The sequence below is a fragment of the Nicotiana attenuata genome, unplaced genomic scaffold, assembly GCF_001879085.1.
Source record: "Nicotiana attenuata strain UT unplaced genomic scaffold, NIATTr2, whole genome shotgun sequence".
In the NCBI taxonomy this organism is placed as follows: Eukaryota; Viridiplantae; Streptophyta; class Magnoliopsida; order Solanales; family Solanaceae; genus Nicotiana; species Nicotiana attenuata.
Window position 1 is genome coordinate 1,260 of NW_017675582.1, and position 62,801 is coordinate 64,060.

At 39.6% G+C, this 62,801-nt stretch overlaps 2 protein-coding genes across 2 annotated transcripts; both read right to left on the minus strand.

Moving 5' to 3' along the window:
- Positions 1-5,079: 5,079 nt before the first annotated feature.
- On the minus strand, positions 5,080-6,767 carry LOC109220223 (the record flags this gene model as incomplete). The annotated part of the gene is made up of 8 exons (XM_019384683.1): positions 6,720-6,767; positions 6,500-6,631; positions 6,312-6,417; positions 6,143-6,223; positions 5,944-6,024; positions 5,780-5,863; positions 5,310-5,691; positions 5,080-5,206 (listed from the first exon to the last, which is right to left on the minus strand). Coding segments are annotated over exons 1-8 (1,041 nt in total), but the record flags the coding sequence as incomplete, so codon positions are not given.
- Positions 6,768-9,833: 3,066 nt separating this feature from the next.
- Positions 9,834-12,438, minus strand: LOC109220224 (40S ribosomal protein S19-3). Its single transcript, XM_019384684.1, has 4 exons — positions 12,249-12,438; positions 10,979-11,069; positions 10,701-10,884; positions 9,834-10,192 (listed from the first exon to the last, which is right to left on the minus strand). Exons 1-4 carry the CDS (start codon positions 12,330-12,332, stop codon positions 10,120-10,122), a joined length of 432 nt encoding a protein of 143 aa, XP_019240229.1. The 5' UTR covers positions 12,333-12,438; the 3' UTR covers positions 9,834-10,119.
- Between the last annotated feature and the right edge of the window lie 50,363 nt (positions 12,439-62,801).

The following is a 62,801-nucleotide window of genomic DNA, read 5'->3' on the forward strand; positions in this document are numbered from 1 at the left end:
CGAAATAGGACTTCTTTTTGACGCCTGGAGCGGCGCGACCGCGGCCAAAACGCAGTAGAACCGCGGCCAGACAAGTTCTCTGATTTTCTGCCGCGGTCAGTTCCGCGGTCGCGGTTTCGACCGCGTTTTTCATCCTGTTCCGTTAGGAATTTGGAAAAACGTAAACATGAAAGTTGTAGCCCTTTGAGTTAGCTTTCCAACCATATATTGTGGAGCCCAAATGTAGTTCTGAGCAAAAAGTTATGTGCATTTTACTAGACAGTGCGCAATATACCTACTCGAATCTTCGTTTTGTTGTTTTATCATCCGTTGATCCCCGAATACGATCCCGGCTTAATTCCTTGAGCTTTTACTCAGACTTCAAAGCTCCAAATCACTTGAATTCATTCCATAACATCTATATAGCTCGGAATCACTCCTACAAGGCATAAAACACACCGTTAGTGCAAAACACTAGCGATTAAAGCGCAAACTCAACTAAAGTGCAGTAAATTAGAGTGTAATAATCGACTAAAATACGCAATTATATCCTATCATCAACACCCCACACTTACACCATTGCTCGTCCTCGAGCAATCAAACTACACTTTTTTTTATAGACACGACCTTTTTAAATAATTCTCCTAACTCATCACACCAAGAGTATTTAAAATAGACTAAGCACAAAAGCGTAACATCTTCACCTCAAAATTTGACTCACAAGTACCACACGTTATTCACAACTCACCCACTTACTCTAATATAGAGGTCACTGACATTACCTTTCCTTCATGAATCAAGTGTCCTCACACAACAAAAGAGAGTAGTTCCACACAATAAAATTTAAGAACACTTAGGAACTCAAGATAGAAAGAATTCACTCACTCTCAGAAATAACATTCATATGCCACAAAAGATGCACCATAAGCTTGCCCGTAGTGTACTACTCCACTAATCGAGCTCATTCAATCTTGGATCAATTAGGACTTTATTTGGTTGTAATGTAGGCTACGGGACGGTTAGGATACATTTAGATATAAGAGTGACTACACCTCCCTAAGCACTTTAATACATACATTTTAACATTTAAACCCCATACTTATGTCAAACCAAAACTCCACCTTCACATCAATTTATATTACCCCATACTTCTGTAAGCACACTTACGTCAAGAGCCACCATTTATCAAGAATTTTTTTTTTCAACAATCCAACTATATTTTTTTTTTCAATTCAAGTGGCTCTTCCTTTTTCAAAACAGTGCACCTTTCTCCTTATTCAATTAGTTCCACTCAAAAGCCAAACCAACCACCCCACACTTTAACTTTTACAAAGTTCATAACAATTCAAGTGCTCATGAGAGGTGAAAAGGTTTAAATAGATGGTTAATTCAAACAAATGGGTAAGGCTTGTAATGTGGTTGCCAAAGAAAAAGGATTATAGGCTCAACGAGGTTAACTACGATACATAACAATTAGGTGGGTAAAATATACATATCTGGCTCAACAAGAAAACGCCTATATCACTTCCAAGACTGAACAAAACTACTATTTCGCTTTGCAAACACACGGGGCAAGTTCTAGGCATCAAATGCACTGCACAGAATAACACCTAAATCTTACACACACATGGCACATAACTCACTCAGGATTGGATTCATCAAGACACCCTAGGCAGAGCAGTTAAGCAAATTTAAGATCATATAATTTAAGGTACTTATACAAGAGTCAAAAATTGAGCCTAAGCGTCACAGCCAAAGTACTCACTATTCTCAAGGCATAACAAAGTCAAGAGATATTGATTCATTTCAAAACAAAACACAATGGCTCCTATTCCTTAAAAAAAAAAAACTAACTACACCCGGTTCAAATAAAACCCTTGGAAAAGAACCGTGGTTTAAAGAAAAACCAAGGGGTAATTGCTACACTACCTAAAACAAAACAAAAAATCTTTTTGGTATTTTCTTTAGACTTACTTCCCTCAAGAAAGCTGTCTAGAAGATCTGTCATCAGGAAAAGTCCAATCTTTTAAAAAAAAATTATTTAATTAAACGAACACAGCTAAAGTAGCATGAAAAGTCACCCAGATAATCTCCTCACCCCACACTTAAAATTGGGCATTGTCCCCAATGCACACCCATACATACAAGAGGGTAAAAGAAACTCCCTGGTAGGCCAAAGGCCGAAGCACTAGCAGTTCATGGGGTACTCAGACTTCTCCCAAGATTGGTCCTTCATGTGGGTACCTCACACTTAGTTCCAACCATTTGGTTTGCTGATGCATCCTTCCAATACCTTTGCTTTCCATGCTCCTAGAAAATAAAAAAATTGACACTACAAAAATAATACAATAAAAAATAAAATAAAAGAAAGCAATAAAGCTGGGTTGCCTCCCAACAAGCGCTTGATTTAACGTCGCGGCACGACGTGAATCACTTTCTGCCTCCACTTTGAACTTATGAATCGGACCCCAAGTTTTGATTCTGCTCTATGATCATGCTCCTAGGGTGGTGGAACGAATCTGACTGGCCCAATAAAGTAATGTAGCATTCTGCACTTCTTGGCCTTTATATGAGGTGTGTAATCCCGACTTTCTGGCAAGAAGAATTCCAGAATGTAAGCACTTTGTTCCTCATTCCTTGACTCCTCAAATGGCTCGGACGACTCTATTTCCATATCATCATCTAAACACAATGTGGAAAAATGCTTGGAGTGAGGACCAATGCGCTCAACTACATGAACATTGGGACTGTCTACATTCTCAACACTAATGATAATAGAGTCAACTAAATATGTATCCTCAATATCCTTGGTTGACTCTAGTATCTCTTCTACAACATCGACATCCTCAAAATCTAGTGTGATTGATTGTTGGTGTTCTACTCTAGCCTCCTCCTCTAGCTCATCAATTTTTGTATCTAATTCACGCTCTTCTTGGATACTATTCACAATATTGGCTTGTTGAGCATTAAAAACTTCAACCAGTTGACTCATGTGAACTTTCAAGTTGTGAATAGTTTCCTCCTGCCTTTCTATCCGCAGTAGTAATTTACTCTGTTGTTCCAAAATGCACTTTAACATATCTTCGAGCTTCTTTAGGTCAGCTTCCCTAGGTTCTTTGTTCCTATTAACTTCACCAGAAAAAGAAGAACCATCAAAGTAAGGGGTTGGGGGAAGGTAAGAAATATAAGCACAACCGTGAAAGTGACCATCTTGACCACCACACATATCACACACATTCCACACATAAGATTGAGTTGGTGCACAAAACTCGCTCTTAGGAATATTTTGATAATTTTGCCCTGGGTGGTTTCCTTCACAATATGCATAAGGAGGATCAAAAGTAAAATTACCAACAACAAAATTCTCATAATTCCATGATGTCATGTTTCTCAAATAAACAAATAAAACTAAAATAATAAAAAAATAAAAAAAAATCAAATAATAAAATAAAAGTTCAAACTTGAAACCTAGCAATATGTACACCTACAACTACACCGTTAGTTCCCCGGCAACGGCGTCAAATTTGATCACGCCAAACTATGCCTTATAAAAAGGACTAAGCGGTCGCCGCAAATATAATCTGGTTTACAAGTCCGGAGTCGAATCCCACAGAGAACTAAGGTTTAGCTATAGCTGTTCACTATCACCAAGAAGACAAGCTTGAACAATTTCTAACTTATAGATATTAAGATTCTTGTGTTTAACTACTTAACTAACAAATTAAAATAGTAAATTAACAACTAACGATACTGAGGGTTAGAGAAAAGATTAAGGAGGTCTAGAGTTATGATTTTCCCAATTGTCGGAATCCTTCCCGCTATGTCTTCTATAATTTCGCCTAAGTATTCTCTACCGATCATGAGCACTCTTATTACTGTAAATCTCTCCCGAGTAATTACGATAATTTGCTAGACGCACTCTCCCGAGCTACGCTAGCTGGCTTTTAATACAGCTCACTTCAGATCGCACCAAAGGCTTCGTTATCCCTAATCCCGCCTTTAAATCCCTCATATACTCTGGGAGTGATGTTGTTCAATAATTACCTAAATATGCACTCTCTCCCGAGTTATGCATACTAAATAGGCACAGCTAACTGAGAGCTCTTCAATCAACCAGAATATAAACGTATTTGAACAAATAGAGAAAAGCTATGGCTCAATTATATAAAAACATAACAAGAATTTATCCTACAAAAGGTTCTATCAGAACTCTAGATAACAAATTAGCTATTCATAATAGTATGTAAAACTACAATACTAAAAGTCATAACCAACAATGAAAAATAGGAAGAGGAAGGAAAAAACTCGTAGAAGAATTCTCCGCCTTGCTCCCAATGTGTTCTTGCCTCCTTAGGTCGAATCTATGTCCAAAATATGTCCCCGCTCCCTCAAAATAGGTTTAGGAACCCTTTTATACAAGTTGGAATTGTGTAGGGCCGAAATAAACTTGTCCCGGGCGAAATAGGATTTCTTTTTGACGCCTGGAGGGGCGCGGCCGCGGTCAAAACGCCGTAGGACCGCGGCCAGACAAGCTCTCTGATTTCTGTCGCGGTCAGTTCCGCGGTCGCGGTTTCGACTGCATTTTTCACCCTGTTCCATTTGGAATTTGGAAAACCGTAAAACATGAAAGTTGTAGCCCTTTGAATTAGCTTTCCAACCATATATTGTGGAGACCAAATTTAGTTCTGAGCAAAAAGTTATGTCTATTTTACTAGACAGTGCGCAATATGCCTCCTCATGTCTTCGTTCGTACTTAATTATCAAATTTGACCCCCTAACACGATCCCGGATTAATTCCTTGAGCTTTTACTCAGACTTCAAAGCTTCAAATCACTTAAATTCATTCCATAACATCTATATAGCTCGGAATCACACCTACAAGACATAAAACACACAATTAGTGCAAAACACTAGCGATTAAAGCGCAAACTCAATTAAAGTGCAGTAAATTCGAGTGTAATAAGCGACTAAAATATGCAATTATAGCCTATCATCAAAATACACTACACAGCTGAAGACAAAACTACAATATAACTACAATTACACTACGCAGCTGAAGACAAAACACATATTGTGAATGATTCTGTTCTTTATACTTACCGTGTTATTGATGACTTGTCCTGGGTGAGCAAGGGCATAAAACCAGTCCTTCTTATCCACCTTTTCACAACCAAAGTCTAACCAAGGCTTGATTTGTTTATCCTTTTTGGAGAAGTATTCTTTCCTCCTATAATAACAAAAAAATATCAAATAAAAAAAAATGACAGAATGAATTACATATTTAAAGTTCAAAAATGGTGAAATGAAAGTGTAAAATTAAGCATTCATACCTCTTAGATACTTTGTCACTACGAAGGTATAACCAGTTGGTTAACCTTTCTATCAAATCAGCATCTACATTTTCACCTATAACAGTTGTGAAAGGGTGCTTGAGGTACAAAAATTTAGGTCCGACAGAGGTGCTGCCTCCAGAACTATTCAGAGGTGTGAAAGGTGATCGTGCATGTTTCCCCGGTTGCCTGGTTCTACCCGGATGAATAGGGGTTGCTTCATCTGGTATGGGCTCGACATACATGACCAATTGTGTTAAGTTGTCTGGCAACTCAAAGTCATCCAATGTCAGACCTTTCTTGTCAATGCCTGAACCTTCAGGAACAACTTCATTCACAGTCACACCGTGAATTGGCGACTGTAGAACGTTATCTTCAATATCTGTTACATATAAAATAACATACTTAACAGCATTGTATAATTGTATAAGCAACAATTATCTATTCAAAAGTATATTATGATACTATACCTGCTTTTTCTACCTCAGCTCCTTCCTGAAATCCTGGTTCTTCCTCAACCATTGCTGGCACACCTCCAGGAGAAACTTCAGCTTCTGAAGATAAATGTAGATGTATGTAGTTATGCACAATATTGTAGATATAAAGTGAATATAATGAGCTTTTGATATTATACCTGCTTGTTGTGCCTCAGCTACTTCTTCAAATTCTGGTTCTTCCTCAACATGTGCTTGGAGATGTTCTGTTGAAACTTCAGCTTGAATGAATAATTTAAAAAATGAGAATTGTAGATATATGTGGGAATTTGTAGTTAAAGTGTGAATTATAAAATTTTTGCATTGTAACCTTATTGTAATGAAAGTATGATAGTATACCTGCTTTATATGCCCCAGCTGCTTCTTGAAAATCAGGATATAAGTCAAAATGTGCTTGAACATGTTCCGGAGAAATTGCAGCTGCAAAACATAGTGAAAAAGGGGTTAATATAATTAGATAATGCTTTCTTGAAGTTTGTAGATATGTCTGTAGGAATTCTGTAGATACCTGTATTGCTTGTGCTTGCATGCACTTGATCACCAATATTGAACTGAAATTGCTGGTTGTTCTCTCGTTGTTGTTGGTCATTATTTTTGGTTGAACTACCAGCAAACTATAATTTTTGGGTATGTTTGAGTATACTTGTTTCATATGTCATAATTAGTTTTAGTACAAAAATATATGTCAATTCTTACCTTTGACTCGTCCACATCGTACTTCCTGTTTATCACCTTCATAACACTCATCACAGAAACATCTATGAACTCTCGAAGGCTTGAGAGTTCCTCAAAAACAGCCTTACTAAATTCAGCTAACTTTCCATCAACCTAAAAATTAAATATATAAATAGTTGTTAATCTTATTCAAAGTGCTACAGTTCCACAATAATTTAACAAAGATTTGTGCAATACCAACAGGGCCTAATATAGAATTATACCACAAATTAACTACAATGTATAACATACAATAATTGTTATGGAATGAAGTTAAGTTGTAGCAAAAAATGTCAATATATTGTAGTTATTTATATTACCTGCTCAATCCCCTTTTCCAACTTCTTGAGCTTGCTAGTCACAGATTCAGTGTCCTCTTGACAATCTGTATGTTTTGGTTCAAATGTTGGAGAAGCATCAATTGGAACCTGTGATGATTGAGCACCATGTTCATCTTCATACTGAATCTTGTCTGGCAGATTAAGCACTCCAATCTCTTCTCCAGATTCAGTCATGCTTGTGAACTGAATGATGGAAATAACAGTTAGTTCAAGTAAATAAAAAGTAGATTAATTGTAGTTATTATGGAGGTAAATGTAGCATCATACAAAAGTGAAAAAATATACCTTGAGCCACTCAGGCTTGATCATCTTCTCATCAATTGCAGTTAACCAAATCTGGCCCTTTGTAGCTGACCATCTTAAAATGCGAGGTATAGATTCAGAACACCTCGTAGCAAGCTCTGTGCTGACGGACGAGCAACACTCATATAGCCACACTTGCAAGGCTAATGAGCATCCCCGTATCAGATAAGAATGTACATGGGGATTAAGACGATGTCGGACAGATTCAATAACCTGCTTGAAGGATTTGATACCCCATGGGTATGACTCAAAATTACCAGACTCTATCAGAAAGAACATAAACTTGTCTATGAAAGACACATGGTCTTTATCAGAAGGACAAACAAAAAATTTCAACAGATAAAGAATGCACAACCTCACTGCATCCTCATCGTTTGCCCAAACTTTATTTGTGACTACATTTTTCAAATGCCACTTTTCAACCCTTTGTTTGTTCGGAAAATAGGTAGTCATTAAATGGCTAACATAAGTGGAAGTGTAACCATAGTCTGAAAAATTATTCACACTATTTAGACTAGTAATCAACCCAAATTCTCTCAAGGAAAAATTCAATTTTTCACCCTTCAATAGTACTGAAAAATATGAGTCAGTAGACTTTGACAATTCATACTTCATCAGAAGATGAATTGCTTGGTTTTGCATACAGATTGTGGGGAGACCAAATAAGTAACCAAAATAAGTTTTTTGGAAAAGCTTTAAAGCATTTGGAGAGAGTAAAGCTTTTATCTGGCTAGGTATGCTCGGATCACACAAACTGTGGAATCTAAGCACACCATAATCAACATTTTGTGGTGCAAAGTAATGGCCATTCTGCAGAAAATAAAAAATTATTGAACATTAGTAGTTTGCATAAAAAAGAAGCAGTAATCTACATATAACTACATGATAACTACAAAATATAACTAAAAGAAGAACAGCCTACCCACACCTATAACTACAAAACAATACAGGACATCTACACATGTAAACATTATCTCAAAACAATAAGGAAGAAAAGGGTAACCACAGCTCTATAACAACAAAAATATAACAGTTAGTTCAAGTAACTCACAAAATGTAGATTAATTGTAGTTAGTATGAAGGTAAATGTAGCAGCATACAAAAGGTGAAAAATATACCTTATCTACAATTTACCCAGCAGCCTACAAAACAACTACAAAATAACTACATTTATGCACTGTCTAAAAATCACAATTACAATTAACCTTCAAAATTGAGACAAACAATCTACAAAATTTGGACAATTCCACATTTTACCAAAAAATACTTGAACAACAGATTTTTACAACCAAAATCACACTAAAAAGCTGTAAAGAAAAATAATTAGTGTTTACCTTTACCAAAATTTTTTTGTGAACCAATTTTGGTACTTTTTTGGAGGGTTCCTTCTTTTTTGATTTTGATGAAGAAGGAGAGACCTTGGGTTTTTTCACAGATGGAATTTTAGGGGAATCTTCAACAAAATCATCATCTACACACAACTCTTTCCCCTTTCGTTTGAGTTGTTTCTCGACTGGTTTATCACCTCCACCAGCATCAACATCGTGCAAATGCTTGCTTCTCATCCGCACGGATTTGTCTAGGAGATGAAATACTAGTAGTAGGTTCACTTGCATATGTCGATTTTGCGTTTTTAGGTGGTGATTTTGGTGTTAAAACACCCAAATCAAAGGATGGGATATCAGCTAATGTAGCTTTTGAAGCTTTTTTTTTGGGAGTGTTGATTTTTTTCATGATTTGGGACTTGAAAAAACAGATGCAACTTCAAAATAGGATTTTGTGAAATTAACTGGAGAAGAAAATTGTAGAATCGTGGGTAACTGATGGTAAACGTGGGTGAGAGGCGAGTATACAAAAATGGGGGAATTAACTAAAGGTAAAACGTGGGGGGTGTGGGGGGTGGGAGGAGAGAGAGGCGGGTAAACAAAAATGGGAGAATATACGCTCCTAAATTAACGCCTAATATAAATGAAGCATTAATTATACCCTCAATTTGAATTATGGTATATAAATGATAATTTGGTATGCTGAAATGTAATTAACACAATCCTTAAACATTGAGGGTAAGGTTTCATATATGATATACGAAGGTAAAAATCCCAAAAAATAACTCGTCTAATTATAAATAAGTAACCAACTTCTAAATATAAGGCCACGAAAGTAGCCACTTGATGTAAAATAACGCCAATGAGGTGAATCGGGGAATGAAGTATGATCGAACCCAATCAAAATTTGTTTCGGTCCAAAAAGGTAAACGAAGAGATAGTCTAACTCAATTTTATTTTATTTTAAAATCTCAGCTTTTATGATGAGTTACAAAAACATGAAATATAATTACGACAACCTGTTGAAAGATGGTATGTTAGAATTAAACACTTAGAAACAAGAATCCTAATCTTAGGATGACTCATCCTTTAATTCCAGTGCATATAATGTCTAACACAAGAGCTCATGTAAAACATTTGTGTTAGGCTGTTAACGTTTGCAATCAATCAAAGATGAAATTCTAAAACACCTCCAAAACCCATCAACTTCGACCAAAAACAGAGTTTGGTCATTATATTAATTTCAGACTTATTATTGCTCAATTCAAAAGAAGATACGTGTCCCTTCTTATCTATAAGAGAAGTACATTAATAGGCAATTTCTTCATGTAAACAAGAAGAATATAATTCCAACAAGGCTTTTGAATTTTATCAATTAGGTGATAGCTGCCAATTCTAAAGAGACCAACTCAATGTAAAATATGGACTAGGTGATGCATTGAATGGAAGATATGCCACAATACATCTCTAGGTACTGAAAGGGCAAAACTGGCATACTGAGAAAGACGCAAAGTTCAGAAAGGCAAAACATCCACAAAATTGATTGAAAAGTACCCTAAAATTATATAGGTCCAAACTGAAACAATAAGTTCAAGCTAACTCATGTATTCATAAAATTGCCTGAATTCATCTCTTAAATAGCAGCAGCAATTCTTCCAGCAACTTGGTCAAGATCACGCTGGCCATTGGATGTGATTCTCCTTCCACTAGATAAAGAACGAGAATATAATCAGACAGACAAAAATAAGCAGCAGCATCTGAAAAAAATTCACCTCAAATGAGTGAAGGATTTGCATTTTTAATGCAGCTGATAAGTTGAGTTGTGAGCACATCCACTAGCAATTAGGATGTCTCCTTAAGAGCAAAGCGAAGCACTTTATCTTAATTTTCAAAGGAGCCATGTTATTTTCAACGGAAAAGACACTCGCCTCACCGTTTCCTTTTACAAAGAGCTGGCACCCATATAACGATAAATCATAAATATTACTAAGTGGTGACATTCAATATGTGGGACAATAAATATCAGAAAATGGGAGAAAGAACTATAGCTATTCTCCCGAACTATATTTATCTTTACTACCTAAAATAACTTGCCAAAGTCGAGATACCAAACAGGTTTCTAACTAATCAATGGATATAATTCCTACAACCACCATAATATAAGGAAACACATAAAATTCAGCTGCAATTATATTTTACAAAAGGGCTACTTACCCCTTGGGATCAAAGTCAACGATGTTCATGTTCTGCAATTGCTGAAGTATGTTGCGTGCAACTGAACCACTGCTCTTACAGAAATGACGAGGGCGGCTGCCATTCCTCTGGTTACCACCATAGATTCTTCGGAATCCACCAACACCAATACCACCCCTCAAATAGATCTTCCTTGCCATAGAAGCTGCCATACATCAAAATAATAAAGAAGAAATGTTAGAAAGAAGGGTAACTACTATAGATAAGTTCCTTCGTCTGAGAGTGGAAATGAAACCTACCAGCTCTAATGTAGTACCAATCAGGGTCATATGGAGCAAGCTCCTTGAGTTTACCAGTCTTGACGAGATCAGTCCACTCAGGAAGCTCCATCTGCATAAAGCAAAGGTAATAAGCAAGAACAGACAAGCACAATCACCACAATTTTCAATTCAAAGAAATTGCAGCGGTAACATTGGCTGGAAGCCCAGAATTTAACTATAAAGAATATGATATAACTTTTATGCTAGGTCAATAGAGCCAGTTAAAGCAAAATGTCTACTTCACAAAAGAAATAATTTGCAGTAAAATAGTTCAGAATTTTGCTCTTAAATATAGCAAACAATGAACCCATTCAAGATGAACAATCATTTTAACAGCTTAGAATATACAACAACAACAACAAACCCAGTAGTAACAGCTTAGAATATGCAAACCTAAAACAAAAATTGTCCTCTTAGGTATCCCCTTCTCTGCAGACTTAAGCATCTAGATGACGCAGACTCACTCGATCTATGTAATATCAGAGTAAGCAAGTAGCCTAGGATTCAAGTCTCACAGACACCAATACAACAACTGCTACACCTCAAACAAGTGTCGTCAACACCAACGAATTGAATATTTCCATGTACTTGATTCAAGAAAAGATTCAAGCAGTGCTGCAAGCCTAAATAAGTAAACAAAAGTGTCCCATCTCTAACAATTTTAGTTGTTATAGACGTTTCACTCAATCCAAAGTGCACTCAACAAATTTCATTTCAATATCTACTTATACTCTCCAAGAACTAGTTTTTTCTACCTCAATCTTTCAGTAACTATCTAAACAAGACAGACTAAATTAAGCACCCGCGTGCTACAAACAGCACTAAACCAAATGCAAAATCAAAAACGGCTTTATCTAATAAAAATGACTTTTTCCTAATACCAACAGATAGCTACAGAAAACTTTTCCATAACTCTGCATATCATTTGAAGAAGACTGTCAAAAGTAAGTTGGTTCTTTCGTATTTAGCAATTTAATTACAGTCTACCAAATGCTCAACGACGAATTACTTTTAACATGAAACCTATAGCAGTTAGGAATTTCTACACAAAATTTTATACGCCAAAATCAAAGCTAGTAAGCAAAAAACAAATAAGGCGCATAGAAAATTCACGATTATACACAAATTCTACATATTCATGCGGTCACTAAGCGAGCATTGCACATTACAAGAGCCATTATCAATCACTGTACACATAAATGAATGAATCTATATACACAAATACATATATACATTCAACCGCATATACCTTGCCGGAGCGCTTGAGGTGTGCGGCATAAGCCTTCACAAACTCGTGAGGGGAAACATCTTTCACAGTTCTCGCTGCCTCCATCTTCACTTCTGCTGCTGTTGCGGCGCCGATGCAGATCTCTCTTCACGTTGCTCCAGCGAGGGTTTTTTGCAAGAGTAAAGAAGTAAGAGGGATGCTAGGGTTTATAGCTGCGCAATTTGTTGAGTCCCGGTCTATGAATGGGCCCATATAAGCCCATAGAGTTTGGGCTTCACTCAACAAAAGTCCAGGTGTATGCAGCAGAAAATAATAGTTTCTTGTGGTTATGAGATGTAAATATTTTAGCCGTTTCAAAAAATAATAGCCGATAAAATATATGCTATATATATATATATATATGCGCGCGCGCATTATATACTTTATATACTTTTTGGCTTGTGAATATAATTAGATTCGGTCTACTGATCAATTTTGTATTTTGCCTAAATAAATTAAATTAGGAATAAATCAATTTTATGGGTACTTGCTAACTCCAACAAGCATAACATAAGAATAAATCATTTCGTGTTTTTGCATCCACTAATTTATGTGATACTCTTTCTATTTATAAATATTCTAAGAAATGAACACAATTTCATTTCCATACAATTTCATAACTTTCAAGAAATAAAATTCTTTAAAATATTTAAGTTTTAAAATTTGACGCGGATCCTTTATCAAACTATTAATTTCATTATTGTCTTGCTTTCATTAATATAAAACAAATACAACATAAAATGAAACAAATAGAATATATATTTCTCGGCTCGCTTGAATTGTCAGACTTTGAAAGTGAGAGAAAAATTGAAAGTAATTTGGACTACTTTTGGAGTCAAAATTCGTGATTGAAATAGATTTTAAAAGTTTATGTGTCACACATGTATCTAACTTATATATCACATGTTTTTGGCACACGGGTTCACATGGATTTACAGAGAATACATTTAGGATACACAAGTGATACATAGAAGATACATAGTGTGATAATATCTTGTCTTCTTCCATGTTCATCTTCTATTTAGAATTTTCATTCAAATTACCTCAAAACTCCACCAAATCATCTCAAAATTGAAATTCAGTTCCTCTGGATGTGCCTGATCTATCTCAGCGACATTTGCTCAAAACAAATTCTATTTTCGAAAAGCTAAATTTTAAATTCAAGTTTATGTGAACTTCGACTTTCAACGAAGTTCTATAAAAGAAATTATAGAACCAAGATGCGATTTAATACCAATTAGAGTTTCTCCAAATTATGCTCTATTTAAAACGTTCGCAAAGAGTTTAAAGTTTCAAGAAACTACTAACCTATTGCTTTCTTGTCTATTCCGCAGTTACATGTAAAACATGTGGAGGAGCATTTAAAGGTGATCTAATAGTTAATAAAGTAGGCCGAAAATCATAAGCCTGCATATCCAGGAATTCAAGAGGATAGGTGCGCCACTATCTTTAAGATAGACGTTTAGTTTGATTATATAATTAAAACTAGTGAAGTTGGCCGCGCTTCGCACAGCCATGAATAACATCATCATTGAATATTCAAAATGATATTTTTGATTTTCTCTGGAAAAAAATTCATACAACCTGACCGATATTTTACTAATTTAATTTTTTTTCTTTTCTTGTTCACTTAGAGTTATTAGTTTGACTTCAATATACATTCGATCAACGTTTAATAATAACTAAAAAAAAGTAACTAACAGATAAACCATCTTTACAACGTGAGCCAGATTTATTCATATTTTTCGCACAACGACCTTATAGACCGAAGCATCTGGCCAAGATAACAATATGTAAATATTTATAAAATGCCTAATTTTATTTCTCAAAATTATTGGAAACCGATCTTGATCGATCCGAATTCAATTCGACTATCACATTCATTTTTCAAGGGATAATAAATTCTCCAAAACTTTAAAAAGTAAATAATAATATAGACGCTGATCTTAGGTCTATAAAGAGTTGAACTGCAAACAAAAATAAAAAGTTAAAAAAATTAGTTAGTGATCACGCCCAACTCTAGTCCTAAAAAGGGTAAGCGGTCGCTGCAAATATAATCCGGTCTAAAAGTCCGGAATCGAATCCCACAGAGAACTAAGGTTTAGCTATATCTGTTTAATATCACTAAGAAGACAAGTTTGAACAATTTTCTAAATTATAAAGATTGAAATTTATATTTCTAACTAATTAACTAGCATATACTACAAAGCGGTAAAATTATCAACTAACGAGACAAAAGGTTGGAGACTAAATTAAGGAGGTCTAGAGTTATGATTTCCCCAATTGTTGATTTCATTAGTTGTATGTTTCTTATAGCTTTGACTTAGTTGCCTCTATCAATCATGAACTCTCCAGCTATCATAAATCTCTCTCAAGCAATTATGATAATTTACTAGACGCACTCTCTCAAGCTACGCTAGCTAGATTCACATTACAGTTCACTTAGATCGCACCCGAGGTATCGTTATCTCTAATCCAACCTCTAAACCCTCGGTTATGACTCTCGCCTATACTCCGGGAGTGATGTTGTTCAAACAACTACCTAAATATGCACTCTCTCTCAAGCAGATACGTAATAAATAGGAACGGCTAATTGAGGATCCTTTCAATTAACCAAAATCAAAACGTAGTTGAACAAATAGAGATTAACAACTAACTCAAAACTATATTAATATAACAACCAATTCATCCCCAAAAGGTTCCATCAAAACCCTAGATAACAAATTAGATATTCATAATAGTATGTAAAACTACAATACTAAAAGTCATAACCAACAATGAAAAATAGGAAGAGGAAGGAAAAAAACTCGTAGAAGAATTCTCCGCCTTGCTCCCAATGTGTTCTTGCCTCCAAGGGTGTTGTCTACCCCTCAAGTAGTGTCTCTGCCTCCTTAGGTCTAATTTATGTCCAAAATATGTCCCCCTCACTTCAAAATAGGTTTAGGACCCCTTTTATACAAGTTGGAATAGTGTAGGGCCCAAATAACCTTGTCCCGGACGAAATAGGACTTCTTATTGACGCCTGGAGCGGCGTGGCCGCGGCCAGATAAGCTCTCTGATTTTCTGCCGCGGTCAGTTCCGCGGTCTCGGTTTCTACCGCGTGTTTAACCCTGTTCCATTTGGAATTTGGAAAAACGTAAAACATGAAAGTTGTAGCCCTTTGAGTTAGCTTTCCAACCATATATTGTGGAGCCCAAATGGAGTTCTGAGAAAAAAGTTATGTGCATTTTACTAGACAGTGCGCAATATGCCTACTCGAGTCTTCGTTTGTTCTCAACTATCAAATTTGACCCCCGAACACGATCCCGGCTTAATTCGTTGAGCTTTTACTCAGACTTCAAAGCTTCAAATCACATAAATTCATTCCATAACATCTATATAGCTCGGAATCACACCTACAAGGCATAAAACACACAATTAGTGCAAAACACTAGCGATTAAAGTGCAAACTCAACTAAAGTGCAGTAAATTAGAGTGTAATAAGCGACTAAAATACGTAATTATAGCCTATTATCAGTTAGCTATAACAATGAAGAAATTAATTAATAAGTGAGATCGAAAGACAAAATAAGAATGTAACATATTAAGGTTAGAGAAATTAAATAGAAAAGCGCAAAAGCACTCAATTAAACTAAATTCTATATATCTTTTTTCATTATTGTAATTTTTGCTATACGTGTTTTCTTTCCTTTTCCCTTTAGTTTTCCCTTCTCTCTCTTCCTTCCTTCCTTTCTCACTTCCCTATAGATCATGAGAACTCGAAAAAAAAAAGATGTATAGAGAAATTAAATGGAAATGAAGGAAAAAGAAGAGGAAGAGAGGATTAAGGTAGTGACCCTTGATTTTTCTAATAGAGGCTGCTAGAAATGTATGATAAATCTTTAATGAGTAATCAATATTAGACTTATTCTTTAACATCGAGATTGATTGTTAGAATTTGTATAGTAAATAATTTCTTTTAAGTCATTTCCTCAAAATATAAAATTACTTTTTACATTTTATATTAAGTGAAATTCATATAAAGTCCATGGCCGTCAAATATAGTTTCAAATTTTAGTAAATATTTTTATTTAAAAATAAAATCATTTTTCAGCAACCAAACACTTCGAGACGAATATATCAGGAACGGAGAAGGGTCAAATATACCCTTATACTATTGAAAAAGGTTTAATATTACCCTCCGTTATACTATTAGTCCAAATATATCCCTAACGTTATACTATCGGTCCAAATATATCCCTGACATCATGAAAGTGGTACAAACCTACCTTTCCTCCGTTAACTGTCTCCCCTATGAACACATTTGATTGCTACCTCACCATTTCACCCTGTTTGTAGCTACCAAGTTTAATTACTTTGAAGTTCTATCATTATTTTGAGGACTTCACTGCCTATACTTCCTCTTGCTTTTTAAAATACCTGTTGCTTCTCCGTCCGACCCTGGAATTGTACGTACCTTTCACTTGACCTTACAATTTTGTATTTTATTTTGCATTTCCTTGTGTTGCTGCTGAATTTTTAAGACCTATTTAGGAAAAATTTAGTAGCACTTTTATTTTAACATAAAACGTAAAGAGAGAAAAAATGGCAGCCTTCCAGAAATGTGGTTGAAGAGAAAGAAACAAAAAAATTAACTCTCATGTCTGGGTTATTTTTCTTTCTCACCGTGGTCAATTTTGAAACCTTAAACTAGTTTGCCTGTATCTTTGCTTAGTTTTTTTATATAAAACAAAATGTATTTTCGTTCGTATAAGCATGAATTTTGAATAGCAAAATCAGAATTTTCTCGGTTCACATTGTTTCATATTATCTTTAGTTGTTAGCATTTCTTTTGAATATAGTTTGCTTGTATATCTATGGTCTGTGATTTCTCTTCAAATGAATGGGAAAGAAAGGTTGTGGGGAAGGGATGAAAATGGGAGTATAATGGTGAGGTGGCAATGAAATGTTGTCATATGGAGGCAGTTAACGGGGGAAGGGTAGGTTTGTACCATTTTTATGATGTCAGGGATATATTTGGACCGATAGTATGACGTTAGGGCTATATTTGGACTGATAGTATAACGGGGGTCAATATTAGACCTTTTTCAATAGTATAGGGACATATTTGACCCCTTTCTGTATCAGGAATGGGCAATCTGCTTAATGCTAGTCACAAAGGGAGGGCAATGAATACAACACTCTAAAATATGTAGTTTTCTATTACTATCAAGCATTTTTAATTTTATTTTTTCATTTGCAACCAAAATCTAGAATAGTAGTAGCAAACATCTGATATACCAAAAACAACATAAGAACCAATACAACTTTTTTTTTTGCGTCAAAGAACCAATACAACTTAATATAATGAAAACATGCATTTATGTACAATAATACTGTAATATCTGTTTATTTGAGAAAAAAAGAAGATAAAATTACTGCAATAGTTTACAGCTGATCATAAAGTTCTCCATCAACTTCTTCTAAATTTGCTCAACTTTCTCTACTCTTTTATCTTCCTCTGCTTCCTTCTTCGTCCTTTCTGATATTCACCGTGATGCTCCTTGTCACTTGAATTGATATGGTTATCGAATTTGACGACTTTGCAACTTTATACGCTAATTACGTGTACTATATATCTCAATAACATATCTACCTCAATCGTCACCTTTATTTTGTGGTACTCCCCTACAAGCACAAATCAGGAATACACTTACACTAAACTGTTACTTTAATCTGAAAATTAAGCTTAAATTCTTAGATGTCTCACCCTCGAACACCTAAAATTAGATAATGTGATTTTATGTGACCCCGAAATAAAGTAGAAAAAAGAGAAAATACTCTTATAGTTTAAGTAAACATACATTGATCGACACATGAGTGATTTTGTTGGTCTTGATATGCTGTAGAAGTTCGGAACTTCTAAACTGGAATAAGTGTTCCTTGAAACTGATCCTGGAATTGTCTGAATATCACTTTTTGTAATCCAAATTGAAAGAAAAAACACATGACAAAAATAGTCTCATAGTTAAAAAGCATATATTGCTGAAACAAATAAAAAGAAAAATAAATAATATGTATGCTCTTCCTTACAAGTAATGAATCAAGACTTATGGGTACTGGGGTCATGAAGAGGCCGAAGAACACAAACAAATTCTTCACATGCTATTTTTACATAAACAGAAAGAAGAAGAAGAAAAAAAGGAATCAATATCAACTCAGTTACAAAGACAGAGACATGTGAACTTACCTCAAAATTTGAGGCTCAAATCAACATCCGATCCATAACTTTGAGTAAAATGATTTTTGGGCAGCTTATAAAATGATCCATAAGGAATATAAAAGGTTGTAATAATAATTGAGGCACTTAAATATTAGGACTTCTTAGTTTTCTAACGGTAAGGAATATGAATTAGTGTTGTAATAAATGACACATTTATTCTTATTACTACAACAACATTTATTCTTATTATTAAATAAATAAAAAGTAGAGAAAAAGTCAATAAAACGAGAAAAAAGATAAATAGAATCCTTGGCCAAAGAGAGGTGCCAAGTCATCTTTTCTATTCCCTCCTTTATATATATATATAGATTTTATGATGACAATTAATAAGTTGACGAGCAAATTATAACTAATATTATTGTACAAAGCCACATCATTCATTTTATAATTTTTTTCGACGAGCTTTTAATTTTTGAAAATGATCAATAATAGCATCATTAAGTACCTATACACTCTATATGGCAAACTAAACAAGCATTTCAAAAATTCTTCATCTATACTATTATATAGGTCAATTCTGATGTACTTCATTGATGAAAATGGTCTTTCTATGCTTGTGATAGCAACTGGTAAAATCAAAGGCAGTTCAAAATAAATAAACGAGTGATCAAGTTTTATCTTTTTTTTTGGGGATTAGACTCAATATAATGACCAAAGGTAGACATTTCTAAGTAAGAAAATCTTAGTATTAAGAAAAGGTAGAGAGCAGCAGTTGGTATCGAACCCCTAACCTGGCAAACCAGTGGTGCACTCTACCACCGTTGCACAAAAGTGTTCTTTGAGCATGGATTCACACATAGAAACATAAGTCTATAATGAAGGAAGTAGTAGTGCTAAATATAATTTACGAACGGGAGCAAGGGTTCACGTGCCCCACCCCACTTCATGTGAATCCGTCCCTGACCATAAGATCTCAAGTTTAAATTCAAGCAAAGATAAAAAAATTACTAAGTGACTTCTTTTTTATCTGTCCAAGCCTTGGTTACAGAATTACTTGATACCTGTTAATGGTGGAAGGTAATAAATATTTTGTGAAATTAGCCGAAAAATGCGCAAGCTAGCCCAAACACCACTGCTATAAAAAATACTAGAGGGAATGCACGTCTCAAAACTGATAATGGAAAAGTGTTAGGAAGCATTCTTTTGTGTGTCTTACTCTTACATATGGAGGGCATTCATTTCAATTTATGATTAAGGATATTATGGGGCGTTTCTGTTCAAAATTAGCACTAATCGTACTTCGGCTCTATTCCAATTTCATGATTGAAGGACTGTGGCCTGTAGATGTTTCTTATAGACTGTAGAGAGGACGAAACATACAAATAATCAATTGGCCTAATATTAATACTTTCTCCTGCGTAAATTCATTTGAGTAGGCATGGAATTTTTTAAAAAAGACTTCTAGATTTGTGGTGTAAAATGAGGCTGTAGGTATATAAATTTATCGGAGTTAAATCCAATAAAATAACATAGATCATATTTTAAATGCAAGATATATTAGGCCAAATAAATATTATGGGCTAATATAATTGAATTAATTATATAAGTCAAATACATATGGGTTAAATAAATAGGTCCAAATCTATTGGGTTAGCCCATTTAATTGGGCTACAAGTAATGAGCCCACTTCACTAAGACCAAGATGTCATCTTCCTAGAGGCCCAATTCGATGCCACGTGTCAAATAACATGGCACGTCAAATCAAACAAAAGAGCCAATAGGATCATGTCACGTGTCAAAATGACAAGGCATGCCAAGTCACATTAAAATGATAATGAAATCGCGTCACGTGTGCAAGTGACATGTTCTGGCCAATCGGCCTTGTCACACTTCAATTTGGTTGGTCGGAAAGAGTTTGTTCTTATCATAACACTTCTCTTCCACAACTATAAATAGGGGTCTTCATAACCCCAGAAAATACACCAGAAGTTATAACAAGAAGCAAGAGAGAGCTCGTGGATCAAACGCCACAAATTTCTCTACAAGTTACAAGCTTCAAGCAATCAAGTTCAAGAAATCAAATTCAATCTCAAGAACGAAGAACAAATCAAGATTCAAGGAATACGAGTTCAAATCAAAGTTCGTGCTAGTTGAATTCAAAATCATCGTTCGTGGCAACAACTACATATTCAAGATCAAGTTCAAATGCCCTTGAATTTATTTACTATTGGAAAGAAGAATCGAGGGATTCATAGAGATTGTACACTCATATTATTTGAAATCAAATACTATGATTGTTGCAATATTTTAGGTCTTGATTATATTTTCTCGACGCAATTTATTGTCTACAAATTTTGGCACGCCCGATCGGACCATCTCTACCTCTCATTTCAACTTTTCAATCACCAACGTCCAAGAACGTTGAAATGGCTTCAAAGAAAATCAACTCCAGATCAACATCCACCAAGGCTGCTAACTCCAGGTTCTATGCTGATGTGAAAGACATCCTCGATGTTACCTTTGGAAGCTTCAGACCAATTACGAGGAGCAAAGCTAGATCTTAAGGAAAAAAAGCACTCCAAGTGTCGTCCGCATAAACCCATATTTTCGGATATTCATCCTCAAAAGGAGAAAGATCTTCCATAAACGCACCCGAATGAGGAAGCAATGTTGCTAAAAAGATCAAGAAAACTCTTGCTCTGTTTGACCTCTTCGGGTCAAAGAACTCTGCTGTGAAGGAAGATGGTGATGCTTCAAGTGATGGATCCTCCCTACTTACACCGCTTAGCGTGAGCCATTAGAGAATCAATCTGTGAGACAAACACTCCATCTGTAGAAGAGTAGTTGGCAAGCTTAATGGAAACAATCGGTGGCTTGACCAAGTGCATACAAAATCAAGATGCTAGAATTGACAAACTAACAGACAGGGTGGGAATCTTGATAGAAGAAGAATCCACCCATGCACCTCACAAGCTCCCAGAAGTTCTAGAGATTGATTCTCCCCCAAGACGAGTAGCATCCGCTAAGGCTATCCCTTTCTCATCTGAAGGGATGATTCCCATCGATCAACCGAAGGAGTTCATTGAAGGAACTATTAAGAATAAGTATGAAGTTGCTGCCAAGTCCTCCCTTACATACGCAAAGTCGTACACTGCAAGGATCGATATGTTGAAGATGCTTGCTGGCTATCAACCTCCAAAGTTTCGACAGTTTGATAGTAAAGGCAATCCAAAGCAACATGTCATGCACTTCGTTGAGATATGCAACAATGCTGGGACTTATGGAGATTACCTCGTCAAGAAGTTTGTCCGCTCGCTAAAAGGAATGCTTTTGATTGATATACAAACCTCGAGGCAGGAATTGATAGCTGGGATCAACTAGAGCAAGAGTTCCTCAATCGCTTTTATAGCACAGGGCGTAGTGTGAGCATGGTTGAACTCACAAATACTCATCAATGGAAGGGTGAACCAGTTATCGACTTTATCAATCGTTGGAGAAATGCAAGCCTCAAATGTAAAGACAAGATTAGTGAATCTTCTAGCATGGAGATGTGCATCCAAGCATGCATTGGGGATTGCGCTACATCTTGCAAGGTATCAAACCTAGAACATTTGAAGAACTTGTAACTCGTGCCCATGACATGAAATCGAGTATGGCCTCCGCTGGAAATGAAAGGCTGCCCATCTATGAACCTCGCAAAGGGAACGACAAGCAAGAAGTCAGGAAGTGGGGCAAGTTCGTACCCAAGTCTGAAAGCAAAGAAGCTATGAATGGCAACACATCACCTATGAAGTTCACGACGAAGGTAAGCAAGAAGCAGAGCATGAAATCCACTTCTTTTCAAGATAAGCCAAGTGAAAAGTTGACTCTAAAAAAAATGCAAGAGAAAGAGCACCCATTTCTAGATTCTGATGTGCCATCCATTTTTTAAGAACTCCTCGAGCTAAATCTCATTGAGATTTCGGAGATGAAGCGGCCAAAATGAAGCTGGGAAAACTGATGACCCAAATTACTGCAAATATCGTCGACTTGTGAGCCACCCTCTGGAGAAGTGCTTTGTCTTTAAGGAAAAAGTTATGGACTTGGCTCGTGAAAAGAAGATTGTGCTTGAAGATGAGAAAGCAAGCGCAAACCAAGACTTTATCACATTTGGCTCATTCAGTCCAGATGAATTATGTAGTTTTAAAGAAAGTAAAGATGAAGAATTTTTGTAGCTAGATACAATCCTAATGAGCCGTCAAAGTTAGGGAAGCTCCCATCAGAAGCTGCGACAAGGCAACCACGTGAAGGGTTGCGATACAAGCAACCGTCACTAATGCGCATCTCCATAAGAAGGGCAAGCAACAATTATATCACTATAGAAGATGAATCTGCCGCTTCTAGCAGGCCTTTTGTATTTGATCGACTTGGAAAATCAAATGTGATAACTTTTGTATTTGAGAGATTGGGTCCATTAAAGAAGGGGAACAAGTTCCAGAGAAATTATCAAAGCATAAGAACACCCACTTCGCCCAGAACCCAGAAGATCTCTAAGGATTTCCAAAAGTTTGGTTCCTTCCCGAATGAGGCGACAAACAAAACTTGTGGTTTCATGTAAAGAAGTACTGAAGGTAAAGCCATATATTGTTGATGTTTTAAACGTCAATACCACACAAGAGGGGGCGGCGGAGTGATTTGTGTGGTACCCAATTTTCGCTTAACTAAACTATAGAAGGACCTGGTTTTTCTATGTGTTCCAACTACTACTGTTTGCGGAATAATAAATAAAGAAAATAAAGAACACAGAGATTTTTACGTGGAAAATACTTGGCTCAAAAGGTGAAAAAATCACGACCTACTACTCAGTAGGATTTTCCCAAACTTCCACTAAAATCACTGAGCCAAAACAGCATTTACAAAACTCTTTGTAAACCTAAGGATTAACTCTAATCCCGTTGTAGCAACCAACCTCTAACTGCTGCGACAACTTCAAGTTAACTCTAACTTGAATACTCGAAATACCTATTACAATTGCTTCTAGATAAAGCTGAAAGGTAAAATATAAAACACCTACTACAATTGAACTAGAAATAAAGAAAGACACATAAAACTCTTTATGGAGCTGGTTCTTCAATCTGGTTCATGTAGCTTCAGGTTTGCACACTTGAATCACACACGAACTGCTTGCAAAAAGCCTTGCTATTTTGCTCTCAATTCACGTTTAAATTCAGCGTTTTTGTGCAACACATGTAACGTGAGAACATCCTGCAATTTATAGAGTTAGTAGATGAAGAAATAACTAGAGTTCTGATGCAACTCTTCCTTGGTGGAAGAGTTGTAGTTGATTTTAACTTCTAACTCCTTCCCTATCTTTGATAGTGTTCTCTTTGAGTAAGGAGTCCTTCTCCTTATCAATTATGCAACATTTTCAATCAGGAGATATTAAATACACCAAGTTAAGCTTATCTCCTTCACGTGCATCCCACATGCTTGAATCTGCCTGCTTTTGTGCACCTGCGGGATAGACCTGGTTCATGTCTGAGTTCCTTTGTCAGTCTTCAAAACTAACCTTTACTTGGGCCAACAATTGTGGTCCACACTAAGGAACATGATGAAGATGAAGAAAGTGTGGGTTCTTCGTATCATGTTAGTGCACTAGGCGAGAATGGTGTTTCGTCTCTAATGGAGGATGATGAGAAATTGGAGGATGTTTCACCGTGTTATCACATATCCTTCAACGATGGGGACCCTCAAGATGATGAAGATGCTCCACCTGAACTTGAAGAAGAGGTGAAGATAACAGTTGATGCCTTAAAAGAAGTTAACCTTGGCACCGATGAAGAACCACGACCCACCTACTTAAGTACTTTACTAGAAGTTGATGAAGAAAACACTTATATTGAGTTACTCAAGGAGTTCAGGGATGTCTTTGCCTGGAGTTACAAAGAGATGCCTGGCTTGGACACGAAAGTAGCAGTCCATCGCCTTGTAGTCAAGAATGGTGCTTGTCCTGTTAAACAAGCTCAAATGCGCTTTAGGCCGGACTTGGTTCCCTTGATTGAAACCAAAGTTAACAAACTCATCGAACCTGGCTTTGTTCGTGAAGTTAAATACCCAACATGGGTTTCAAGTATTGCCCCTATAAGGAAGAAAAATGGCCAGATTCGAGTGTGCCTTGACTTCAGGGATCTCAACAATGCATGTCGGAAAGATGAATTCCCGCTTCCTATTCCAGAGATGATGATCGATGCTACTACTAGGTATGGGGCAATGTCTTTTATGGACGGTTCATCGGGCTATAACCAAATTCGCATGGCACCAAAAGATGAAGAGCTTACTACATTCCGTACCCCCAAGGGTATTTATTGCTACAAGGTAATGCTTTTTGGCTTGAAGAACGCTGGTGCTACTTACCAAAAGGCTATGCAGAATTTTTTTGATGATCTTCTCCACAAGAATGTCGAATGCTATGTTGACGACTTGGTGGTAAAATCAAGAGAGAAGAGCGACCACTTGAAAGACTTGAGAATGGTGTTTGAGTTGCTCCGGAGGTATCGACTAATGATGAAGCAATTGAATGTGTCTTTGGAGTTACTTCTGGAAAGTTCCTTAGTTTCATTGTCCGACATCGAGGGATCAAAATTGATCAAGCCAAAGTTGATGCCATTTTGAAAATTCCTGAGCCTCGGGATGTTCATGAATCGAAAAGTCTGCAAGGAAATATAAGCACGTAGATTTTGACCCGCGCAATTTTTTTAAAGTTAGTTTTAGTATTCCTAGCATTTTTAAAAATATTTATTTGAATTATCCTAATGAAGTTTTAGTACTCTTATCTTTAAATTTTAGAATATAAATTTGAAAACACAAAAATAGTTTCATTATATATCTTTTATTTTTACTTAAGACTATTAGTATTTTAAAGTATTATAATTTCATTTGACTATAATTTTTTATTTTTCTTTCTCTACTTATGTTTGAGTATAATATTTGAAAGTGCAAAAATAGTTTCATATAGCTTACCTTAATTAATTAGAATTAATTTTATATTTAACAGTATATTTTAAATTATTTTAAAGGAAAAGGATTAAGTTTCTTAGTTGATGGACTTTAAGAGTTGAAATCTAAAATGAGCCCAATTTCGGATTTCTAAGCCCATTTTCTCCTAGCCCAATCCCTTAATCCTAAGCCCCTTCCCCTACACAAAGAAAGACACACGCACACCACAAGCGGGGATGGGCGCAATCTGCACATAGCAGAAAGGATAGAAAAACGAGAAAGAGGAGGAACAGACAGAATGTTGGAGAGGACTAGAGAAGATCTCTTTCATCTTCTACACAAACAAATACACATAGATAAAGAATAGAGAGATTAAAAATAGAAAGAGTCCAGAAACGAGGTAGAGGATGACGAACGAAGAGGGAGTGAGAACAAAACAGAGACGGAGGGGGACGAACAAGAACAGAGTGACGTGAGGCATTGAGCTCAGCAAAATTGTGCCTTTAGCTCGTCCGTTTCTTCTTCCTCAATTCAGTAGATCCACCACCAAAAACCCATCTTCTTCACCATTAAAGCCATTCAAGAACACCACTATTTTCTCCCGTTTTCCACCATGAAATCCATTTGAAAAAACAGCTTCAAAATAGTTCCGAAACGAGCACACACAGAGAGTAACAAAGAGAGCAACATGTAACAATTTTCATTATAATTTTGACACACAATCACTCAGAATAGTTGGACCAAAAAACCCGGCACTTCACCGAAAAATCCAATAGCTTAACCACCTAGTTTCATTCGTTAATAACTCGTTTCGGTTAAATCTTTTTGTCGTCAAAAGGGGGTTAGCTCAGTTGTTCCCTGGTTGAGCTTCGTCAAAGCTTAGGTGAAAGTTCGGTTGAGGTCGCCGTTCGAAGTTTTCAGTCCGAGTTCCTGATGCTATTTGTTCTTCCTCCGATCGGATTTCAATTGCCGGAATTCTATTTTTGCCATCAACATTTCTTGCGTGTACTGCTCGGAGGATATTTTTAATTGGAAAAGCTTGACTAAATGTCCGATTCTTACTCTACTTTTTGAATGTTTATTATGTGATTCTTGTGGATGTTGGATGAAGATGAATGCACTCTAATTGCTTTATACGTTTAACTGTTTGCCCGCAATTTGGTTTCGCTAATTAGTCCATTTTTTCTGATTCGTAATTTTTATGTCTACTAATTGGTTAAATTCCCTAATTGATTTCATGAAAGTATGATACAAATAGAGTCTAATGGGCTAATATAGCTAAAACTTGTGTGGGTTTGGTCATAGTAATGTTTGAGCTGAAGTTTGTTCAGAAGGATTTGGACCACGATTTTGAATTAAATAAATTAATGAAAGAATATTTGTTGGCATGAAGTTGATAAGGTTCTGTTAGCAAGAATTGAAAGAAGATTTGTGGCTCAAGATAATTTATGTTGCCACTCTATTCTTGTTTCATTAATCGAATCGCTAGGAGCATGCCTAGGCCGTCAATTTTCGGGTAGGCAAGCAATAGGACGTTTATTTTACGTTATCATGTTTGGATGTTAGGTGAGAGGTTGTCCCTTAGTTAAATTTATCTAGGGAACGCCCCGTGGACTTTGTAAATATTTTATTCGGGGAAATGCTGCGTAGTATTATGTAATTGGAGGCCAAAGATGGGATGCTGTAAGAAAGCGTCGAATGGAACTTTAGTATTTCATTTTTATTTTTATGTTTTTTATTTTCTTCTTTTGTTTTCTTTTATTTAGGTAGGGACAACCTCGAGCCTCTTCTGTGTTTATTTTCTCTGTGTGCTTTTGCCTCAGTTTGAGTGTTCTTCAAAGCCGACCGGATCAAGTATGCAACTGTACTAGTTACGGGACGCGAGAAATACCTAACACCTTCTCCCCGAGTCAAATAAACCCTCTTACTTGGATCTCTGGTGCAGTCAGTTTTAGAGTCAAATGTATTTTGAAGGAAAATTCTTATTTAAAAAAATTTTTGACCCGGCATACCGAAACCAAATGTCAGGCGGCGATTCTGAAAAATTCTTCGAAACACAATCTTTTGTCACTTTTCAAATTGAAACCCTTTTGAGCTTTTAAAATCACTTTTATCATTTTTAAAGGGGTAGTTAAGGTGAAAAAGGGATGTGACAGGAAAGCTAGCATACCTTAGAAGATTCATCTCAAACCTAGCTGGGAGGTGCCAATCGTTCAGTCGCCTCATGAAGAAAGGCATTGTCACGATCCTAAAATCGACCCGGTCGTGATGGCGCCTATCGTGAAACTAAGCCAACCGACACAATTCCCAAATCAAACCATTAATCTATAAAAGTCATTTTGAAGCCATTAATTAACAAGAAGACTCATATTATAAGTCTGAATAACCAGTGCGGAATAAATACACAAGCCCGACATCGAGGTGTCACAAGTCATGAGCATCTACTACAACTGTTCTGACGACATCAAGGCCAACATGGCCGGGAAAATCACAAAAATACACTAAGGAAGAATAAAGGAGGGAGAAAAGCAGGGCTGCAATCGCCAGGCAGCTACCTCGCTAACTCCGATGAACCTGCCACTGAGTAATCAACACCCGCCGTCGGGTTCAGAAATACCTGAGTACGCCAACTCAGTAAGTAATAAAAGTAAATGAAAGCTGAGCAGTAAGAAAACACGTAAACCACGTCATAACGCTACAGCAAATACAGTACATTTCCAAAATAGTGCAGAAATCATTTATTTCGTAAATCAAGCTCAGTTTCAGTAAAAACCCTTCCTTTTTAAAACATCTTCCAATATTTTCAAACGAGTGATAAAACAGTGAGTAAAAATGATAGAAATGTAAACAGCCCCTCGGGCAAAAACATGTTCCATAAACCGCCCCTCGGGCTACCTCACAATCACTCGTAATCAGCCCCTCGGGCATAACATGAATCAAGAACCACCCCTCGGGCAAAACATGGATCAACAACAGCCCCTCGGGCAACAATATGAATCAACAACAGCCCCTCGGGCTACATCACATCACTCACACCGGGTATCCGCGCTCACTGGAGGTGTACAGACTCTGGAGGGGCTCCTACAGTCCAAGCGCTATAACAAGCCATCTCGTGACATAATCAATCAGGCCCTCGGCCTCACAATATCATGAATCAGTAACAACCTGCTGCAGCGTGCAGCCCAATCCCATATTTTCCTCACAACACAAGCCCTCGGCCTCACTCAGTCAGGAAACCTCTCAAGCCATCCGGGCTAATAGTGAAAAAAAAATAGGGTGCTAGCCCAAAATATCATCTAAAGTATCAATGGAGTAAATACGGCTGAGTTATGAAATCAGTAACATACAGCATGACTGAGTACAAATATTAAGTCAAAACAGTGAGGAATAGTAATAAAAAGCCCCTAAGGGTCCAAACAGTTGGCACTAGGCCCAAATATGGCATTCAGCCCAAAGCATAGTAATACTTTCCAAATCACAATGATATCAAACAGTTTTCAATTAAATACGCGACTTAATAGTCGTACGGGACGGACCAAGTTACAATCCCCAACGGTGCACGACCCCACGCTCGTCATCTAACGCGTGCGTCACCTCAAAGTAGCATAACGATGTAAAATCCGGGGTTTCATACCCTCAGGACAACATTTACAATCATTACTTACCTCGAACCAGAAAAAAATCGACTCCGCAATGCCCTTGCCGCTCGACTCAGCCACAAATTGCCCCGAATCTATCCAAAATCAATATTATAACATCAATACAAGCCAAAGGGACAAAGCCCACGCGAAAATTATCAAATTAACTCAAGAATCCCGAAATTGCTCAAACACGGCCCCCGGGCCCACACTGTGAAATCCGACCAAAGTCTCAAAATCCGACAACCCATTCAATTACGATACTATCCATACTAGTTTCACTCAATTCCGACTTCGAATCGGCTTTCAAATCCCAAAAATTCATCTTATGAAGTTCCACAAATTTCCTCAAATTTTCATCCCAAATCTCTACTCAAATGATGAATCCGACGTTATAATCATGTATTTTAGCCAAAATTGATTTAGAATCACTTACCCCGATGGTTTTCTTGAAAATCCCTCAAAAAATCGCCAAAGCCCGAGCTCTCTAGGTCAAAATATGAAATAAAACCCCAAATCTCGTATTTATAATGCACCTTCCAAATTCCCTCACCGCTGACCGCGAAAAATCACCGCTAATCGCGGTAAAGCACCTCTTATCGCACTTCAGGTGGCTGCACATACAGGCCTTAGTATTTTGGCCATAACGTTATCTACGTATGTCCAAATTAGGATTTCTTTATCTTTCTGGTAACTAGACAGGAAGAGCTACAACTTTCGTTTTTGAACCATCTCAAAATTCCTTGTAGATAAAAAGATATAGGCTTCCAAAGTTGCACCAGCGGCCTTGCAGATTCTTCATGGCCGCGGACCATTTTCCGCCGCAGCGGAAGTTCCACCGTTGCAGCGAAATATCACCGCTGACAGCGGTCCTTTTGGATGCTGGGGCGATGATTTTTCCGCTCTCCACGGCCCCCCACGATCTGGAACAACTTCCGAGTGCCGAAATGTCCGAACTCGCTCAAAACTCACCCCGAAATTCACCCGAGGCCCCCGGGACCTCAATCAAATGTACCAACACATCCCATAACATCATTAAAATTTAGTCTAGCCTTCGAATTACTCAAAACAACACCAAAACACCAACTCAACTTCGGATTCAAGCTTAAGAACTTAGGAACTTTCAAATTCCACAGACAACGCCGAAACCCATCAAATCACCTCCGAATGACCTAAAATTTTGCACACATGTCACAAATGACACTACAAACCTACTCCAACTCCCGAAAATTCTATTCCGACTCCGATATCAAATTCTCCTCTGCCAACCGGAAATCGCCAAATTTTCAATTTCACCAATTCAAGCCTAATTCTACCACGGACCTTCAAAACACAATCTGGACGCGCTCCTAAGTCCAAAATCACCTAACGGAGCTAACAGAGTCGTCAAAATTCAAATCCGAGGTCAAATACTACAAAGTCAAAACTTGGTCAAACCTTTCAAATTTAAAGCTTCAAGCTGAGAATCATTCTTCCATATCTATTCCGATTAACCTGAAAACCAAAACCGACGATTTACATAAGTCATAATACATCATACGGGGCTAGTCATGCCTGAGAACTGGCGAGCGAAGTGCAAGTGCTCAAAATGACCGGTCGGGTCGTTACATCCTCCCTCACTTAAGCATACGTTCGTCCTCGAACATGCCCAGAGTTGTTCCAAAAGCCAATGAATCGCCATGTATCCTCACTATGCACATACCCGGGGGTGATCCCACATCACCCTATCCCATATCGGTCCGATAGCACAACATAAATGAAATTTCGCAATCCATTCTAGCCTATAAACCTTAGAACCACACTTCCACTTCCGAAATCATCTATAAGATCAGAATCTCACATCTACACACTGTATGAGTCCGAACAAGCTGTATCAAACCATATTCCGTAACCCAAGACGTAATCACATGATATACCATATAACTCAAACGCTCGTAGCGATAACTTCTAATCACAACTGCTGCTCATACAACCCAATACCGATAATAACCCCTATCCAATAAAGCCTCACTTCAACACTTCCGCATACTCCCAATGATGAAAGAAACACGCAGAATTATAACCATTCCTCAGTTCAACCAGTCTTGGAGCTCCCTCTCTTTCGGCAAGGACCATAGTAAATTGCTAAGCCGAACTTCAATATTATCCTTCCAACATGCTGAGATCGAATCCAATGGTATCCATTCTAGGTCCAATGACATCCTCTCATCCAACCCGACTACTCTGGTGACATGACACATCAGTACAATCTAAAGACACAACCCGTCCAATCCGCGCACCAATAAGCAACAATCCAAATGTACTCAAATCATGAAAAATGACTCAAATGAGAGAGTTGTACCGCAAGCTCAACACTACCACCACAACACGATGCTAAGAACCCATCACACACCGTAGAACCAGAACACACGAATCCAACCCTAAGGATCATACCTCCACATAACTTCGCTGCAATGCGCGATCCTATCCAAACACCGGTCCACACAAAACACCTCAAGTCACCATGCTCAAAATCAACAACCACGCGCAATTTGATGTCTAGAACCAAGAGTGAATCACCATAACAACGGAGAAGCAAATGATCCAATGCCATACCAGCCCGAAAGAACATACCCAATGCGCAATCAATCGTGCAATACCCAGATACTCATCTCACTCAAATTCCGCTATAAAGCCTAAATAGAACCATTTCCTTTTTGCCTATAATCGACGAATCAGAATCCCGCATAACATACAAGAGTAACTCACAAATAAATCTCGGGACACGAATAAGCTTAACAACAACTGAATGGCACCTATCTCAACAATAGCAATTCGGAGTCAACATATCCGACTCGATGCAGGACACACATCCATATTGGGCCTACCAATGAACCCCAAATTAACTCTAGTCACCCACATTAGGTGAATAACTCTCCGAAAGTTCATAATGACTGAATCATAGCACATCTTATCATTTGACTGGCTTGCCCACATCTTCACAGTCCATAACCACGTAATAACCTGTTTATGAGAACTCCCAGTATCCAAATTCATAAGGCACACGAATCACCATATCCGATCCCAACTCTACCGCCCGGATATCTAACACATCCCTAATACTCGATCATCCCACGTGGGGAAATTCTAAAAATTCTTCTGTGCCACCAAGCAAACTTTGAATATCAGTAGTTGATCAGACAAGATAGTGCCGCAATAGCAATGAAGTATCCATAACTCAAACACATCGCCCTTTCTGAAATGTATACCCTCATCAAGCCACACCAATATGTGATATCATTTACATAGTCATCAGAAACTGTCCATACTGCCGAAGAATTATAACCTTCCTTTCAAAACTGAACCGTGACCTTACACCTACAAATCTCAACCTCACACAACATACCGTATCTACCACGCCATCTATGATAAATGTGAGAACTTCATAATCCACTCCGAGCTACAAGCAACTACATACTCAACTAGCCAAGAACTTTCCATTGATCCCATCTAGAAGAAAATTGCTATTCATCCCATGCTCCTCGTGCCAGTAGAAAATATACCTCCCAACCGTGGTAGACACCATCAAGAATTCTCCGAATCCCATTTGCATAAAAACCAAACCGTCAGGATTGACTCCTTCTAACTCAACCAAGCTACACAGCCATCAAAACCTAAGAGCATTGTCACAAAACACCTGTAGAAACCCACCGCATCATAAGCACCCAAGAACGATCCTAACCGTTACCATGCCGATCCAACCTACTACCAAGCTGTCCTATTTATCCAAGTTCCTTCCAAATTACCTTCAATTTGATACTTCTCCTTGCCATAATACCGCAAATCCTCAACTTAGACTCACCACACGAGACCCAAGCATAAGACTACACCGCCCTAAGGCTCATAAACCGTTGTAATCTTTTGAAGCACCCCCAAGAGTACCACAACCGAGATACCTGCTCTGAAGATACCTTCTGCAAATCTAAAGCCATTACCTTCCACAAGTCCTGACATCCTCCCATATAATTCTCAGTTTCTAGCCCACACACATCCTGAGGATTTCCAATTGCCACGTATAAATCTTGAATTCATTAGAACCATTCTCGAGAGTAATCCACTCTGCTCAAATCTCAATTAGACTAACCAAACAGACCCAACGACTTATGCCCCATTAGCGCTCCAACACCCTAGGAAGTAACCCATTCTTCTAAGCCGCCGAGTGATTTTTCCTACTCCATACACGTTACATTCCTTACAAACTACAACTAAATCATCCAATGTTTCTCACATACCCATAAAGCATAACACAACCCTTATCTGAAATTTCCTTTACTCAAGTCATCCTCGATCTCAACCTCTGTAAGCCATAACTGATTCACTAGTATACGTCAAACTGGAACCAACACAACACGTAACCGTGCAATCAACTAATCAATAGCAGACTCCCCCACTTGGCTCAAAGCCATAGATCAAAACTCACGATAACTCACAATGCCCATACTCTATCACTGCTATAATACCACAGTGAGATTCAACTAAATCCCTCATAAGCTTATGCAACACATACCATCTCGTATTTCAAATCATTTATGAATCTTGCATTCACCCTCGTAACAGTCAAGACAACTCTCCTACGCGATTCAAACCCAAACTGCAGCACATATAATTCACTGATAAAAGAGGACTCCCAACCAACAACATAAGGATCACACAAACCTCAGAATACTCCGCAGGAGATAATCCACTTGCTTAGCCTCAAACTGGCATCTCTCTATACTCTTCCATAATCATAACTATTACACAATCACCTAATCTTCCTGAGTCTGAACTCATAGCACACCATGAAGATCTACCTCACTCCACAACTAAACTACATGAGAGGTCCTTCAACACACCTATAGCTCGAGGCCATACGCCAACTTAAGACAGAAGTCAAACACCCAATAGTCTTTGCTACATCTCTAGCAAACTCTTCTTGTCACATTCGAACAATCTGAACACATCTCGCAATCAAATCATACTAATCACATAGCCATCTAGCCACAAACTCCACTAATAGGGACACGACCAGACTTATACATCTAAAAGCACGTGCTCACATAATCAACACCTCAATGCTCAAGCTACAACCAAAACTCGGCCTCAAGTCCTCCAGATCGGCCCATCATCAACATGCCAAGATCACATCTCGCACCTCATCCAGAGAATCACAAGCCGTTGATGCACAACTGATACCGAGCGCTCATGTGCGCATACGAACGCGTGGAAGGAATTCAAAGAGTTACACTTCAAGCTGATTCAATGACGCACGATAAGAATTCAAGAATGTGGAATTTCCTAAAGGTTCTGCAGCCTCTCGAAGATAAGTACAAACGTCTCCGTACCGATCCGCAAGACTCTACTAAACCCGCTCATGACTCGTGAGACCTATGAAACCTAGGCTCTGATACCAACTTGTCACGACCCTAAAACCGACCCAGTCGTGATGGTGCCTATTGATAACTAGGGATTCTAGTCTATTTTATACTCCTTTTTGCTTGAGTTTTGGATTAAAAGTATATACAAGTAATCCCGAAGGCTTACATGTTGTGCTTGTTCGCAGTGTTTGGTCAAAATAGTGACAAAGAAGTCCAAACCAGCTCAAAAAGGAGTGAAACCTTCACAAGTGCCTAGTACAAGTCAAAGCACCACTGCAGCAGTAAATCCACTGCTGCTACAGTAGACCCACCGCGGCCACGGTCCATTTAGTGCGGTACACGGTGGCAAAGATTAGAGAAGATGCACTCCTGGAGTTCAAAGCAATGCGGCCCGCGGTAGATTCTTCACGGCTGCGGTAGCCTCATCGCGGCCGCAATCCATTTTTTGTGATCCGCGGAGAAGGGATTCAGAGAGCTAGGATTTTGGAAGTTTCAAGACACCGCTGACCGCGGTGCATTTTGTGTGGTAGCGGTAAAGCCATCGCGGCCGCAGTCTATTTATTGCGGTCCGTGGTGGCTAGATTCAGAGAACAAAGATTTGAACCCAAAAAGCCTGACCGCGGCTGCAGTCCATTTTTCGCGGTCCGCGATACCTCCGTCAGGGGTATTTTTGTCCAGAAAATTTGTCCTTGTATAAATACTTCTTTTTCAGATTTTAGGGTATCTTATCTGTAGTTGAGCACGTGAAGGCCATTTTTAACCTATTTTGAGTAATTTTGTAGCTAGTTCAACATTGAATCTTCAAATCTTAGCTTGTAATTATATTTTATGGGTTATTCTTCATCTAAATATCCGATTTCTTCCATTATTATGAGTAGCTAGACCCATTAGCTAGGGTTGTGGCTCAACCCTAGTATGGGTATTTGATGGGTCTCTTGTTTTAGGGCTTAGATGTGTATGGGTGGTTGATATTTGGCCTGATTTGTGTTTTCCATGTTGAATTAGCGGTTGCAAACACAAATTTGTGCCTTTTTGACTTGGGCTCTTCTTGAGAAAGAGAGTTTGAGTCTAGGAAAATCAAGCCAACAAGGAATTTGGGCGTATTCGAGAGATTGATAGCCCCAATTAAAGGGTTAAACCTAGAGATAGTAATACCCAACTTGAGCCTATATTGCTTGCACAATTTCGACACCCAATTGGTCTTGAGAAAGCCAATTAGGGCAAAGTCACTCAAGCTACCGAGAGGTATATAGTGAGTAGGTTCGTGCATTGGCTATATCGCACTCCCCAAACATAACAACTTTGCCTTAGGCTTTAGAACCCGTCAAGTATTCACCTAGGGGAAAGTCACTTCCCTAGCGCCTTTCCATAAATTAAGAAAACCTCACAAAAAGATATCATACTTAGCTTAATTTTAGCATCATTAGTGATAATCTAGATTAGTAAACCATCAACGCATGTTTAGAAGTGTAAACAATTACTTTGCACGTTAGTATAGATAGGAACTCAATTTCCAAACAATCTAGCTCCCTGTGGATTCGATCCCGACCTTCTCGGGTAAAAGCTCATCGACCGCTCTTGCCACTTTGTAGTGGTGTAGGGTTGGACCCGATCACTTTTTGGCACCGTTGCCAGGGAGCTAAACGGTTTTTGGCTATCTATCTATCTATCTATCTAGTTTTGTGTTTAGTTTTTATTTCCTTCTTGTTTACTTACTTGGGTAAATTATCAATTCAGGTACTAAAATATGGCAAACAACGCACCTCTTGGAGATATTCCACCGGGGGAGGAGGTTGATGACAATGGAGAGGATGAGGTACCTCTAGTACCTCAAGGACAAAGGAGAGGCAGACAGGCCAATGACAATAATATTCTAGACCCTCCCCCACCACCTCCAAGAGTTGTACCTCGAGTGCTTCCAAACCAGGGCTACACCATTGCAATTGTCCCGCCCCGGATCTGTGCGGGCAATTTTCAAATTACCAACGTGATGTTGACATTGTTGGAACAGCGAGGGTATTTCACGGGTGCTCCCCATCAAAATGCTTACAAGCACCTTAAAGGATTTGTTGATACCTGTTGGGGGAGCAAGCAAACGAATGTGTCCGAGGATGCCCTACGGTTGAGATTATTCCCTTTCTCTCTTCGAGGAAAATCAATGGATTGGCTGGAGAGACTTCCCAACCACACCATCCATACATGGGATGAGTTGGCGGATAAATTCATTGCAAAATTTTTCTCGCCGGGCCACATGGCAACCTTGAGGGATGAAATCTTAGCTTTCAAAGAGAAGCCCAACGAACCACTGCATGAGATATGGGAGAGATACCGGACTATAGTAAAGGAATACCCAAATAATGATATGATAGAGGCAATGATACAACAGATATTCTACCGAGGCATTAACACAACAAATCAGTGCATAGTGAACCAAATCGCCGGGGGCAATTTCATGAACACACCATACGATCAGGCTTGTGAGATACTGTATGACATGGCGGACACTTCTTCCGCTTGGCAAAGTCGATTCAATGTGCCACAGGGTGACCCACGGTCATTCACTTGCACAAAAAGCTCCATGATCATGGGCAGGCAATAGCAGAACTGACAACAACAATGAACCAGCTAGCAAAGGCACAATTACAGCAGGTTCAAACCCACGACAAGTAAATGCTATGGAGAGTGTCAACATGTTAGTGAACAAAAGAAGACAAAGAGGTCAACAACGCCAAGAGAGTTCGGATCAATATGACCAAGATAGTGGTGGGTTCCAAGATGATGGGTATGATGAGCAGAATGAAGAAGTTCAATACGTGAACAACTATCAAGGCCAAAGGGGAAATTCTTCTAACCAACAACAATAATGGAGATCCCAAGGCAATTGGGGAAATCAACAACAACAAGGGAATAGTAATTGGGGGAACAACAACCAAAATTCAAATTGGGGCAACCAGAACAATAACCAGAACAATCAGGGTAATTGGAGTGGCAACAATCACAAATGGGGTGGAAACAACAATCAGGGTGGTTGGAACAATAGCAATCAAGGAAATCGGGGGCAAGGCTTTCAAAGACCCCCGATGTATCAACAACCGAACGATCCACCCCCATTTCCATCCCTAAGTCCTAGTTCATCCAACAATAAAATAGGGAGAATCGAAATGATGTTTGAACAGATGATGAAAAAGAATGCTGACTCTGATGCCCAGTTGGCATCCCACAATACTACAATCAGAAACTTGGAGGTTCAATTAGGCCAAATCTCACAATCCTTGAATACTAGCCCTAAGGGGGCTCTACCTAGTGATACCGTAGTCAACCCGAAGGGTGGGAACAACAACGGGCATGGAATTGCAGTGACTACAAGAAGTGGACGAGGCGGTGATGTGAATGCCTCCAAACAAAAATAAATTTTGAGTGATGAAGTTGAGTTGCAAGAGGATGATATCCCTTTGGTGGTTGAGAATGTGACTGTTGAGAACTTGAATGAGGAAGTAAGGATTGATATCCATGATAACGAGGTGGAAACTCAGAATGACGTGAACCCGTCCAGGGAACACGTAATAGACATGCCGAAAATAGTTGTGCCTAAAGCCAAGGCTCCTTTGCCAAGGCCACCTCCACCTTATCCTCAAAGGCTCGCGAAGCAGAAAAATAAGAGCCAGTTTAAGAAATTTATTGACATTATGAAGAGCTTATCAATTAATGTGCCTTTGGTGGAGGCTCTAGAACAAATGATGGGTTACGCCGAGTTCATGAAAGACTTGGTGACAAAGAAAAGATCCATGGATTGTGAGACCATCAAGATGACGCACCAAGTTAGTGCAATAGTGCACTCAATGGCTCCGAAGCTAGAAGATCCCGGCACTTTCACCATTCCTTGCGCCATTGGGAGTGCAAACTTTGCAAAAGCTATATGTGATTTGGGAGCAAGTATCAACTTGATGCCTTACTCCGTTTTCAAGACTTTGGGTATTGGGAAACCGAGGCCGACTTCCATGAGATTGTAAATGGCGGATAGAACAATGAAGAGGCCATTGGGTATAATTGATGATGTTCTTGTCCGGGTGGACAAATTTATCTTGCCGGCAGATTTTGTGATTCTCGACTGTGAGGTCGATTATGAGGTACCTATAATCTTGGGAAGACCTTTCCTTACAACTGGGAAGGCTTTAGTTGATGTGGAAGTAGGGGAACTCACCTTCCGGGTGGGTGATGAAAAAGTGGTCTTTCATGTGTGCAAATCAATGAAGCAACCAAATAGCAAGGAAGTGTGCTCCTTTGTGGATCTTGTCACGGAGGTGATCGTTGATGATACTAGTGCCATGATAAATTTGGAGGATCCTCTAGAGGCGGTATTGTTGAACCTAGATGTCAATAAAGATGAAGGAAGGGTGGAGTGTGTCAATGCTTTGCATGGTATGGGGTTTTATTCTTATGAGCCCCGTAAGCTTTCTCTGAATCTTGAGAACAGAAAAACTCCCCCAACAAAGCCTTCAATTGAGGAACCTCCCATTTTGGAGCTGAAGCCTTTGCTTTCACACCTCAGGTATGAATTCTTAGGCCCTAATTCAACTTTGCCAGTTATTCTTTCCTCTTGTCTTACTAACATGCAGGTAGATGCCACATTGGCGGTGCTCCAAAGACGGAAGAAGGCAATTGGATGGACTCTAGCAGATATTCGGGGAATAAGCCCCGCCTTTTGCATGCACAAGATTATTCTCGAAGATGATGCAAAGCCCTCCGTGGAACATCAAAGGAGGTTGAACGAGGCGATGCAAGAGGTTGTTAAAAAGGAGGGTGATTCTCAAGTGGCTTGATGCAGGGGTTGTGTACCCATCTCCAATAGTTCTTGGACTTCTCCGGTGCAAATGTGTGCCGAGAAGGGTGTATGACTGTGGTGACTAATGAGCAAAATGAGCTGATTCCTACAGGACTGTCACTGGAGTGGCGGGTGTGCATGGACTACCGCAAAGTTGAATAAAGTGACCCGAAACGATCACTTCCCATTGAACTTTTTGACCAGGTGTTAGATAGACTTTGTGGGGCATACCTTTTACACTGTTTCCTTGGATGGGTATTTCGGGCTACACAAGATTATTGATTGCCCGGAGGATCAGGAGAAAACCACCTTCACATGCCCATACGGGACCTTTGCATTTTCCAGGATGCCTTTCGGGTTGTGTAATGACACCGGCTACTTCTAGTGGTGTATGATGGCTTATCTTTACGCGACATGGTAAAGGATTTCTTTGGAAGTGTTTATGGATGACTTCAGCGTGGTTGGGTGACTCCTTTGATGAATGTTTGAAGAACCTTGACAAAGTGTTGGCTCGGTGTGAAGAGACGAATCTCGTCGTGCTCAATTGGGAAAAATGCCACTTCATGGTCGAGGAGGGCAATTGTCCTCGCATAAAGATTTCAAAGAACGGAATAGAGGTGGACGAAGGCCAAAAATGAAGTGATTTCACAGGCTTCCTCCTGCCACTTCAGTCAAGGGGGTTAGAAGTTTTCTTGGGCAGGCGGGGGTTTTACCTGGAGATTATCAGGAATTTCCGAAGGTAGTGATCCTTGTGGCAAATTTTGGACAAGGAATGTGAAGTTCGTGTTCAATGAGGAATGCATGATAGCTTTTGAACTCCTCAAGTACAAATTGACCACCACTCCTATTATTACCGCACCCAATTGGAGCTTGCCTTTTTAGCTCATGTGTGATGCGAGTGATGTTGCGGTTGGAGCGGTCTTGGGTCAAAGAGTGAATAAAATGTTTTACCCGGTGTATTATGCAAGAAAAACAATGAATGATGCTCAAGTGAATTACACGGTGACGGAAAAAGAGTTGTTGGCGATTGTGTTTGCAATGGAGAAATTTAGGCCCTATCTCATGGGGGCTAAGGTTATAATTCATACTAACCATGCTGCACTTCGCTACTTGATGGCCAAGAAGGACTCCAAAGCACGATTGATGAGATGGGTTTTATTGCTTCAAGAGTTCGACTTGGAGATTGTGGATCGCAAAGGATGTGAAAACCAAGTGGCGGACCACTTGTCCCGCTTGGAGGAGGAGGGGAGGCCCCTTGATGGCCTTGAAATTAATGATTTTTTCCCTGATGAGCAACTCCTCTCCGTATCAGTGAATATCATGCCATGGTTCGCGGATGTTGCCAATTTCCTTGTGACTGGTAGTGTACCATGTGAGCTCTCTTCTAACCAAAGGAAAAAGCTTAAACGGGATAGTTTGGACTACTATTGGGATGAGCCTTACTTATTCAAGATCTGCACTGACGGTGTGATCCGGAGATGTGTCCCGGAGGAGGAGCAATTGAGTATTTTAGAGGCTTGTCATTCCTCTCCCTACGGTGGTCATCATGGCGGGGCGAGGACAACTTCAAATGTTCTTAGTTGTGGTTTTTACTGCCAACATTGTAAAAGGATGCAAGTGAACTTGTGAAGAGATGCGACGAATGTCAAAGAGCGGGTGGAATTTCAAAGAAGGATGAGATGCCTCTCACCACTATTCTCGAAGTTGATATCTTTGATGTGTAGGGCATTGATTTCATGGGCCCATTTGTTAGTTCATGTGGCAACACATACATTCTAGTGGCAGTTGACTATGTTTCAAAGTGGGTTGAGGCCGTGGCATTACCCAATAATGAGGCCCGGAGTGTTGTTGTGTTTCTCAAGAAGAGTATTTTTACTAGGTTTGACACTCCTCGAGCAATCATAAGTGATGGGGGGTCTCATTTTTGCAATAGAGCTTTTGACACTTTGCTTGCAAAGTACGGTATCAATCATAAAGTTCCTACCCCTTATCATCCTCAAGCGAGTGGCCAAGTTGAAGTCTCAAACAGGGAAATCAAGAGTATATTGTCACAGGGATGATGCTCTATGGGCTTATTGGACTGCCTACAAGACTCCGATTGGTATGTCTCCGTACCGGTTGGTGTTCGGGAAAGCTTGCCATCTACCGGTTGAGTTGGAACACAAGGCCATGTGGGCTTTGAGGAAGCTAAATCTTGAATGGGATGTGGCAGCAAATCTTCGTATGGAGCAACTTAATGAACTTGATGAATTCCGATTTCATGCCTACTCCAATTCGTCCTTGTATAAGGACAAGATGAAGTACCTTCATGACAAATATGCTCGTGGCAAGGAGTTCAAAGTGGGTGATTTGGTTCTCTTGTTCAATTCTCGGTTACGTATGTTTCCGGGAAAGCTTAAGTCGAAATGGAGTGGACCTTTTGAAGTGGTGCTTGCGACTCCGTTTGGTGCACTTGACTTGAAAAACAAAAACGGAGAGATCTTCAGAGTTAATGGGCACAGAGTCAAGCACTATCTTGGCAAGATTGATAACATCCACGTGGTGGCAATGATCCATCTCAAGTGATTTGATGGTAACCTGTGTCGTGCCGCGACGTTAAATCAGACGCTTCTTGGGAGGCAACCCATGTGTTTTTATTTCTTTCTTTTTGATTTTTGATTTCCTTCTTAGTGTAGGATCTGTTTTTGGACTAATTGGTTGTGAGATGTGTGTAGGGATGTTTTGATGCAGTGCAGGACTAAATTGAAAAAATGTTGCACTCTCTAAAGTTTGGACCGCTGCAGCGATGCATTTTTCGCAGCCGCGATGGGCTCACCGCGGAGGCGGTAATTGACCATGGTCAGCGGTGCCAAATGTGCCAAAGTGATAAGTCTTTGAAGTTTTAAACCGTGGCCGCTATGCATTTTTCGCGGTCCACGATGCTTTACCGTGGCCGCGGTACATTCTCTGCGGTCCGCGGCGAAGTCCATACCTGTGCCCGTCTAAGTTTCATAACCGCGGTCCGCGGTGGATTTCCCGCGGTCCGCGGTGGGTAAGTAGTGTGGGCCCCAGGTCTTTTTCTATAAATAGACCCCCAGGCCTCATTTTACACTTTTCGCTCATTTTCACTCTAAAGAGGCCTAAACACTGTTCATAAGACCAAGACATTGGGGATTCTGAATCTGACCGCACTTTCCTCAGGTCGAACGACTATCGATCCTGGCCCGATGAGAAAAGGGTTGAACTCATACTCATCAAAACCCTAAGTTGCACAAATTCAAGTACTGATTTTCAATCATCTGTGTTGCATCTTACTTCTGGTAATTAAAATCTATCCTTAGTCTTTAATTTTGATTTTATTTTCTTATAATTTGATAGTTCCTAATTCTTCTTCTTCCTTTTTCTTTCAATTTTTAACTTAGGGTTATATAATATTATTTAGATTAGGTTTTAATTAGTCAAACATGGTGATTAACTACCTAGTGGGTTGATAATATGTTGATTAAGGCTAAAATGCACAAAAATTTGAAACCCTAGGTCATTGTTGCCTCGTTTTGCCTACCGCGACCGCAATTGATTTTGTGCGGTCCGCGGTGCCTTACTGCGGCCGCGGTGCAATTTTTCGCGGTCCGCAGTGTACCTGAATCAGAGGGTGGGTAGTTTGAATCCCACCTCACCGCGGCCGCGGTTTTTCGCGGTCCGCGGTGGTCACTTTGCGGCCGCAATGCTTTTTCCGCGGACCGTAGTCTGCAGTTTTGCTTTACACTGTCAACTATTTTTCTGCATTGCTTCTTCCAGTCTTTGCACTAACAATTTCACCTGATATACTTGCAGACAATGGTTAAATCCAGAGGAGGTGGTGACAAACAAAAGGGTAGAGCATAATCCTCCCGGGGTAAGGGACGAGGCATGATCAAATTGAGCCCAACAGTTCGGAAAGCAATTGGGGAAACCAGAAAACTCATCAAAGCTGCAGATAGAGCTGCTTCCCATTCTGAGGGAAGTGAGTACTTGCCCTCCCGGGAGGCATCTTAGTCTGATTCAGTGCCGGAGTATGTACCTGACTTCCGGAGAGGCATCATTTGAGAGATTCACCTACACCTCCAGACTCTCCTACTGCTCGTGCTTCAGTTCAGGTTTCTTCTGAGTCGTCTGAGGGCTCAATAGAGAGCAGTGACAGTGCAGCCTCTAGTTCACCTACAACTTCGTCACCCGGTGAGGATCCCATTGATGAAGAAGAAGGGGAGAACCCCAACCCGGGGGTGTGGAGAGAACTAGAAACCCTGAGGTACGGAAAATGAGGTTTGTCAGTGAGCTGGCATACCATAAGTTCCGGGAATGGTGGCCTCTGAGGTTGCTTATTATTGAGCACCAGTTCATAGAGAGGGATCTCCTGCCTCACAACCCTAATGTGAAGAGGCAATTCAGAGAATGACTGGGGTGGGATTACTACACCAGCAGGGTGCCAGAGGCAAACGAGGACTTAGTTAAAGAGTTTTACACCAATGTTTCCCACATCAAGAAAGATACCAAAGTGACTAAAGTGCGGAACTTGAAAGTGATGTTTGATGGAAAAACAAGCAATGAGTACCTGGGCTTTCCTGAGGAAGATGAATCATTATACTTGGAGAAATTGGCACTTGACGAGGCAACCCGTCCATGCTTAGCATCATATTTGGCTTTCCCGGGTACCACCCCAGCATGGTTGACAGTAGGAGTTGCAATCTTGAGGAAGACTCTAAATTTTGAGGCGAAGGGGTGGGAGACTTTTGTATGCAGCAGGCTGGACCCCACTACCCATGAAAACTCTATGCCGGTCTCCCGGGCGATATTGGTGGTGTCTATTATGGCGGGGTTCCCGATCAATATCGAGAATGTTATGTCTAGGTTGATCACTAGGGTGGTCAATGAGGGTGACAGATCATACCCCTTCCCAAATTTTCTTACAATGTATTTGGAAGACCAGGAGGTGGAGAAAGGAACTTTGACGTGAAGGTGAAACCCAAAATGCCCTTTTCCTGGTACAGCCTCAAGGCTGATGACAACCCCAAAGCCAAAGATCCTAAGGGCAAAGCCACTAGTTCTAGTGGCCAGTCTGAAGAGCCAGTAGTAGTGGTCACTTCTTCTTAGCCTCCCGCAGCCACACCAGATATTGCCTCTGGACCATCTACTTCCACTCTAGATATCCCATCATCCTCGGCCTACCCATTGACTGCCCACCGTTTGAGCCAAACACTTGCCAGTATCAACAACTGGATGCAGGCAGCTAATTCTAAGTTGTTTGTACTTTCTAGTTCAGTGGCAGCGCAGTTAGTGCCCCCATAGCCACATGTGCCAGCTTCGGTAGAGGAGACTCTCAAGGAGCTTCTGGACAACCAGAAGAAGCTCCTTGACAACCAAAAGCTGATAATGGATGCTCTTGCTGCACAAGGGAAAACACTGAAGGAGCTGAGCAAATACACACATAAGCTGAAGAAGACTCGGGCCTCAAAGGAGTCTGTGAAGGAGTTAAGGGGAGAAGTGGAGAAGATGAAGGCTGCTGATCATCTACCATTGGAGCTAATGTTTCATGACCAGCCTCCAGCAGCTCAGACTGAGCCGGAGCATGAGCAGGAGTTGGAGAGGGCACCAAAGAGGAGGAGAGTGATCCCTTAAGCAGATGATCCAGTGATTGAGTTGGCAGAGACGGAGGGTGCTGCTTCTGACCAGCCAAAGGCTCCCGGGATAGCTGATCCAGGTGCCCAGCCACAGGATCCCGTGCTACCACAGGACCCCATGCAGACGGAGGACCCATAGGGAGTTTTCTTTACTCTCTATCTTCTTTTTTAGCTTATTTTTGGCTAGTTAGGATTGAGGACAATGCTAGCTTTCATTTGAGGGGGTAGCCCTATTTTGATGTTGTTGGACTGTAATTATGATACTATTTTCTTTTTTGTCATGCTTTTTTCACATTTGGTATGTATATAATTTTACCAGTTTAGTTCACTTTTCGTATTTTGCAATCTTGGTTTGTATATAAAGTTACTTTCTTATGTATATATTCATTCCCTCTTATGTATAGTCGTTTAAACCCCCCTATTGTACATATTTAGTTTACCTTCCGTATTTTATTTCATAGCTTCTTACTTTATTTTAGTAGCTTCTTTTTCAGTTCGTAGCTTCTTATTTTGAGTTTTGCGTTCAATAAGCCTTTGGTTTTCTTAATGCCACCATTTTTTCCAAAGGTGGAGTTTGTGTGAACTGGGTGGCTCTTCCGATGATGGATGACATGACAGCCTTCTTAAGGGTTTGAGTCTGTTTTCTTTTCGTTTTTGTGTAAATAGTAGCTAGTGAGTAATAGTACCTCAAGCAAAGCTTCACTTGGGCCTAACACATTTGCCTTTGACCTTATGGTTAAAAACAAATTGGTGTGTATAGGATGGTGACAATTGTGACCTTGAGACTCTTGTGTTGGCTAATAATCATCAAGTGGTTTTTCGGGACCATTTGCGTTGCTCAAATCTTAGCTAAGGTTGTTGTGGGCCCCCGACTCTGTCTCGTTAGCAATCCTATAGCTTGTGTGGTGAGAATTTGATTTGCAAGTCCAAGTCCCGTGCCATTGAGTCTAGAACTTACCCTGAATGTTTGTCTAGGCGAAATCGTAAGTGTAGTTTGACTTGAGAAGTGATTATAGGCTATCCTTGATCCAAATGGTATTCTTGAAAACATCCATAGCCTACCAATGATAATATCCCTAGTCAACCCCTTTGAGCCATAGCCCTTTTTCTTTCAAAGACCATGATACAAGCCTTTACCCATTCTGAAAAGACCCTCTCTTGGCACCCGATCTTTCCTTAGCACAAGGAAAAAGCATAAGTTTGGGGGGAGAGACGAGGAATGCAAAAAGTGGTAAAAAGTACAAAATGAAGAAAAGGAAAGGCAAAAAGAAAAAGAAAGAAAATCAAAAAGTCAAAAAGAATGAACAATGTAGAAGAAATGAAGGGATTCAATAAAAGTAAAACGATGAAAGGTGTGGAAAGATTAGAAAGGAGAAAAAGGATTGAAATGAACAAAAAAGAGTGACGGTGTGTCTCTCTAACCCCTAAGAAAGAAGTAAATGACTCAAAGAGTCAAGAGAATGTGTGCCAAAATGAAGCAAATGAATTGCTAAAGGGAAGATAAAACCTTCTTAGACCAAATATATCCTGCCCTGAACCAAAAGCCTTCATTGTATCCCCACAAAAGTCTTATATGATCTTGAGTTGAGTGAAGCTTACATTAGTGGTGACTCACATAAGGGGAAAGCTTATGGTACTTAGAGCCGGACTTGTGACCTTTCTTTGAGAGAGATGAGTGTGTTTTCCACAATCCTCGTTCTGATTGCTACAATCTAAAAGTGAGGTTTTGCTTAAGGAAGAGTGAGGAGTATGAGTTTGGGAGACCAAAGCAGTAGAAGGAGCCTCCTTGATGACTTGAGTTAACTCTTGATGCTTTTGTGTCGCACTAAAACCATGGTGCTTTAAAAGGTTGAATGTTGTTAATGATTCAATTGAATTGAGGGCAATTGTTAGTCCCAATTGATGCTAGATGAGGTCACTTAGGTTAGCTGAATTTTCTTGATTTTATTCTTAAGAAGGTGGGACTTACTTTGTTTGCTTGAGGACAAGCAAAAGCTTAAGTTTGGGGGAGTTGATAACTAGGGATTCTAGTCTATTTTATACTCCTTTTTGCTTGAGTTTTAGATTAAAAGTGTATACAAGTAATCCCGAAGGCTTACATGTTGTGCTTGTTTGCAATGTTTGATCAAAAAAGTGACAAAGAAGTCAAAACCAGCTCAAAAAGGAGTGAAACCTGCACAAGTGCCAAGAACAAGTCAAAGTACCGCTGCAGCAGTAAATCCACTACGGCTGTAGTAGACCCACCGCGGTCGCGGTCCATTTAGTGTGGTCCATGGTGGCAAAGATCAGAGAAGATGCAATCCTGGAGTTTCAAAGCAATGTGGCCCGCAGTAGATTCTTCGCGGCCGTGGTAGCCTCATCGCGGCCGCAGTTCATTTGTTGCGGTCCGCGGAGAAGGGATTCATAGAGCCAGGATTTTGGAAGTTTCAAGACATCGCTGACCGCGGTGCATTTTGCGCGGTAGCGGTAAAGCCATCCCGGTCGCGGTCCATTTATCGCGGTCCGCGATGGCTAGATTCAGAGAACAAAGATTTGAAGCCAAAAAGCCTGACCGCGGCCGCAGTCCATTTTTTGCGGTCCGCGGTACCTCCGTCAAGGGTATTTTTGTCCAGAAAATTCGGCCTTGTATAAATACTTCTTTTTCAGATTTTTAGGGTATCTTATCTGTAGTTGAGCACGTGAAGGCCGTTTTAACCTATTTTGAGTAATTTTGTAGCTAGTTCAACAATGAATCTTCAAATCTTAGCATGTAATTATATTTTATGGGTTATTCTTCATCTAAATATCTGATTTCTTCCATTATTATGATAGCTAGACCCATTATCTAGGGTTGTGGCTCAACCTTAGTGTTGGTATTTGATGGGTCTCTTGTTTTAGGGCTTAGATGTTTATGGGTGGTGGATATTTGGCCTGATTTAGTAACGACCCGGCCGGTCATTTTGAGAATTTACGCTCCGTTCAGCGGAGTAAGGTGTGGAACAACTTCATAATATTAGTATCGACTTGCGTGCATGGTTGAATTCAGTTAACGGATGATTCAGAGTCAAATTGGAAGAAGGAACCTAGTTTTGGGAGTATAAGCGCTGAGAATTTAACCGGAATTGGACTTTTGAGTAAACGGCCCCGGAATGAATTTTTGATGATTCCAACAGCTTTGTATGGTGATTTTGGACTTAGGCGTGCGTCCGGATTCAGATTTGGAGGTCCGTAGGGTAAATTGAGGCATTTTGACGAAAGTTGGAAAAGTTGAAGTTTGTAAAATGGAGAAGTTTGACCCATAGTTGACTTTTGTGATATCAGGGTCGGAATGCGATTCTGAGAGTTGGAACAACTCCGTTAAGTCATTTTGGACTTGTCTGCAAAATTTGGCGTCATTCCGGATTGATTTGATAGGTTTCGGCACGAGTTTAGAAATTTGAAGATTTGAAAGTTCATAAATTCGATTTATGGTTTGATTCGTTGTTTCGGCGTTGTTTAATGTGATTTGTAACCTCGAACGAGTCCATGTTAGGTTAAATAACTTCTTTGTGAGTTTAGACGGGGTCACGGGAGCCTCGGGTGTGTTCCGGGTGGGTTACGGGTCATTTTCCCATTGTTTGGACTGGTGTATTCTGCTTCTGGTGTTCCTTCTCCGCGATCGCGAACAGCCTTACGCGTTCGCAATGTGTTGTTGCTGGTTGCCTCTTTTTCCTTCATCGCGTTCGCATAGAAACACCCGCGATCGCGAAGGTCTGCTTTCCTCTGCTTCGCGTTCGCATCCATTGCCCCGCGTTCACGTAAGCTCCTGCCATTGTTCATCGCGTTTGTGTCCCTTATTCCGTGATCGCGAAGGGTATTTCTTGGCAGATTTGATTCTCTTCTCCATGATCGCGACCCAATTTCCGCGATCGCGATGCATAAATCCCTGGGCAGAATAAATAGTACTTTATTCCGAGGGTTAGCCATTTTTAACATTTTTGGAGTTCTAGAGCTCGGTTTTGGGCGATTCCTTGTGGGTTTTTCAAGCAAAACGATTGGGTAAGTGTTCCTCACCTAGAATTGATTATATTCCATGAATTTGTCTTCATTTTTATCATTTAATTTGTGATTTGGGTTGAAGAAAATGTTGGTTTTTGAAGAAAATTCCTAAAATGAAAAATCATGATTTGAGGGGCCAAATGGTGTCGGAATTTAATAAATTTTGTATGGTTGAACTCATATTAGAATGGATATTCGGTTTTTGAAAAATTTGTCGGGTTCCGAGGTGCGGGCCCGGGGGTCGACTTTTGGACCGATTTTTAGATTTTGTTAAAGGTTGAGACTTTATGATCCGGAATAGTTTCTTATGTGTTTTGTTTGTGCTTTGAAGTTAATTTAGTTATATTTGAGCCGTCCGGAGATTTTTCACCCGAGAAGTGCATTTTTGAGTATCGGTTTGTCGTCTTTGAGGTAAGTATCTTTCCTAACCTTGTGTGGGGGACTTTCCCTTAGGATTTGAGTCTTCTATGTTGATTGTAGTTCGTGTACGCGAGGTGACGAGTGCGTTCTCGGACTTATTTGTGGAAAAATTGGCCTTTTAGGGTTCTTAGGTCTTTATATTCACTGTGTATGAATGTGTTCTTGACATGACCGAGTTTCCTATTTATTTGTTTCACCTCTACATGCTTAATTGGAATTAATTGCTTCATGATTCACTCTTATTGCCTAATTGGCACCTAATTGATTTGACTGAAGAATTTCTCCTCACCTATTGTCATCTATATTTTCATAGTTTCTTATCTTATTTGAGAATTTCATTACCCCTTCTGAAATTGTTTAGTCTTAAGTGAAGCTAAGATCATCTTCCCTTAATTGAATTTTCGAATATCCTCAAAATTTGTCCAACCTTAAAAGGAGTTTAGATAATTTATATCTTGTTGACTTGCCTTTATTGGGACTACTTGACTCGTGTTTATTTCCTTGTTATTGACTTGTATATTGTGGGATCGTTGCTACATGTTAGTTTTTCCGTGGTTGAAATATTCCCTTTATGCCAACATTCTTTTCTGTGGTTACTCTTTGTGAGCTGGTTCTACCGTTTCCTTGTGATTTATAGTCCTTGAGTTGATTTACTTGTCTTACCTTGTATTATTTTCTTGTTGTGTTATTTTGCCGTTCCCTTGTGATTATAGTCCTTGAGTTGATTTACCTGTCTTACCTTGTATTATTGTCATGTTGTGGTTATGTGTAGTGTGGTGATGTACGAGCTTTTTGTTATGTTGTAACTGTTGTTTCTGTTGGTTGCGCTATGTGTTTACTTTGGGGACTACGGGCGATATCCCGGTAGATCCCCCCTGCACATTTACATTTAGGGACTACGGATCGAGTTCCGGTTGATCCCCGGCGCACTATGAGTTGGACTACGGGACGACACCTGGGAGATCCACTGGATATTACATTTGGGAGCTACAAGACGGTATCCTGGTAGATCCTCGGTTTGCTGGATATTTACATTTGGGGGCTACAGGACGGTATCCTGGTAGATCCCCGGTTTGCTGGTATTTACATTAAGGGGCTACAGGACGGTATCCTGGTATATCCCCGGTTTGCTGGATATTTACATTTGGGGCCTACAGGACGGTATCCTGGTAGATCCCCGGTTGCCATTTCTATGTTGAGCTGTATTCTTTCTGCGTTATTTTTCCCTGTTAAAATCATTGTGTTCTGAGCTGATGTTTTCATTGATCCTATCCCTGTGTAAACATTATAGGTGTTGTCCGTTCCATTTCTTATACTTACTAGTTGGTGCGAACTATGTTAGGACACTTGCACAAGCATACACGTGGTTAATCACCCTTATCGGGTAGGAGGCTCTTTGAGATTTCTGAGTATAGACGCACCCCTCGTTTATTTTCCTTCCATGTGAGAATGACTCTTTGGGCACGTGAGTTGTCAGTACGATTATGAGATGAGTTAGCCATTTTAAATAGTACTCTATCCTGGTAGATCCCCGGTTTAATGGATATTTACATTTGGGGGCTACAGGACGGTATCCTGGTAGATCCCCGGTTGCCATTTCTATGTTGAGCTGTATTCTTTCTGCGTTAATTTTTCCCCGTTGAAATCATTGTGTTCTGAGCTGATGTTTTTATTGATCATATCCCTGTGTAAACATTATAGGTGCTGTCTGTTCCATTTCTTATACTTACTAGTTGGTGCGAACTATGTTAGGACACTTGCAAAAGCATACACGTGGTTAATCACCCTTATCGGGTAGGAGGCTCTTTGAGATTTCTAAGTATACACGCACCCCTCGTTTATTTTCCTTCCATGTGAGAATGACTCTTTAGGCACGTGAGTTGTCAGTACGATTATGAGATGAGGTGTCACAGGGTGACTTATATTCGAAGGCTATTTATTTGAAAGGGTTATATTCGAAAGGTATTCATTATTAGAGGACTATTTCAGAAAAATGTCTACTTGAAGAAGTATAATTCGAAATGTTTTTATCAAATGAAAGATTTGACTAATTGATTGAAGTTGTTGGCTATGACCTAATGTGAAAGCTGCCGTAGTTGCTGAGTTATGATCTGTCCTTACTGTATTTGTGAATTTCAAATTTGGGTTGTATTTTTTGTTCACTTTTTATGAGCTTTATTATGGTTTTTTTCCATTGTTACTTGCTGTTTCCTTTCCTTATTGTAGTTACTGTATTGTTAGCAATATCGCTTAGCCTTTATATAGATATCACGTTCGGCTGTTTCTACACTTATACTTGTTCTGCTTATTAGACCAGTGGGTGTCTTGATTGTTCCTCGTCACTACTCCACCGAGGTTAGTCTTGATACTTACTGGGCACCGCCGTGGTGTGCTCATACTACACTTCTGCATATTTTTTTGTGCAGCTCCAGGTATTGTTCGCTAGTAGCTGAGCGGATTCTTGCCGAGGAGACTCAAGGTAGCCCTGCAGCTGCGTTCGCAGGCTTCGGAGTCACCTTCCTATTTTGTATTCACATTTTTGTACTTATTTCCATACAGTTGTGTTTAGAAGTTGTAGCGAAACTCTGTAGAGCTTATGACTTGTACTACCGGGTTTTGGGGAGTTGTTCATTATATAAAGGATTCATCTCAGAAGAATTCTAGCTGTTTTTAGTTGTTGTTTTTGTTCCGCATTTTTAGTAGGCTTACCTAGTCCTTAAGACTACGTGCCATCACGAAACCCAACGGAGGGAAAATTGGGTCGTGACAGATTTGTGTTTTCCATGTTGAATTAGTGGTTGCAAACACTAATTTGTGCCTTTTTGACTTGGGCTCTTCTTGAGAAAGAGAGTTTGAGTCTAGGAAAATCAGGCCAACAAGGAATTGGGGCGTATTCGAGAGATTGATAGCCCCAATTAAATGGTTAAACCTAGAGATAGTAATACCCAACTTGAGCCTATATTGCTTGCACAATTTTGATACCCAATTGGTCTTGAGAAAGCCAATTAGGGCAAAGTTACTCAAGCTACCGAGAGGTATAGAGTGAGTAGGTTCGTGCATTGGCTATATGGCACTCCCCACACATAACAACTTTGCCTTAGGCTTTAGAACCCGTCAAGTATTCACCTAGGGGAAAGTCACTTCCCTAGCGCCTTTCCATAAATTAAGAAAACCTCACAAAAAGATATCATACTTAGCTTAAATTCAGCATCATTAGTGATAATCTAGATTAATGGACCATCAACGCATGTTTAGAAGTGTAAATAATTACTTTGCATGTTACTAGTATAGATAGGAACTCAATTTTCAAACAATCCAGCTCCCTCTGGATTCGATCCCGACCTTCTCGGGTAAAAGCTCATCGACCGCTCTTGCCACTTTGTAGTGGTGTAGGGTTGGACCCGATCACATATTGTGAAACTAGGTCAGCCGACATAATTCCCAAATCAAACCATTATTCTATAAAAGTCATTTTTTAAGCCATTAATTAACAAGAAGACTCATATTATAAGTCTGAATAACTAGTGCGGAATAAATACACAAGCCCGACATCGGGATGTCACAAGTCATGAGCATCTACTACAACTGTTCTGATGACATCAAGGTCAACATGGCCGGGAAAATCACAAAAATACACTAAGGAAGAATAAAGGAGGGAGAAAAGGAGGGCTGCGATCGCCAGGCAGCTACCTCGCTAACTCCGATGAACCTACCGCTGAGTAATCAACACCCACCATTGGGTTCAGAAATACCTGAATCTGCACACAAGGTGCAGGGAGTAATGTGAGTACGCCAACTCAGTAAGTAATAAAAGTAAATGAAAGCTGAGCTGTAAGAAAATACGTAAACCACGTCATAACGCTACAACAAATACAGTACATTTCCAAAACAGTACAGAAATCATTTATTTTGTAAATCAAGATCAGTTTCAGTAAAAACCCTTCCTTTTTAAAACATCTTCCAATAGTTTCAAACGAGTGATAAAACAGTGAGTAAAATGATAGAAATATAAATAGCCCCTCGGGCAAAAACATGTACCATAAACTGTCCCTCAGGCATAATATCAACACATCCAACCCCTCGGGCTACCTCACAATCACTCGTAATCAGCCCCTCGGACATAACATGAATCAAGAACCGCCCCTCGGGCAAAACATGGATCAACAACAGTCCCTCGAGCAACAATATGAATCAACAACAGCTCCTCGGGCTACATCACATCACTCACACTGGGTACCCGCGCTCACTGGGGGTGTACAGACTCCGGAGGGGCTCCTACAGCCCAAGTGCTATAACAAGCCATCTCGTGGTGTAATCAATCAGGCCCTCGGCCTCACATAACAACAAGCCACCTCGTGGCATAAATCAATCGGGCCCTCGGCCTCACATAACAACAATCCACCTCATGGCATAAATCAATCAGGTCCTCGACCTCACAATATCATGAATCAGTAACAACCTGCTACGGCGTGCAGCCCGATCCCATAATATCCTCACAACACATGCCCTCGGCCTCACTCAGTCATAAAACCTCTCAAGCCACCCGGGCTAACAGTAAAAAAATAATAGGGTGCTAGCCCAAAATATCATTTAAAGTATCAAACGGAGTAAATACGGCTGAGTTATGAAATCAGAAAAATACAACATGACTGAATACAGATATTAAGTCAAAACAGTGAGGAATAGTAGTAAAAAGCCCCTAAGGGTCCAAACAGTTGGCACTAGGCCCAAATATGGAATTCAGCCCAAAGCATAGTAATACTTTCCAAAACACAATGATATCAAACAGTTTTCAATCAAATACGCGATTTAATAGTCGTACGGGACGGACCAAGTCACAATCCGCAATGGTGCATGACCCCACGCTCGTCATCTAACGTGTGCGTCACCTCAAAGTAGCATAACGATGTGAAATCCGGGGTTTCATACCATGAGGACAACATTTACAATCATTACTTACCTCGAACCAGAAGAAAATCGACTCCGCAATGCCCTTGCCGCTCGACTCGGCCATAAATCGCCCCGAATCTATCCAGAATCAATATTATAACATCAATACAAGCCATAGGGACAAAGCCCACGCAAAAATTATCAAATTAACTCAAGAATACCGAAATTGCTCAAACCCGGCCCACGTGCCCACGTTGCGAAATCCGACCAAAGTCTTAAAATCCGACAACCCATTCAATTACGAGACTATCCATACTAGTTTCACTCAATTCTGACTTCGAATCGGCTTTCAAATCCCAAAAATTCATTTTATGAAGTTCCACAATTTTTCCCAAATTTTCATCCCAAATCTCTACTCAAATGATGAATCCAACGTTATAATCATGTATTTTAGCCAAAATTGAGTTAGAATCACTTACCCCGATGGTTTTCTTGAAAATCCCTCGAAAAATCGCCAAATCCTGAGCTCTCTAGCTCAAAATATGAAATAAAACCCCAAATCTCGTATTTATAATGCACCTTCCGGATTCCCTCACCGCTGATCGCGGTAAAGCACCTCTGACCGCACTTCAGGTGGCTGAATAGACAGCCTTAGTAGTTTGGCCATAACTTTCTCTACAGATGTCCAAATTATGATTTCTTTATCTTTCTGGAAACTAGACACGAAGGGATACAACTTTTGTTTTTGAATCATCTCAAAATTCCTTGTAGATCAAAAGATATAGGCTTCCGAAGTTGGACCAGCGGCCCTGCGAGTTCTTCATGACCGCGGCCGCGGACATTTTCCGCCGCAGCGGAAGTTCCACCGCTGCAGCGAAATATCACTGCTGACAGTGGTCCTTCTGGCTGCTGGGGCGATGATTTTTCCGCTCTCCACGGCCCCCCACGATCCGGAACAACTTCTGAGTGCCGAAATGTCCGAACTCGCTCAAAACTCACCCCCAAAACTCACCCGAGGCCCCCGGGACCTCAATAAAATGTACCAACACATCCCATAACATCATTAAAATTTAGTCGAGCCTTCGAATTACTCAAAACTACACCAAAACACCAACTCAACTTCGGATTCAAGCTTAAGAACTTAGGAACTTTCAAATTCCACAAACAACGCCGAAACCCATCAAATCACCTCCGAATGACCTGAAATTTTGCACACATGTCACAAATGACACTACGAACCTACTCCAACTCCCGGAAATTCTATTCCAACTCCGATATCAAATTCTCCACTGCCAATCGAAAATCGCCAAATTTCCAATTTCGCCAATTCAAGCCTAATTCTACCACGGACCTTCAAAACACATTCTGGATGCGCTCCTAAGTCCAAAATCAACTAACGGAGCTAAAAGAGTCGTCAAAATTCAAATCCGAGGTCAAATACTACAAAGTCAAAACTTGGTCAAACCTTTCAAATTTAAAGCTTTAAGCTGAGAATCATTCTTCCATATTTATTCCAATTAACGTGAAAACCAAAACCGACGATTTACATAAGTCATAATACATCATACAGGGCTAGTCATGCCTGAGAACTGGCGAGTGAAGTGCAAGTGCTCAAAATGACCTGTCGGGTCGTTAAAGGCGTTCCTTTCAAGTGGGACCAAGCTTGTAGCAATGCCTTTGAAAGTATTAAAACTTACTTGAAGAAGCCTCCAGTTTTGGCAAACCCTATACCTGGAAAGGCGTTAGTACTATATATTTTGGCACAAGAAAGGTCTGTTGGAGCACTATTGGCCCAAGAAAATAGTGAGGGGAAAAAAAACTCTCTTTACTACCTGAGCAGGATGATGACACCAAATGATCTGCATTATTCGCCAATCGAAAAGTTATGTTTGGCCCTAGTCTTCTCAGTTCAAAAGTTGAAGCACTACTTTCAAGCTCATGTCGTTCGGCTTGTATCTAGGGCAAATCCCATCAAGTTTGTAACGCCAAAACCTGTCCTTAGTAATCGACTAACAAGGTCCAGTTTCAACAATTTGAAGTTGTGTACATCCCTCAAAAGGCTATAAAAGGAAAAGCATTAGCGGACTTCTTGGCAGATCACACTATACCTGATGATTGGGAGCGAACTGACGAACTACCTGATAAGGACGCAATGGTCATTGAAATTACACCCCATAGAGATGTACTTTGATGGTGCTGCACATCGCGGAGGAGCTGGTGCTGGTGTAGTATTTGTCACTTCTCAAGGTGAAGTTCTGCCCTACTCTTTTACGTTGACGCAACTCTGCTCTAACAACATTGTTGAGTATCAAGCACTAATACTTGGGCTTGAAATGGCTAACGAAATGAAGCGGTTGCAATTGCAAGTCTTTGGTGACTCTCAGTTGGTGATCAACCAGCTTTTAGGTAGTTACGAGGTCAAGAAACCTGAACTACGCCCATATCATGATTATGCTAAAAAATTAATGGGGTGGGTCGATGACGTTACTATTCAACACGTGCCAAGGAAAGAAAACAATAAGGTTGATGCTTTAGCTGCCCTAGCTTCATCGTTAACCCTGCCTGATCAAGTGCAAGTTACTGTCTGCTAAAAGTGGGTAGTACCACCGCCAAATGAGGCTGAAGGTGAAGAAAATGAACTTAAGCATCTTGTCCCTGTTTCTGAAGTTGAGAAAGAAGAATGGCGACAACCTATTATCGACTACTTAAGCTATGGGATACTTTTGAAAAATCCGAAGAGAAGGACTGAAATCTGTTGACGTGCACCTCGCCTCCTTCACTACAAAGATACTCTATACAGAAGGTCATTCGAGGGAGTATTCTTGCGATTCTTAGGGGAAGATGAAGCACTCGAAGCTTTGTAAGAAGCATATTCTGGGGTATGTGGGTCACACCAGTCTTGACCAAAGCTCCACTTCCATATAAAAATGATAGGATATTATTGGCCAATGATGGTAAAAGATTGCTTGATCTACGCTCGAAGATGCAAGGCTTGTCAATTCCATGCAAATTTTATTCATCGGCCTCCTGAAGTGTTGCACCCGACTGTTGCATCATGTTCGTTTGATGCTTGGGGATTGGATATTGTTGGACCACTGCCAAAGTCCTCTGGTGGGCACCTATACATCTTGGCTGCAACTGACTACTTCTCAAAATGGGCTGAAGTTGTTTCTCTTAAGGAAGTAAAGAAGGAAAATGTTGCAAGTTCCATCTGAGTAAACATAATCTATCACTTTAGAATTCCTCCTTACATAATAACGGATAATGGCAAGCCATTTGACAATAGGTTGATGCATAAGATTTGTGATCTTTTTGGCTTCAAGAAATGCAACTCTTCGATATACAATGTTGCCGTCAATGGTCTAGCTGAGGCATTCAACAAGACTCTAGGCAACTTGTTAAAGAAAGTCATCTCCAAATCCAAACGAGATTGGCATGACTGTATAGAAGAAGCTCTGTGGCATATAGGACAAGTCACCGCACGCCAACACAAGCAACCCCTTATTCACTTGTCTATGGAGTCGAAGCCGTTTTGTCACTCGAGTGTCAAATACCTTCATTACGATTAGCTATTCAAGAAGGGATCACTGGTGTAGAAAATCTCGACTTTGACTGGCAGAGTTGAGGCTCTTGATGAGAAGAGATTGGAAGCTCGAAAGAGTATTTTGATGTTATTAAGCTCGACTATCTTGCGCCTTCAATAAAAGAGTTCGCCTAAGATCCTTTCAAGTAGGAGATCAAGTCCTCGCTATACGAAGACCCATTATTACTTCCCATAAACCTGTAGGGAAGTTCATTTCAAAATGGGATGGGCCATATGTTGTGCAAGAAACTTGTTCAAGTGGGGCTTACAAGCTGGTTGATGCAGATGGTATGAGAATCGGCCCTATCAATGGCAAGTTCTTAAAGAAGTATTATCCTTGAAGTTGTAACACTCCTTGACGCATGAGCCTAAAATGTATGTTCCTACACTCTTGGCCCCCATGAGTCTAAACTGTGTACGACCCAAAAAAGAAAAAAAAAGTCCACTAGCTTGAAAACCTCGAAAGAGGCGGCCTAGGCAAAAGTTAGGACATAAAAAAAATCACCCATTTTGAATTACACTATGACTTGATTCTCTTCACCTAGGTATATAGGCATCTTAGAGTTTCATTCTCAGTTCAATCGCATAAGTTAAAAAGATACATAATCCCCCAATCGTTTTCCGAATGAAGTACGATGGAATGTAATCCATTCAATCAGTACTTGAAAATCGAGCCGAGATACCATTCTTCTGTTAAATTTTGGATTTCATTTGATTTAAAGGGGGAAATCCGCTTTGGTAAATTGGTGTCTTCAATGAAATGATTAATATCTTTTAGGAGGCTGCCAAACATTTGCATTGAAGTTCAGGGATTCGCTATGACTTCATGTTCGCCAAACCTTCAAGTTTTTTTTGGTCCCCAAATTCTCTCTCTGCCCTAGAAAAAAGGAGGGGGGGGGGAGAAAGAGAGGCATCAGAAGAGAACACAAGTATAAGAAGGAAGATTACCTGGCACGGCGTTTCAAATTTAGTGAGACTCAAGATATTTGTTGAGAATGAAGCTCTTGAATTTCAATTTCTGGCAATTAAAAAGGCCTTCTTATCTCGATACTTCCACACCAAGATACAAAACTTTGGTGAAGTGCGCTAATTTGGAACTGTCGGCATATCAGAAACCAAAGTCGACTTCAAACTATCATCTGAAACTATCCTTAAGGCATTAAATTTTACAATTTAGATATGTTTTAGGTTTTGAAGTCTAATTTTCAAGAAATCAAACGGTTCACAATTTCGACGTTCCTACATCAAAATACAAAACTTTTGGTGAAATCGCGCAAATCTGAAATCGTCAGTGTGTTAGAATTAATATTGACTTTGAAATATTATCTGAAACTATCCTTAAGGCATTAAATTTTGCATTTTGGATGTGTTATATATTTGGAAGTTCTGTTTCCAGTAAATCAAACGGCTCATGATTTTGACGTTCCTACATCAAGATACAAAAGTTTTGGTGAAGTCGCACAAATCTGAAATCGTCGTCGTGTCAGAATTTAATATTGATTTCGAACTATTATCTGAAACTATCCTCAAGGCATTAAAATTTGCATTTTGGATATGTTATAGATTTGTAAGTTTATTTTCCAAAAAATCAAAGGTTTCGTGATTTTGACTTTTCTACACCAAGATATGATTTTTTGGTGAGACTGCACAAATCTGAAATTTTCAACGTGGTGGAATCTAAAGTTAGTTTCAAAATATTATCTGGAGGCGATTCTGAAGGTGTTTGATTCTAAGTTTTAGATATTGAAGTCTAGTTTTCGAGAAATCCAACGGTTCGTTATTTTGATTCTCCCACGACAAGATATGAATCTTTTGTTACAAGCGCTTAAAGCTAAAAATTATGCGACTAAGATAATAGCCGGACAATGTAAAGCAAAAGAGAAGAAATCTTATTTAAGATAAGATAAATATCCACTAGGTTAATCTAACATAAAGATAAAAGGGGAGATAATGCTAATATCCTAATCTAAACAGAACTTGTAGTTGATCAATTTTTGACAACTAGTCTCCAGGTTCTTCTTCTTTTCCTCCAGATTGGCCGAATCATCAACATTCAGCAAATTTACGTTGTCATATGAAGAGACCTCAGTCTCGGCAGCTGAAACTTTTGCTTGGATCTCTTCAACCTCCTTTTGAGTCGCTTCTATAACACCTTCGAGGTTCTCCCTCTCTTGTTTTAATATCTGTAACCTCTTCACAACTCTCTTTAGTTTCTTTTCACTAGAGGAAACTTTCTTGACTTTCTCGATCGCTTCAAGTTTGAACAATTCGAGACGCTCCTTAGCTTTAGAAATCAGCTCTAGCTTCTCATCTTCACTCGTCTTATCAGCCATATTGGATCGCTATTGGTCATATGATGCGGCAAGCTCAAAAAGAGAATCCAGTAAACTCTCTAATGGAGAAAGATCCAAAACATTCGTCTTCTTCATATCCTCGAAAATCTCAATGATTTGCTCCCTATAAGATGAGAGCAATTCTGCACGAGTTTTGGAGAGTCTATTGCAAATATCCTCCCGAAGTCCTAAGATGAATTCCTTTTTGCGATTGAAGACAATGCTCTTTCCTTCAAAAATAGATACTGCTGCATTTGTCATTGGTGGAACGCGAGTTATCTCATTTGGAGTTTGTCTTTTTAGGGCTTTGTCATGAGGAAGAGATGGTGCCTTTGAAGATGACTTCACTTTAGACGTAGGCCCTCCAATAGATTCATTACTCACTTGCGGCTTGTCATGTGGTGATACCATCGGATGCCCAATGGAATTTAACTGCATAAGGAAAAGGCAAAGAAAGAAAGCAATTTTTTTAGTGAAGCTATTCGTTCAAGAAAAAAAAGGAAGGAAAAAGGCGAGGTGATTGTATTTTACCTCTTTGTTACAAGCTGTATGCGTTCTTAAGGGACTATCAGCACTTGGAACCTCTACGAACTCTACTAAGTTAGGCCGTTTCCTTTTTCAATTTTGACCTTCATTGGTACTCTAGCTTGTATCTTGAGGAACTCGCTTGCTAAATGGAAGAACTGGATGGTGTTTCTCTATATCTGTTGAAGTGCACACCAACTCTTTCAAAGCTGCCTTTGAGGATTTAAGATTCCTTTTTCTTATGTTGTGTAACTAGTTTTGGGATTGGAGTAGGTGGTTCTTTGACTTTTGAGAGCATCTTTCTAACACCTTGATCTTTATCTCCTAAAGGAGTAGTAAATTTTAGCCCAACATTGTCTACCAGAGATTGTAAATTATCCTCGAGAAACTTCCCATGCGCTTTCTCCCACCAAGACATATAATTGGTGGAGAAAAACATCTCCACAAGATCTACCATTGGGAGAAAAGCGGCACGTGACATAGATCGATACAGTGTGCAAATCCTCCAAAATTTGAGTCCATCTAGAGAGGCGCTACAGATATCATTCTCCAAAAAAACGGAGAAGTTCTGGTAAAACAAATATTGACGACCAAATCGATGCGGGCTATATGGATCGATGATGAATGAGTTATCATACCTCAAAGAGAGGTAGTTAAAACGTAAGCTCGTGAAGTAATTTGACTCCAACTCTTGAGGGGCCTCGTTATTCACATAATAATAAGGACGGAAATTAGTTAACATTGTTGGTGTCCAAACTATATCCTCTCTATTGTGGATGTGCTTTCTGGCATCCTTCTTGTCAAAGTATCTCGCGGCTCCCTCTCCCGAGTATGCCACCATCAAAGGGACGACCGGGCCCTTAGCAAGTGGATAATGGATTTATAGGTAATGTGCAAGCCAGCCGTAAACATAATGGATGGGAAAACAAACTTTGACCTGATCAAGTCGGGAAGAACACGAAATCTTATTCAAATCATGATAAATACTCGCCAAAACTGGAACCGCAAGGCTAGTATTTTGCCCGCTTGCCATCATGCTTGCCATCTTAAAAGTCTTAGGACGAATGAAGTTCTCTGTCTTATAGGGAAAGACAAAAGCACATACCCAACATGATAAGAAGTCTGCTATATATGTTTTATCTTTCTGGTCATACCTCACCCTAAGCTTGGAGAATATAGCTTCTTGATCACTCGACCACCTAGTTGTCTCGGGAATAACTCCGTTAGAATTATGTTTTGACTTTAAGCGCGCGGATTTCTTTTCCTTTCGCAGTGGGGAAAGTTTATATATTAAACCTTTCTTATACCAAAAATTTGTCCACTTGCTCAAGGAGACCTTTTGGTTAACACCCGTACCTTCCTTAAGGTGATGGAAGGCAGCAAATAAATACTCGCAAGATCGAGGAATAAATCTCATATGTTTTTCGTCCAAAACGATGAGTTCTCTTGCCTCAGGTACCACTTCTTCGTACGAAAAACCCGCAATGGGTAGACCTCCAAGGATATGTAAGTCCCAAAGAGAGATAGATAGTTCCCCAACTAATGTAAGAAGCATGTTCGTCTTGGGGAACCAAGCCTCACAAAATGCTTGCAAAATGTTCGAGTTTCGATCATAAGTGAAAGTGAGGCATAGACAACATCATAAATCTTTATTTTACTCAGGGTTTGTTGGCTTCCACCAAGTATATCTTCAGCCCATTCCCAATATCCTGGAATATGACGATACTCGCCCTCGATTGTTGTTGTGTTTCTCCAACGTACTTCTCCTTGAATTATGCGACGCCCTAAGTTTGGAAGGGTGCTAGCAATGTTTATATGGCGATGGATTGACGCATAGAGAGACCATATCTTGGACAATGGATTAGAAGTAGACATGTGCTCCAAAGTCCAGTTTTCTACATGAAGCGAGTTCCTCAAAGAAGGCCTTGAGGCTGCATACCGGCCAGCTTGTGGGGTGTGAACCAAAAGCTTGGTTTGTTGTATGCCATATTCAGTCTCGATTACGAGATATCTAAGTTTGGAGTAAGGTGAGGTATAGTCTTTGAAATTTGTCATCTCTTCGGGTTGCAAAAGGCAAAAAAAAAGTCATCAAAGACCA

What these genes read in the sequence shown, in the direction of transcription:
- LOC109220224 (XM_019384684.1), bottom strand. Translation starts at nt 12,332, where the DNA reads ATGGAGGCAGCGAGAACTGTGAAAGATGTTTCCCCTCACGAGTTTGTG. An exon ending in ACCTCAAGCGCTCCGGCAAG is followed by an intron (nt 11,070 to 12,248) that starts GTATATGCGGTT and finishes TGCTTTATGCAG; the next exon opens with ATGGAGCTTCCTGAGTGGAC. An exon ending in GTTGACTTTGATCCCAAGGG is followed by an intron (nt 10,193 to 10,700) that starts GTAAGTAGCCCT and finishes TTCTTTATCTAG; the next exon opens with TGGAAGGAGAATCACATCCA.